Source organism: Lathyrus oleraceus, chromosome 4 (assembly GCF_024323335.1).
Source record: "Lathyrus oleraceus cultivar Zhongwan6 chromosome 4, CAAS_Psat_ZW6_1.0, whole genome shotgun sequence".
Taxonomy (NCBI): domain Eukaryota; kingdom Viridiplantae; phylum Streptophyta; class Magnoliopsida; order Fabales; family Fabaceae; genus Lathyrus; species Lathyrus oleraceus.
In genome coordinates this window covers 155,745,958-155,818,046 of record NC_066582.1, presented here as the reverse complement: position 1 = coordinate 155,818,046, position 72,089 = coordinate 155,745,958, and positions in this window count along the sequence as shown.

Below are 72,089 nucleotides of genomic sequence, written 5' to 3'. Positions count from 1 at the left end.
TTCTGGTATTCAGACCGAAGTGGCATTCAGGCCAATTTTCCGATGATCAGATCGAAGAAGTTTCTGACGTTCAAGTCGATGCAACTTGTGGCATTCAGGCCAGTTTCCGGTATCCAGACCGAAGTGGAATTCAGGCCAGTTTTCCGAAGTTCAGATCGAAGAAGTTTCTGACATTTAGGTCGACGCAACTTGCGGCATTCAGGCTAGTTTTTTCCGGTATTTAGACCGAAGTGGCATTCCGGGCAGTTTTCCGGTGTTCAGACCGAAGTGGCATTCAAGCCAGTTTTCCGATGTTCAGATCGAAGAAGTTTCTGAAGTTCAGGTCGATGCAACTTGTGGCATTCAGGCCAGTTATCTGGTTTTCAGACCGAAGTGGCGCTCATGCCAGTTTCCCGGTGTTCAGACCGATGTTTGATAATCTCGTATCTTCCGATGCTCAGATCGAAGTCATTTCAAGTATTCAGACTGATGAGCGGCATTCAAGCCATGGTTATTTTTGTGTTACCATTTATTTTGGTATTCAGGCTAACATTCTTTCGGTGTTCAGACGGATTCTCACCGTACCAGATGGATTCTTTTTTTTAAGACCACCTTTTTGCCGATTCTGACAGGCATTGTTACTTCATTTTTCACTTCAGTGTAAATTTTCGGGATTTTATTGTATTCAATCACTTGATACCTAGAAAGTGCGAAAGCCGTTGCTATCTTCCTTTCGGGTCTCAAGCTGATTGAATAGGGGCAGCTGTAATACCCCAAAACTTACCCTTCATTTTTCTTGGAAGCATGGGATTACGTTTCACACTTCATTAGCATCATACTAGGTCATACTCATTGCATATTGCATTAGGGATATGGAAATTAGGTTTTGATTGATCACTCCTTAATAGAAGGAGCCCACACAAAACAAGATTGAGAATTGGACTTCATTCTCCAAGTATACAAGCCTCAAGGGTCTCAAGGGGGTCCAGGTATCTTATTGTGGTCCTCAGTTCATCAGTGAAAGATTCAGAGCTATCAGAGTGTTCATCTGGATTTAATCAGGAAATTAGGGTTTCATGGCTACCTGCAACAGGAAATGTTTGGTTGGAAGTAGATGGGCTCATCCATGTCATGATTGGAGAGGCATCTTGGCCTAGGAAGATTCATATTTATCTCAGAAAAATCCATTGGCAATCAGTGCAATCAGTTCTTGATCATTTTGCCCTAAAACTAGGGTTTGGTATAGAATCAGTTCATTTCTGATTCCTTGGGTGAAACTCTTATCCATGGTCCTCCATATGTCCACAAGGATCCACATACAAAAAATCAGCTCTTTATTTGAGCTAGAAATGCTTCAATTGATCACTGGAATCGGGAATCAGACAGTTTGGGAAAAGTCAACTGTGGGGCCAGGAAAGTCAACTCCTGACTTTTTGAGAGTGGAATCTCAAAATCTATGCCTAGGGGAGCCTACATGTGAAATTTCATCAAGGTTGGATCATGGATTCATCATTTAATCAGGAATTGAAAAAGTTACCTAATTTGGAAATGGTTGACTTTCCATTTAGGGCAAGTTTTCATGATTGTTGCACCCACTTTAAGCCCATTTTCCATCAAGATGAAAGCTCCATTTGAAAATTTCTCCAACATGAAAGTTGTTTCTCTTGCTCCAAGCTTTCTAGAGATATAACGTTTTCCCCATTTGGATCAATATTGAGAAAGTTATGCTTGGTCAAAGTGAGACATTTTTTTAGGACACTTAGAAAATTTTCTAAGTCCCAAAATCTGCAAAATTTGTCAAGACTTCTTGGCCAGATTTCTTGCCTTTCAAGGCACCATTTGAAAATACTTTCTTCATAACAATTGTACCTTGCCATTTCCTCTTTCACATCATTTTGGAATCATCTCATTTGGATCCATGGTTTGAGAGATGCACTCATCTAAAGTTGGTATCATGAACTGAATTTCTAGGCAGCATGTTAGGCCAAACTGGCCCAACCATTTTGGCATGATGAAACTTGAACTTTAAGCCCATTTTTCACCTTCTTCCATTCATCATTTCCATTTGTGCCCAACATGAAAAATGTTAAGCTCCATGAACTCTTCCTACTGTTTGCATTGCCTTACCATTTGGTCATGTGCTCATCAAGATACAAACTCACAAAGTCACCATCTTGGACTTATTTCCAAGCCATGCCATGCTGCAGCCAGACCAAGTAAACCAACACATGTGTTGCTTTTCCTCTTTTGGCTATGTACCTTTGTTTTCACTCACTTAACCTTTGCCAAAATTAGAGATTTGCTCATACACCTCACTTTGCACCAAAATGCATTTTGCTCATGAATCAAAACCAAATATTTCAGCCTATTATGGACACTTTGATCCAACATATATAAGCTTTAAAACCCTAATCTGAAGGGATGGTGGCTGTTATTTTCGAGCTAAGCAAGGCAAGGAGCAAAAAGATCAGATTTCATTCCTTAGCATTTCTCAAGTTGAAGTATTGAAACAACACCTTATTTCCTTCCATTCCTCCATTACCAAGAAGTAGTGGACTGATTTCCACTAGGTAAGCATTCTATCACTCTCTTCCATGGCTATATTCCATGCGTGTTCATCATGTTTACCATGCTTACCATGCTTACCATGCTTGCTTCATGTTGTTTTTCCATTATGCCATGCTTGCATCATGTTGTGTTCCATGTTAATACTATGCAATGTTTGTTTATGAAGCCCTCAACATGAGGCATTGTCATTAAGTTTGAGTTTGTGTTGTTGAACTTCTGTTGTATCCGTGTTCATATGGTCACCTTGTGGTCAATATTTCACCATGTTTGAGCCACTATTTTTACTGAAATAAGACACCATGATGTTATACTCATTTCGCACTTAAACTTTGGTTTTTATGTCATGCCATTTGGTGCACTACGTTGGCTGCATTTCGTTGTGGAAGATGAGCAAAACACACTGGTTTTCACGAGTTCATTCGTGCATGGCGCTAGGGTTTTGAGTTTGGGGAGGGAGACGATGACGTGGCATCCTGAAAACCATTAGATTTGTCATGCACGTTTTAATCATAACCGCTTATGCTGTTTTTGTCTTTTTGTGACTTAATGTACCCTTGACCGGTTGATAAAAGTCACATGAATTTTTTTAAATAAAATGTTCACTTAAATCATTTGTCACGCTGGCTTAATTTGTTTGGACCGGGCCTTGACTTTATGCGCTATCCACACCCGACACGCCTGGCCCATCACCATGATCCATTCACATTTATTTTCTTTTTCTTTTTTTAATTCATTTTATTTTCTGTTTTGTTTTTTATTAATAAAAATATTTTATTTATTCATAAAAATACCAAAAAATATTTTCCACATTTCTTAATGTTTTATTTAATTTTATTTAATTTTTATTTTCATATTTATTTAATGTTAATATTTCATTTTAATTATTTATTTCAAGTGGTTCATATTAGCATACTTTTTTTTGTGATTTTTATTTTCATGACTTAGAATTATTTTTAGGTTCTGATTTTTGGGATGAGGGTTGACCAATGTCTCATGGTCGACCTGACCTTTTCTTGGAATTTTATTTCCCATTTTCAATTTATTATGGATTTATTTTTGACCTAGTTTGTTTGGTTGACTTTTGATTTGACTTCTATTTTATTTCAATTAATTTATAAACTAATTCTAATTATTTTTAAAATCTTTTTGGAGGATGATGATGTCCTGACCCCACCTTAGTTAGTTTAATTTTTCATAATTTTCTTGATTAATTTTCTATTTATTTTATATTTTTTAAGTTGACTCGATTTTTCAGTTGACTTCGTTATGATCGATGTTTGACTTAGGGATTGCTTATGGCAACTGAAGAGATCTTTTGATCCTCCCTTGTTCATCTCATATGCCATGTATTAGAGGCCTTTCATCTTGATTTTATTTGGTCTTTACCTCATTTCCCGATTAAATTATTCAGTGATCCTTTGTGTGCATAGTGTCACCTGTCTGATTCATCTGTCATCTTTTATACTTGTTTCTTTCATCCATATTCTATTGCTTGATTGTTTAACATGTTCATACCGCTCATGCATTGTCTAATGCTCCATTATTTCATTCTTTGATTCTTGGATTTGATTATATACTTGTTTGTTTATCTGATCTAATTAATGATTGTTTCCTACTTGTATGATGTATGAGGCATATATATTCTTATTGTTTGATTGCCATGAACAATTCCCATTCATAACAAGTGTACCCCTCTCCCATGAAGTGTATAATGTTTATTCTTTCATTCCTTATTCATCTGTTAATACAAGAGTTAAAACGAACGTCCGATAATCATTTCAAAACAAGATCAAAAGCTCGATCCAACGTCGAGTAATTATTTTTAAAACTTAATAGAACCAGCATGTATTCATCCATCCTTTTGTAAGTCGATTGCTTCATGCATCGCCATTTCTCTTGTAAGTCGATTGCTTCATGCATCGCCATCTACCAGTAAGTCGATTGCCTCAGGCATCGCCATCTACCCTTATCCCTGGTTCCTCTCCTTGCTCCATTTGTCGACTCTTGTTCCGTTTAGGTAGCACCCATTAGGTAGAACCCTTTGTATGATAACATAGGTAGAATTCCCTTATTTCTTTACATGCTAACATTAGGTAGATGTTCCCATTTTTAAATCCTAACACATAGGTCCATATTGCATGACAACTCTAGGACAGAGCTTCCCCACTTTTAGACCTTTCGTGCGTCTCCGATCTTGTGGCATGTCAATCCGTTCTATTGCAAAGAGGTAACTGCCTAAGACTCGATTCAGCGAGCTACGACACCTACTGCTAGGACGTTGAACACATTGCCTACTTTCCTTTGACACAACTAGTGTCCTCCTTTGTAAGTCCATGTTCAGATGGCAATCCTTAACCCCTAGTTAGGCGAACTACGACAACTCTGATTCTCATGTTCAGATGAGATACGTAGGCATGAGATGCGATATCTTGCCGAGTTTTGACTGACAACTAACAACTAATCCTTGTTTGCTCTTGCCCTCGTTGCGATCGAGACCTTCCCTTTCTCTTGCCCTAGTTGCAATCGAGACCCTTGTTCCCGTAGTTAGCTGAACTACGTTTTGCTCTGATTCTCATTCCAGATGAGATACGTAGGCATAAGACGCGATGTCTTACCGAGCACACTTCTCTTTAGCCCATAGGTAGCCGAGCTACGAAGACTCTAATTCTCATATTCATATGAGATACGTAGGCAGTGAATGCGACATCCTTGCGAGTCATTTTTCTTTCGACCTTCTTTTAGTAATTAGTACATTAGATACACCTACACCCTTTAGACAAGAACAACAAGAGTGGATCCCGTAGAGTACTACGGATACGTAGGGGTGCTAATACCTTCCCTCCGCATAATTGACTCCCGAACCCAAGATTTGGTTGCGAGACCTTGTCTTTTCCTTCTCTTCAGGTTTTCTTCGATCGTTTCCTTTCCCTCCTTTGGGATAAATAACGAACGGTGGCGACTCTTTTGTTTCTTTATTTTTTCGCCGGTTGTTTCGTTTCGCATTTTTTAGGTTGCGACACCAACCTAAAACACACATTTGCAAAAAGAGGTTCCCTTAGAGTACTAAGGATGTTTTGGGTGCGTAAAACCTTCCCATTTCATAACCAACCCCCTTAGAGTACTAAGGATGTTTTGCTTGCACTTGGACTCACTCTAATTGCTTGCAGGAGAGGAATAGAAAGGTTTAGAAGCAATGGATTCCTGGAGAATTGAATTCCAAAACAGTGGAGATTCAAGCTCAAATTCAAATGAATTTATCAGGTTTATCCTATGAGAGTGAAGGGTTTTCAATGGGGGATCAAAGCTGGCGCAATGTTGTTGTGATTTCTGAGCAAATGCAGCTGTATTTATAGGAGAATCAAGTGATATTTGCACACTCACTTCCACTTTCCAATTTTGGCAAAATGATGATGGAATGGTGAATGGGCGCGTATACGCCCATGGAATGATGGTTTGAAGGTCCAAATTTAAGATCAGATGCTTTGAAGATTGATTGGATTGCAAGCCACATGTGCATTGTTGCTTGAAGTTGGATCCATGCCAAATGATATCAGCCTATTTAAGCCATGTGTAGCCTAGGCATTTCATGTCAAAAATGAATGAATTTGAGCTCTTTGGAAAGGTGAGATCAAGAGGAACAAGTTTTATATTGAACACTTTTTGATTTGGAGCTTAGAACTTAGAGAATTTTGAGGTGGAAGTTTGGAAAAATTTGACATATCAAAACTTTTATAAGTGTCAAGCCATATGTCTCAATATTCCACCTTGCTTAACGTTTTATGGGAGCTTCAAATGAGAAAAGTGTCTTCATCAAAGTTGTAGCTCTCTCAACGACCTTCAAAATGGTAACCAATTTTATGTCATTTAGATTTGAAATGATAGAGTTATACATTTTTGTACTTTGGTAAAATCACTTGATCAATGGTATAGGTCAAAAGTGACCTATAATGTAGCCTCATATCACATGCTAAAAAAAGTTGAATTAGCTCCCACTCCAAACATAAAAGTTGAAGTAGAAACATTGAATTTGATTGTGCAACTTGGAAATCTTTTATCTCATAAAAACTGAGCAAGTTATGGCCTTAGGTTGACTTTCGAATTAGGGTTTAGATAAAATGACCTATAATGTTTCAACATAGAAAATGATTTTCCAAGCAAAACTAGATCTAGGTCTCAACATGAAAGTTGTTTGGAATGTCATTTAGAGTAAGTTTACTCTTGTAATAATTTTCATATGGTGAAAATGGTAGGAGATAGGGTTTAGGGAGGCCTAGTTTTGATCAGATGAATTCATCTGGCCAACCACTATCAACCAACTTGTTAATTTCCAATTCTATTGACTTTCTTGGCTCATGGTAGGTCATATATGCATAAGATGATGAAATTTGAAGTGTCCCTTGATAAATTTGATCAATTGGTGAGACAGCTTGTTGGAGAAGTTACTCAAAATACCCAGTCAAACTAGGGTTTCCAAGGCAAATCACCCTCAAACTCTTGAAGCAAACTTGATCAATATAACATGTAGGAATAAATAGGACTCATATATGATGTTCATAACCATTCTTGAATCAATTCTTGGTTGTGCTCTTTGTTCATGAGGGTCTCAAACCCTAGATGTGATCAATGAATCAATGGGATCATGCCCTTCCTACAAAAAGAGTTAGATAGATGCAAAGACATATTTTTGGTATTTTGGTTAGTAAAACATGATAATATACAAGTATGATATAATCAAAAAGTGCTTGGTGATCTCTCCCAAAACAAACCCAATGAAGGAGGGGTAAGGAGGATGCCAAGATATGATCCCAATGCTTGTGCTTATGATGGAATTGCATGAGGGATCTTAGGATCAAAATTGGGGTCTTACACATGTGCCCGGAGAACACCATCAAAGAGGTATACCATTTTGTAAAATTCTGCAAGAAGACAATGGCAGATCTCATCACCGATATTGAGGTTCTCCGCAAGTCTCAAGGGGTCACCTTTACGGTTGACATTTAGTTTACTTTATTTGTTTCAACAAGTTGTATCTTTGCAATTTCCTTTTGTACTTGTACTTGTACTTGTAATATTTCCCTCCAAAGGATGAATTAAGCTCCATTGATTTCATTATGTGTGTTTTCCTTATTCTTGATTGCAACCGTAAATCACTAAGTATTTATTGCAATGAAATAAATGTGAATAACTAAAGAGCTTGGCATTAATAAAAATAAAACCAAAAACAGTGATGCATCATTTGCATTTTCAAAAAAAAAAACTCATCATCCACCCCTTTCTTGATCAGAAATTGATGGTACAAGTTAACTTTCCAACACCATTATAACACTCGCCATAATCAACAAGCAGTAATGGACCATCTGGAAAAGAATCTAGCCACCCTCCACGAGGAAGTGTATCACGTAAGGTCCCAAATGGGAGAACTGATGGAAACAATCCAAGCAGTCACTCGAGGTCAGGGAAATGATGGCTAAATTAGAGGAAGAGATGAACCAGCGGGCTCATGCCGCTACTCCTAATGCCAACCCTCCTGTCATGGAAAAATCAATTCCTCCTCAGGGAAAAATTCTTATTCATATCCCAGTAGGTGCACCTGGCAGTGTCCCTCCAATCGTTCTCAATCTTCTTGTTATTGAAGTAGATGACCAGCAATACGCTTCTTTCAGTCCCAGAGTTGCCTTCGCATATGATGCCTTTAGTCCTCTAGACGAGGAGGTGGAGAAGAAGGTTAAAGCCATTGAACAAAAGTTGAGGGGCATGAAACGATCTGACGCCTTAGGTCTCGATGTTGCAGAGATGTGTTTGGTCCCTTGAGTGGTTATCCCTGCAAAATTGAAACTCCCTAAGTTTGAAAAATATAAAGGAGCCAGTGATCCGAGTACCCATATTTTGGCCTACTGTCGCAAAATGGTTGCTTATTCTGATGACGACCGAATCCTCATGCATTTATTCTAGGATTAACTGAGCGGAGAATCTTTGGATTGGTACATGCAACTGGAAGTTACCCACATTAGGACGTGAAAGGAGATGGTAGAAGCATTCCTTAAGCATTACCAGTATAATACATACATGGTGCCCAATCATACGCAACTACAGAACCTGACATAAAAGTTCGAGGAAACTTTCAAGGAATACACTCAAATATGGTTAGAGCTTGCAGTTAGGGTACAACCTCCTTTTCTAGAATGTGAATTGGTGGATATGTTCATGGGTAATCTACAAGGCCCATACCTGGATAGGATGGTCGGGAGTACATCATCGGGTTTCTCAGACTTGGTATTGGCTGGAGAAAGGATAGAAAATATGATAAAATTGGTGAAGATCCAGAATTCTGCTAGCACCTCCAGTGTTGTAAAGAAATGTTTTGTCACATATGGAAAGAAAAGGGAAGGAGAGACGAATGCAACCGTAGTAGTCAGAGCAAAAGCCCTAACATATCGTGTCCTGTATCAACAAGTGGTCGCCGTAGCTCCTGTCCGATAACAACAACAACCTTTCATAATTTGATTCAACAACCACAATAAAAATAACAACAACGTTATCATTAACAACCACATTATCAAGAAAAATAACAACGACGACGACGACAAAGATGCCCCAAGAGAATATTTGACCCGGTCCCAATGTCGTACAGTCATATTCTACCTTAATTGTTACGAGGAACTTTGGTGCAATTAAGGGAGCTAGGGCCACCCCTAATGGTCCTTCCTCCTGGTTATGATATTAACACCTTATGTGAGTTCCATTCAAGGGATCCCAATCACTTACAAGAGAACTACGAAGCCTTAAGATATAAAGTGCAGGAACTGATAGATTCTAAGGCTATTACGTTTACGCCTAATGGCCCAAATGTAAATAACAACCCAATGCCTCCTCATAATAAGCCAACGGTGAATATGGAAGAATTTGACAATGGAAGACGGATAGTGTCTCGTATGGACGAACTCAAGACTCCCCTTATCAAGATCAGCAATGTTCTGATGAAAAATGATGTTTTTCTTATTTGTAGTACAACTTGTGAACACTGTTTGAACAATCCACAATAATGTGAAACTTTGAAGTCTACCATGCAAAGGTTAAAGGACCAAGGGATCTTGGTGATAGATCATCCCTCCATAATTAAAGATATGACCACCCTGGAAATCCCATACAATCAAGTCCCACCTCTTCTCATTCCATATGCTTTATCACAAATGACTATCTCCAACAACCCGATTACTCATATGGTTATAATGGTACTAACATTGTTCCCCTTTGATGATACAAACGTAGTTCCATGGATTTACGACTGGACTATCTACATCCAGGGACAAAGATTACAAGAAGAACCAACAACGTCTACTGAGCCAATGGCAAATATGACTGGTACTGGCGGGGTAACGTGAAGCGGGAGAATCTTTGCACCCATACATTCAGTGACTGACAACAGCGACCCTTCAGCCTAAGAAAAAGGAAAGTAAACTGAAAACGCCCAACAAAGGCAAGACTCTCTACCGACCAATGAGGTGGATGAATTCTTGCGCACCATTAAGTGGAGTGACTATAAGGTGGTTGACCAACTCAACCAAACCTTGTTCAAAATCTCAATGTTGTCTTTGCTCATGTGCTCTGAGGCACGTCGTGACACCTTAGTCAAATTACTGAAGGTCTCTAATGTATTGGAAGAGATATCAGTTTGTCAATTTGAAGCTGTGGTTAACAATATTTCTGCTAGCATCAGTCTGGGTTTCAATGACGAAGAGTTTCCCTCTGAAGGGAGGAACCATAATAAGGCCTTGCACATCTCCATCGAATGTGTATACACCATTTTGTGAATGGTCTTAATGGACACAGGCTCCTCCCTCAATGTACTTCCAAAGAGTTCTCTATCTAAATTGACTATTGAGGGACTCATTATGAAGCCTAATGAGCTAGCAGTGAGATCGTTTGATGGTTCTAGACGAACGGTGATTGGTGAAGTGGACCTCCCTATAAAGATCGTCCCTCAAACTTTCTTCATCACCTTCTTTGTAATGGATATACATCCCGCTTATAGTTGTTTTCTTAGACGACCGTAGATACATTTGGCCGAAGCTGTCACATTGATACTACATCAGAGGTTGAAGTTTTTGGCCAGCAACAAGATTGTGGTGATCGAAGGAGAGGAAGACATCATGGTTATCCATCTAGCATCTTTTTGGTATGTCGAAGGCGGAGTAGAGGTACAGAAAATCCCATTTCCATCATTTGAAGTAGTCAATGTTGATATGGTTGGCCCTATAGGAGAAGATAAAATTGTTGAATTTTGGATGGCCTCTCTGAAAGACGATCATACTATTATCAAGAATGGACACCCTGAATGTTGGGGTAGGATCTTAGAGATACCTATCAACAAGGATCATACTGGATTGGGATACAACTCCCAAAACTTGAAGAAGCAAACACCCATTGGTGCAAAATGGAAAATACTTCACCTGTCAGAATTCTTCTCAAGTGTTGGACACCTTGTGAATGGTCAGATATTTGCTCTAGAAGAAGATGGATTAGTTAAGGAATGAGGATTGGTTTATCGGAAGGAAGAATTGACTAATTGGATTGTGTATGAGTTACCAGAGGTTACAATGTTAGAAAAGTAATTTCCTTGTTTAATGTTTTCCCTGTAAGAAACAAATGAACTTATGTTATGCCCAAGGCATGGAGGAACCATTTGTTGGGCCCCCGTCAAATTTTCTACTTTTATCAATCAATGGAAAAAAAACCACTCTTTGCATTCAAATTTTGGTCATTGTCTTATTTACTTCCTCACTTAAATAAAATGGAAATGTTTTCTTCTTTTATTTAAATTTTCATATCCCTTTGCAAAATAAAATCATCAATCATGAATCATGAAGATTCCCCCTGATTTCCACCAAAAACGACTCTGATATAGCCCCATATGACTTCGATAATCCAATCAATCACACCAATGAAGACGGTGAGGAAGATTGTGAGCTCCTAGAAGAGTTAACACAACTACTCAAGCAAGAGTCGATGGCCATTAAACCATACAAAGAGTCGGTAGAAGTGGTCAATCTCAGAAGAAGAAGCTAAAGAGGTCAGAGTAGGCTCAACTTTACAAGAAGAAATGAAGACAAAGTTGGCCAAGCTCTTATAAGACTACATGGATGTGTTTGCATGTTCTTACCAAGGCATGCCCGGTCTTGATAATGATATCATGGTCCATCACCTACCCCTCAAGGAAGATTGTCCTCCCGTGAAGCAAAAGCTAAGAAGAACTCGTCTTGACATGGCTATGAAGATAAAGGAGGAAGTACAAAAGCAATTCAATGCAGGTTTCCTAGCAGTTTCTAATTACCCTCAGTGGATCACCAACATCATGCTCGTGCCCCAAAAGGACGGAAAAGTATGTATGTGTGTAGATTACAGAGATTTGAATAAAGGAAGTCCCAAAGACGACTTCACACTACCTCACATTGATGTCCTAGTGGACAACACCGCTCAATTCTCTATCTTCTCCTTCATGATAACTTCTCCAGTTACAACCAAATCAGAATGGCTCAGAATGATATGGAGAAAACTACTTTCATCACCCCATGGGGAACTTTTTGCTACAACGTCATTCCATTTAGTTTAAAGAACACTGACGTAACATACCAATGTCCAATGGTGACACTTTTTCATGATATGATTCATAAAGAGGTTGAAATTTATGTTAATGACATGATCGTCAAGTCCCAAACTGAGGAGGATCATTTGGTTAACTTAGAGAAGCTATTCAAACGCTTTAGGAAGTTTAATTTGAGACTTAACCCTAGTAAATGCACATTCGGGGCAAGATCCAGCAAACTGCTAGGTTTTATTATCAACCAACGAGGCATCGAAGTCGATCTTGAAAAGATAAAGGCCATACATGTTATGCATGTACCTAAAACTGAGAAGGAGGTCCGAGTATTTCATGGGAGATTAAATTATATCGCCCGGTTCATATCTCATCTCATAGCCACTTGTAAGTCAATCATCAAATTACTTTTCAAGGATCAAGTCGTCATTTGGAACGACAATTTCCGAAACGCTTTTGAAAAGATCAAGAGTACTTACAAGAACCTCTGATTTTGATGCCTCATGTGCCTGGCAGACCTTTGATCATGTACTTAATAGTCCTCGAAGGATCTATGGGATGTGTCCTTGGCCAGCATGGCAAAACCAGAAAAAAGAGCATGTAATATGCTACTTAAGAAAGAAGTTTACTGATTGCGAGAGTAGGTATTCGATGCTTGAGAATACATGTTGTGCACTTGCTTGGGCTGCCAAACTCCTAACACAATACATGCTCACCCATATAACACTCTTAATCTCCAAGATGGACCCTGTCAAGTACATCTTTGAGAAGCCTTCTTTAACCGATAGGGTGGCTCATTGGAAAATGGCTTTAACTGAGTACGACATCCAATATTGTCACTTAAAAAGCTATCAAAGGAAGTGTATTGTTAGACTATCTTGAACATCAACCTTTGGAGGACTACCAGTCTATGCGCTTTGAGTTCCCTGATGAGGATATTATGTTGATAAGGGATTGCAATATCCCTGGACCCGAGGAAGGACCAGAACCCATATCTCGATGGATACTTGTGTTTAATGGAGCTTTTAACGCTCATGGAAATGGCATTGGGGAAATTATCACCTCCCTAACTGGATTTCACTTACTCTTCACCGCAAGGTCGTGCTTCGAATGTACCAACATAGCAGAGTATGAGGCTTATATCTTTGGTATTTAAGATGTAATTTATCTTGGGATAAAAATTCTTGAAGTCTACAGAGATTCAGCCTTGGTCATCAGCCAAATCAAAGGAGATAAGGAAGCTCGAGATCATAAAATTATCCCTTACAAGGAGCATGTTCTAAAGCTGATTTTGTACTTTGACGAGATAACATTCCATCACATCCCTAGAGAGTAAAATCAATTGGCCGACGCCCTGGAAACTTTGTCATCCATGTTTAAAGTCAAATGGAAGAATGAAGCACCATATTTCCATCTTAACTACTTGGACGAGCATGCTTACAGTTTGGCAGCAGAAGAGAAGCTGACGGCCACCCTTGGTTCTACGACATAATGAAATCCCAAGAGAGCCAATAGTATCTAGACAACGTATCCATCACCGACAAGAAGTATCTTCGAAAACTATCATCCAAGTTCTTCTTAAGCGGAAGGGTATTATACAAAAGGAATTATGATTTGGTTTTGCTTAGATGTCTGAACAAGCAAGAAGAAAACCAAATTATAATGGAAATACATGAAGGCTCCTTTAGGACACATGCCAGTGGATACACCATGGTGAAGAAAAGCTTGAGGGTTGGTTACTATTTGATGACCATGGAGGTTGATTGCTACCGCCACGTCCAAATGTGTCATAAATGTCAAATCTATGCTGACAAAAGCCATGTACCTCCAGCGCCACACAATATCCTAACATCACCTTGGTTTTTTACCATGTTGGGCATTGATGTAATCGGACTTATTTAGCCAACAGCCTCGAATGGACATCGCTTCATTTTGGTAGCCATAGACTATTTCACTAAATGGGTAGAAGCACTATCGTAGGCCAACGTCACAAGACAATTGTTCGCTAGATTCATAAGGAAAGAAATCATCTTCCGTTATGGGGTCCCCAACAAGATCATTATTGATAATAGATCTAACCTCAATAATAAGATGATGAAAGAACTTTTCCAAAGCTTCAAGATCGAGCATCACAACTCATTACCTTATTGGCCTAAGATGAATGGTGTTGTTGAGGCAGCCAACAAGAATATCAAGAAAATCATGCATAAAATGGTGAAAACCTATAAGGATTGGCACAAAATGCCCCCGTTCGCGTTACATGGATATCGTACCTCCATACGTACATCCATTGGGGCAACCCCCTTCTCTCTGCTATTTGGCATGGATGCAGTCCTACCTATTAAAGTAGAGATTCCTTCCTTAAGTATTTTGATTGACGTAAAGCTTGACGAAGCATAATGGGTGCAAGCCCTATTTGACTAGTTGAACCTCATTAATGAGAAGTGTTTGGAAGCCATCTATCATGGCCAGCTATACCAAAAGCGCATCAAGAAGATATTTCCTCGCAACCTCAAAGTTTGAGACTTAGTCTTGAAGAAGATTCTACCAATTCATACTGACCCTAGCGGAAAATGGACGTCGAACTATGAATGCCCCTATGTTGTAAGAAAGGTTTTCTATAGAGGAGCCTAAATCCTTGCAACTATGAATGGGGAAGATCTTTCATCCCTCGTGAACGCGGCTGCAGTCAAAAAATACTAAGCGTGAAAAAAGAAAAGAAAAGAGCCCGATAAGTTAAAAACCCGAAAGGGAGACTTATGCAAAAATTGGTATCCCGGTAGACTGAAAACCTGAAAGAGCGTCATATGCAAGAATTAGGGATTCATAAAATCGAGAGGCTGAATTCCATGAATAATCTTCAACTCTCCTTGGTGAGTCAATCTAGTCACTTTCCTTCTGAAGCAAGATATAAGGACCTTCAAGGGCATAAGGACTATATCAGAGTTGTAACCTGGTGGAAATCCGAGTTATTTCCATTGCCATTATTGTTTTTCAATTTCTTTTTTGCAATGACCTCTTTTAGGAATTGTTTCCCTGTACAAATCACCCATTCTTGGGAGCATTTTTATCAATAAAATTGATTCCATCATACATGCTCAATACTTTTACTTTTCATGTTTTATTTGTGAATAATGACTTTTCTTTAATTGACATTATAGTAGAACATTTCGGGTAAAAAAACAAACATTTTACAATAGAAATAACAGACGAAACAAACTTTGAAGGGAAAACATCGAAATCACTTCTCTTTCAAAGTATCCAAAAGTAACCAAAGTCCATCATGTTTGGTATACCTCAGAACCACAACATCACCAATCTCATTCTTCCTGACCACTAAAAAACTCCTCAGCAGGAGGATCCCCAGTAAAATACATTACATTAGAAGATCCAATCTGATGTCCGGAAGTCAGTCTCTTTTCCCCAAGCAATTTCCAAGCCCAATCATAATTGGCATTCCTAATAATTTATCCCCCGCAGAGCCTGATCGTATTTGGCACAACTTATAAACCTTGTATTTTCATCTCGCATACATAACATTTCATCATAAGTATCCTTTGTGATTTACAATCCAATACTGCTCGATTAATTCATCAAACTCCGACTCTCCCAGCCGTTGCTAGGTTTTTTTCCATTTCAGATTTCGGAACTTCCCAATCATTGGTAGGGATTTTCCCTAGTAAAGTCAAATTTCAATACTAAGATTTTTCTCCCCAATTAGAGTCAAGTATTCCAGCAGTCGCTAGGAATCATCACTGAACTGCTTTGTTTCATCTCTGTAGCGGTAAATTCATGATCATCAAGCTATGGATAAGCTAGACATCAAATAACAAGAGTCGCCACCGCGCTTTTATTATTTCCAAGGGAAAAGGGAAAAAGTACGAACAAAACCCAAGAATAAGAAGTTTTCAAATTAAAACTAATAAAATGCCAGAGATTACAAGTAAGGGGGTTGGTTACACAGAAGGAAGGTGTTAGCACCCAAAGTGTCCTAGGTACTCCTAGGAGCCCTTTTTTTTGTGCATATGTATTTTCGTACAAAATGATGTTTGCAAATAAATAGAATGGGGGGATGAGAAAAGAATTCATTAATTATATTTTTGTGTTTGACAAGACCTTCGGACTTGTGCCTACGTACCAACATAAAAATGAGGGATCAAAACCTCGTAGTTCGTGGTATAAATTTCAAAGTGGATGCATTGTGTAACACCCTTCTAAAATACCCCAAATATTTAATTAAAATAACAACATATAAATCAGAGTAATCATGCAGTTAAGGGTGTCACACATTCATTTCGCACCATTCGTCATACTATTTAGTCATGCTCATTATTTAACTCAAAACATAAAGTATTGCACAATACGCAGCGAATAGAGATCAAATCGATCATTCAAAACATGTAACATACTACATGTAAACTGGTTCAACAAACATCAACAACACACTTAAAATGTTCCCTCCCGATGTTACATCTATCAGAGCATGACCCACTAAGGAGACTACACTAGACTCCAAGCATTAGCTTCTACTCAATCACTGCTCGTTACCTGAAAAATAGTTGTAAGGGTGAGTTCCTCAATCGATATAATAAGCATTATAGAATATAATGTCATGTTAAGTAATTTAACACATTAATCACCCTAATCGTATCACACATTCAGTAACGGCACATCAACTCAAATATCATACTCAATATCAACACAAATCATACTCATGCTCAATGCCAACACAACACACGTATAACATTGGAATACATCCATTCATATTATACACTACACATATATTATGCAATGAGACTCCATGCATGCGGTACCGACTATTCGTGAACATATAGTTCAACTTCACCGACCAAATCCAGGTACGGCTACCAAGCTCACCAGTCCCACTCATTTGAGACCTAGTGACTCACATCACTAATTCCTCACCATGGGAATTAGCTACCACCCCAAGGGCCATGCTATGCACGCTAATTCACCTAGCATGCAACATCAAAAACAGTCCAAATGACTAACATCACTAATTCCTCACCATGGGAATTAGCTACCACCATAAAGGCCACATTATGCACGCTAATCACCTAGCAATGCAACATCACAACAATAATCCACAATGGACCGATGCTCACTCTCTAAGCCATAAAACAGTCCATTCACAACACATGCATAACATACACATTCACAACATTATGCATACCATCATACATTATCAACACATGTATTAACACATCATATCATGTCAAATAATTAAACACAGTATTAGCACACTCTACTAATACCTATACTGCTCAAAACAGCGGAAAATAATCCCTACTATATCACAAACCGATATAGGCAACCATCAATTAGGCACACAACATTTAAATTAACCATTTTTCCACTCTGCAACAGTGTTAATCGGTTAACGCCCTGGGTTAACCGGTTAACGCAGCACAAACACGCTTCCTGCCCAAAACTTAACAGTGTTAACCGGTTAACACCCTGGGTTAACCGGTTAACGCAACACAAACAGCAATATCTCAGCAATCACAACTGTGTTAACCGGTTAACACCCTGGGTTAACCGGTTAACGCAGACAAAACAGCAATTTTACACAATACAACACAGTGTTAACCGGTTAACACCCTGGGTTAACCGGTTAACGCAAAACAGAAAGCTGTTCCTGCGCTAACACAAGGCAGAATGCAGAATTCTCCGCATTTTCCGCCGTTGGAGGACTTCCGGACCTCCGATTCCAATTCCGTAAAAAGCTATACGTTCGGAAATTCACAACTAACCCAAACACAGATTCAATTACAGCCTAAACACAGTTTTATCCAACATAATTTTCAGCATTCACAATCCCAATTAGGGTCAATTCAACGGTTTATCACTACCCATTACATGCTAACCCATAATACCCATTAAACGACGATAAACCCCCCTTACCTGAGTTAATCCGGCAATCTCTAAGCTCCAAGCTTTTCTCTTCTCCAACCTTTGCCCTTGCTCTTCCTCTTTGCCCTTTCTCCACTTTCCACTTTTCAGCCGCTTCTCTGTTTCACGTAAAACTCTTTTTACCAAATGGGATTCTTTTTCCTTACTTCACACTTATATATTTTCCAATAACTATTATTCCAAAATAATAATAATAATAATCCCATAATTCCAATTATTTAACTAAATTAATAAATATAATATTAATTTAAATCAAATAATTATCTTATTTTTATTGGGGTGTTACAACTCTCCCCCACTAAAAGAGTTTTCGTCCTCGAAAACATACCTCAAGCGAATAACTCCGGATAAGACTCCTTCATCTGACTCTCCAGTTCCCAAGTCACATTGCCACCTGCTGGTCCTCCCCAAGCTACCTTCACCAAGGCAATCTCTTTACCCCGCATCTGCTTCAACTCTCGATCCTCAATCCTCATAGGTGAGGTTTCAACAGTCAGGTTATCTCTCACCTGTACATCATCTATTTGGACTACATGCGACGGATCATGAATGTACCTCCTCAACTGAGACACATGAAAAACCTCATGCAAATTCGCAAGCGACGGCGGTAAAGCGATACGATAGGCTACCTCCCCTATCCTCTCCAAAATCTGATAAGGACCAATAAATCGAGGTGTCAACTTCCTCGACTTCAAAGCTCGACCAACTCCAGTTATCGGAGTAACACGAAGAAACACATGATCTCCCTCTTGAAACTCAAGTGACTTCCTCCTCTTCTCGTGATAACTCTTCTGACGACTCTGAGCAATTCTCATCTTCTCCTGAATCATCTTAATCTTTTCCGTAGTCTGTTGAACAATCTCCGGTCCAACCACAGCACTCTCACCGGACTCATGCCAACATAAAGGTGTCCGACACCTCCTACCATACAAAGCTTCAAACGGTGCCATACCAATGCTCGAATGAAAACTATTGTTGTAGGTAAACTCAATCAAAGGCAAATAACAATCCCAAGCACCTCCCTTTTCCAAAACACAAGCTCTCAAAAGATCCTCTAATGACTGAATCGTCCTCTCAGTCTGACCATCAGTCTGCGGATGATATGCAGAACTCAATCTCAGCTTAGTTCCCAAAGCCTTCTGCAAACCTTCCCAGAACTTCGATGTAAATCTCGGGTCTCTGTCCGAAACAATACTCGACGGAATACCATGCAAACTTACAATCTTCTCAATATACAACTCGGCTAATCTCTCTAACGGATAATCCATTCTGATCGGAATGAAATGAGCCGATTTCGTCAATCTATCAACAATCACCCAAATGGCTTCAAAATTCTTAATTGTCCTCGGCAAACCAGACACAAAATCCATACTGATACTATCCCACTTCCACTCTGGAATAGTCAACGGTTGCATTAGCCCAGACGGCTTCTGATGCTCAATCTTTGACTTCTGGCAAGTCAAACAGGAATAAACAAAACTCGCAATTTCTCTTTTCATTCCCGGCCACCAAAATAACTTTTTCAAATCATGATACATCTTCGTAGCTCCAGGATGAATACTCAGGCCACTACGATGTCCTTCCTCAAGAATACTCTTCTTAAGTTCGGTAACATCCGGAATACACACCCGATTCCCAAATTTCAAAATACCATTCTCATCAACTCTGAATTCACCACCTTGACCTTGATTCACTAAAGTCAACTTATCAACCAAAAGCACATCGGATTTCTGACCCTCTTTAATCTCACCCAGAATACCACTCGTTAACTTCAACATTCCCAATTTAATACTATTGTGAGTACTCTCACACACCAAACTCAAGTCTCTAAACTGCTCAATTAAATCCAATTCTTTAACCATTAACATAGACATATGCAATGATTTCCGACTCAATGCATCAGCCACCACGTTTGCTTTACCCGGATGGTAATTCAAACCAAAGTCATAATCCTTCAGAAACTCTAACCATCTCCTCTGTCTCATATTCAGCTCTTTCTGATCAAACAAATACTTTAAACTCTTATGGTCACTGAAAACCTCAAATCTTGATCCATACAAGTAATGCCTCCATAACTTCAGAACAAATACCACAGCTGCCAACTCTAAATCGTGTTTCGGGTAGTTCCTTTCATGAATCCTTAGTTGTCTCGAAGCATAAGCTATAACCTGCTTATTCTGCATCAACACACCACCCAAACCCAACAATGAAGCATCACAGTAAACCTCAAATGATTCCGACGAACTCGGTAATATCAGAATAGGAGCAGTAGTTAACCTTCTCTTTAACTCTTGGAAACCTTCTTCACACTTTGAGTCCCAAACAAATGCTTGCCCCTTTCTAGTCAACATCGTCAACGGTAACGCCAACTTAGAAAATCCCTCAATGAATTTCCTATAGTAACCAGCCAATCCAAGGAAACTTCGAATCTCAGCAACAGACTTCGGAGCTTCCCACTTAGACACTGCTTCTATCTTAGAAGGATCAACAGCAACACCACCTCTTGAAATCACATGACCAAGAAAACTAACCTCCTCTAACCAAAATTCACACTTGGATAGTTTAGCAAATAACTTCTTTTCTCGTAGAACTTCTAAAACCACTCTCAAATGCTCAGCATGCTCTCCTTCAGATTTCGAATACACCAAAATGTCATCAATAAACACCACAACAAACTTGTCTAGGTACGGATGGAAAATCCTATTCATATACTCCATGAATACTCCAGGCGCATTAGTCACACCAAAAGGCATTACAGAATACTCATAATGTCCATACCTTGTTCTGAAAGCAGTCTTCTGAATATCCTCAGTTTTCACACGTATCTGATGATACCCAGATCTCAAATCTATCTTGCTGAACACACTCGCACCAACCAACTGATCCATCAAATCATCAATCCTCGGCAAAGGATATCGATTCTTGATTGTCACTTTATTCAGTTGCCTGTAGTCCACACACAACCTCATAGTACCTTCTTTCTTCTTAACCAATAACACTGGTGCACCCCACGGTGACACACTCGGACGAATAAATTTCTTATCCAACAGATCTTCCAGCTGACTCTTCAATTCAGCTAACTCAACAGCAGACATACGGTACGGAGCCATCGATATCGGTCTAGTACCAGGTACCAAATCAATCGAGAATTCAACTTCACGCTCTGGCGGCAATTCATTCACTTCTTCAGGAAACACATCAGGAAAATCACACACCACGGCTAGATCGCCAATCACCAGTTTATCTTTAGCCTCCAAAGTCGCTAACAGCATAAACAACTCTGCCCCACCTGCTACTTCCTCATTCACCTGCCTTGCTGATAGAAACAATTCCTTACCTTCCTCAATCTCAGGAAATATCACAGTCTTATCAAAACAGTTGATAGAAACTCGGTTAAACACCAACCAGTTCATACCCAAGATAACATCAATCTGCACTAATGGAAGACACACAAGGTCTATCCCAAAGTCTCTACCAAAAATACTCAAAGGACAATTCAAACAAATTGAAGTAGTAGTCACTGAACCCTTCGCAGGAGTATCAATCACCATACTTCCATGCATCTCAGATATCTCTAACTTAAGTTTCACAGCACAGTCCAAAGATATAAAGGAATGAGTAGCACCGGTGTCAATAATAGCTACAAGAGGAAAGCCATTAATATAACACGTACCTCGGATCAAACGATCGTCTGCAAAAGTCTCAGAACCCGATAAAGCAAAGACCTTGCCTCCCGACTGGTTCTCCTTCTTTGGCTTAGGACACTGTGGACTGATATGACCCACCTCTCCACAGTTGAAGCAAGTCAGAGTCTTCAACCGGCACTCTGCAGCCAAATGACCACCTTTACCACACTTGAAACACTTCTTCTCAGCACTGGTACACTCGTGGAAACGATGTCCCGCCTGACCACATCTGTAACACTTAGCAAGAGCACTAGAGTCTCCCCCACTAGGCCTCTTCATCCCACTCTGTCTCTGGAAACCTTTGCCAGCTGCATACGGTTTCCCACGATCATTCTGATTCTTGCCTTTCCTATCAACCCTCTGCTGATAGCTTTCCGCTCTGGCTTTGGAATCCTGTTCAAAAATCCTGCAACAGTCCACCAAATCAGAAAACACTCTAATCCGCTGATACCCAATAGCCTGCTTGATCTCAGGACGTAACCCGTTCTCAAACTTCACACATTTTGAAAATTCCCCAGTAGCCTCATCATAGGGAGTGTAATATTTCGACAGCTCTGTGAACTTAGCAGCATACTCAGTAACAGACCTGTTACCCTGCTTCAATTCTAAGAACTCTATCTCTTTCTTTCCTCTGACATCCTCTGGAAAGTACTTCCTCAGGAATCTCTCTCTGAACACAGCCCAAGTGATCTCAGCATTCCCAGCAGATTCCAACTCAGTGCGGGTAGCAACCCACCAATCATCTGCTTCTTCTGACAGCATATGCGTACCGAACCTGACCTTCTGGTTATCGGCACACTCAGTCACTCGGAAGATTCTCTCGATCTCCTTCAACCACTTCTGAGCACCATCTGGATCGTATACTCCCTTGAACATTGGATGATTGTTCTTCTGGAACTCACTCAGTTGACGAGCAGCTCCCATTCCCACAACATTCGGATTCCCTCCAAGTACTCCAGCTAGCATACCCAGAGCCTCAGCAATCGCAGCATCGTCTCTACCTCTTCCAGCCATCTCTATTCTGAAAACCCAACAAGCTAAAATAATAAGTACTGATAGGGTTACACAACACCTATCCCGTACAAGGGAAACAGAATAATTACGACTCGACTCGACCGACTATGCTCTGATACCACTAATGTAACACCCTTCTAAAATACCCCAAATATTTAATTAAAATAACAACATATAAATCAGAGTAATCATGCAGTTAAGGGTGTCACACATTCATTTCGCACCATTCGTCATACTATTTAGTCATGCTCATTATTTAACTCAAAACATAAAGTATTGCACAATACGCAGCGAATAGAGATCAAATCGATCATTCAAAACATGTAACATACTACATGTAAACTGGTTCAACAAACATCAACAACACACTTAAAATGTTCCCTCCCGATGTTACATCTATCAGAGCATGACCCACTAAGGAGACTACACTAGACTCCAAGCATTAGCTTCTACTCAATCACTGCTCGTTACCTGAAAAATAGTTGTAAGGGTGAGTTCCTCAATCGATATAATAAGCATTATAGAATATAATGTCATGTTAAGTAATTTAACACATTAATCACCCTAATCGTATCACACATTCAGTAACGGCACATCAACTCAAATATCATACTCAATATCAACACAAATCATACTCATGCTCAATGCCAACACAACACACGTATAACATTGGAATACATCCATTCATATTATACACTACATATATATTATGCAATGAGACTCCATGCATGCGGTACCGACTATTCGTGAACATATAGTTCAACTTCACCGACCAAATCCAGGTACGGCTACCAAGCTCACCAGTCCCACTCATTTGAGACCTAGTGACTCACATCACTAATTCCTCACCATGGGAATTAGCTACCACCCCAAGGGCCATGCTATGCACGCTAATTCACCTAGCATGCAACATCAAAAACAGTCCAAATGACTAACATCACTAATTCCTCACCATGGGAATTAGCTACCACCATAAAGGCCACATTATGCACATTAATCACCTAGCAATGCAACATCACAACAATAATCCACAATGGACCGATGCTCACTCTCTAAGCCATAAAACAGTCCATTCACAACACATGCATAACATACACATTCACAACATTATGCATACCATCATACATTATCAACACATGTATTAACACATCATATCATGTCAAATAATTAAACACAGTATTAGCACACTCTACTAATACCTATACTGCTCAAAACAGCGGAAAATAATCCCTACTATATCACACACCGATATAGGCAACCATCAATTAGGCACACAACATTTAAATTAACCATTTTTCCACTCTGCAACAGTGTTAATCGGTTAACGCCCTGGGTTAACCGGTTAACGCAGCACAAACACGCTTCCTGCCCAAAACTTAACAGTGTTAACCGGTTAACACCCTGGGTTAACCGGTTAACGCAGCACAAACAGCAATATCTCAACAATCACAACTGTGTTAACCGGTTAACACCCTGGGTTAACCGGTTAACGCAGACAAAACAACAATTTTACACAATACAACACAGTGTTAACCGGTTAACACCCTGGGTTAACCGGTTAACGCAAAACAGAAAGCTGTTCCTGCGCTAACACAAGGCAGAATGCAGAATTCTCCGCATTTTCCGCCGTTGGAGGACTTCCGGACCTCCGATTCCAATTCCGTAAAAAGCTATACGTTCGGAAATTCACAACTAACCCAAACACAGATTCAATTACAGCCTAAACACAGTTTTATCCAACATAATTTTCAGCATTCACAATCCCAATTAGGGTCAATTCAACGGTTTATCACTACCCATTACATGCTAACCCATAATACCCATTAAACGACGATAAACCCCCCTTACCTGAGTTAATCCGGCAATCTCTAAGCTCCAAGCTTTTCTCTTCTCCAACCTTTGCCCTTGCTCTTCCTCTTTGCCCTTTCTCCACTTTCCACTTTTCAGCCGCTTCTCTGTTTCACGTAAAACTCTTTTTACCAAATGGGATTCTTTTTCCTTACTTCACACTTATATATTTTCCAATAACTATTATTACAAAATAATAATAATAATAATCTCATAATTCCAATTATTTAACTAAATTAATAAATATAATATTAATTTAAATCAAATAATTATCTTATTTTTATTGGGGTGTTACACATTGCTTTTTAACAAAAATTAGGTTTGAAAGACACAAAGGCCTAAAAAAAGGTTTGAATGAGTTAATTCTTTTTGGCTTTCTGAAAATTTTAAGTCAAGTATAGTTAAGTATATTTACAAGTTTGATTAGAAAAAGAAGTTTGAAAGTGCAATGGCTTAAGGCCAAAGTTTCTAGTTTGTAAACGTGGTCAAAGTTTGAAAATCTACAAACACAAGCAAAGAATATTTTTGACAGGAGGGAGAGATTTTGAAATTAAAGTGGGGAGGAGAGATAGATCACACTCAAATTGGACAAAGGAGGACTTTTACCCAATTATGATCATTCATTCATTTTGGGAGATGGAATGTATATTCCATCAATCCCCTAAATCTAATGATCATAACCTAGCAAAGTCAAATCAACCTTGACCAAGGCCCAACAACACAAGTCAAACTTACAAAACCAATCAAAATGGCTCAACACAATTCTTTGGCATTTATTCAATTTAAAAATACTAAAAATAATGCATTAAATTAAATATGGTTGGTCAATTTCCTAAAACCTCGTTAAAATACCAAAGAAATGGCCATGAGATTTATCATTGGTCAAAAAAGGTCAAAGGACCTTGGAGAATTTTTTTTGGAATTTTTGGAAACTTAAAAGTATTTTTAAACAATTAAAAATAATCACAAAATCATTTAAATCATGAAAAATATTAATAATGATCCAAAAAATAATTTTAAATCAGAATATGAAAGAGGATTTTATTTAAAAAAATTTGGTGAAACTCTCATATTTTTTGGATCAATATTAAAATTAATATGAATTAATGAAAATCAAAGGAATAAAATGAAAAACAGAAATTACAAAAAAATGTGGACCACATGATCTCCCTCATTAATTGAGGTGGCAAATCAAGTGGACACAAACGCGCGTTCCATGATGGATCTTAGTCAGCACGCCCCATAAGTGGTAATCAAAACCAACGCCTGTGATTAAAACAATTTGAAAAGGATCAATGGTTCTGAACCGTGCCATCTCGCTGCCGGAGCCAAAGGCCGATCACCTTCTCAGGCGAACCTCGCCGGACTGGTTCAATCATCACCATGACTAAAATAAAAAAGGAGGACATGATCTGAATGAGAAAATGGCGTAGAGCATAAATCTGACCTCAATTTTAACTAGCTCCAAATATATAGAAATATATGAGGAGTTGAATTTTAAGGTGTGTCAACTGAGTTGCTTCGATTTGACCTCAAAGCAACTCAATCTTCTTGCCTACATTGGTAGGACTTCAGACAACCAAAGATCCAAGAGAATTGATAAGAATTGAGTGAGAATCGAAGAGAATAAAAAATCTAGAAAATACCTTCAATGATGTGCAGAACTTGGTCTCTCTTGCTTCAATTCACGTTTGATCTTGCTCCAATAGCTTGCAGAAGTGGTTTAGGATTGGTACAAAGCTTTGGATCCTGGAGTTTTTGAATCTTGAAACAGTGAGATTCAAACTCAATTTTCAAGTGAAACTTATCAAGTTTTCCTTTGAATTGCGAGGGTTTGAAAAGGGGAGGCAAAGCCTGCGTGCAAGGATCTTCTCAAATGATCTAAGAGGGCCTCTATTTATAGCAAATTGAAGTGTTATTTGTGAAGGAGAATAGCCATCAAGGCGCAGCGGAATTTAAAAATTTCTCCATTTAGTGATCCTTACGAATGGGCATGATCAGTGATAGAATCGTTACCTCTTGTGGCGATTCAAACCTTTGGTGCAGATTTCTGATAATGATCTAAACCTTTGATACAGATCGACAGGGAGATCACGAACGTTGAACGATGACAACGTCTCTACTCAGTCCACACGAACGGATTCCTTCAATCGCAGTGCTAGCTGTTATGAATGAAGGCTTTGAGTGAGAGAAAGAGGGAAACAAAATTCCAAGTCTCTACTTGAATTTCAGTCTGAGTGGAGTGGAGTCACAATGCTTCTACCCAAGGGGTTCTATTTATAGAACCACTTGTGTGGGCTTCAAGCTAAAAAGCCCACTTAAGTGTGTTTTAGCCCATATCTTATAATATGCCCAAAATCACTTATGTATTTGGTACCTTACCATATTTCGTCTCCCACTTAAGTGCACCGTACCTTACGGTGTTCCTTAGTTACTCTATCTCTCATCAATCCGTCCTTTGTGTGTGACCCTATAGGTTTTCACGGCGTTGGCAATTATATTAAATCACGCATTTAACATAATAAACAGTGAGCGGTATCTAGCAACACATCACTGCTACCCAAGTCACGAAAATGTCATGTGATCTGACAAAACCTCCTGTGATAATAATTATGTGTATAATTACCCCTTTGCCCTTATGTCTATATTGAACACAAGGTATAGACTGTGTCACCCTTGTCCAGTTCAATATTGGGCCCATAGATATTTATCCTGTTACGCAGGATTGGCAAATTCCATCTTGGACACTCATGTCCCTCAGCATGTTCGTGGAGTACCCATCAACTGTCTTTATGGTTATCCAGTTACGGACAACGTTGGATCAGCAATAAAGCACTCGACTCTACATCTAGGATCCATAGTGGTTTCAGGTCGAAGAGTGGTATACATTATTATCACCATGAGAATAACTTATGACACTTTGCATAACTTTCTATATAGTATTCTCATAGCGGGTCAATCCGGTATAAATATTACTCCTAATATTCATACCTATGTTTAAGACTTGATAACTCTTTATCCATGATCCATGAGATATGATCATCAGTCTACAAACATAATAGTCTTAATGCTTGAATATTATCCCACTTCACACTAAAGCTCGACTACGGATACTTTAAGAATAGTGTCCTTATGTTTAATGTGTTCTCATGATTAAGTCACACTTAATACATTAAACGGACTATCTAATCCAGGGACTTTATTAATCAACCATAATAAAGAAAAGGCCTTTAAATAATTCGATACAAGTACGAAAAGTATTGGCCTCTAGGGCTTACACCAACAATCTCCCACTAACACTAGAGCCAATCAGGTATACCCCGTATGCCCATTGATCTAGTATGGCCATCATGCTTCTACTGCACAATAGGCTTTGTCAGTGGGTTAGCAACATTGTCAAGTGTAGGTACTTTACATATTTTCACACAACGTCTAAGTATGTGTTTGGATCGTTGGTGAGATCTAGGCTCCTTAGCTTGTGCGATAACACCATTGTTATCATAATAGAGACCAATGGGATCCACAATGCTAGGGACTATGCCAAGTTTATTGATCCAAACAGCTTCCTTTGCTGCACTTAAGGCAGCAATATTCTCGGCCTCGATTGTAGAATCAGCAACTGCATCTTGCGTTGAACTTTTCAAGCTCACAGTGCCACCATTTAAGAAAAACACATAACCAGATTGGAATCATTCATATTAAAGTGTCTCAGCACTTTGTCTATGTATGTACTCTGACTTAGGCCAAGCAGTTTTGTGATCTATCTCTATAGATTCTGATTCCTAATATATAGGCTGCTTCACCTAGGTCCTTCATACAAAAGCATTTCCCCAACCAAGACTTTACTTGTTGCAGGGTAGGGATATCGATTCCAATGAGTAATATGTCATCTACATATAATACCAGGAATACGATCATGCTCCCACTAACCTTCTTGTAGACACAAGTCTCATCTTTGTTCTTGATGAATCCATACAGTTTTACTGTTTCATCAAAACGAAGATTCCATGAGTAGGTCACAGGATCATCTTGATCCATGAGTAATACATCACCTTGATCAGATATCCATATATCTCAGGTAGGTGGTCCTGCCTGACCTACGCTAGTCTTGTTCTATTTGAGCAGGTTGCTCTTACACAACTACTTGTGTTTCCTGCTCTAATTCCTCCATAGGTGTATCGATACTTTGTGATTCTTGAATTTCTTCAAGTTCTACTTTCCTCCCACTGATTCCTTTAGAAATAAAATCCCTTTCTAGGAAAACTCAAGTTCGAGCGACAAACACTTTGCCCTCAGTAGGATTATAGAAATAATATCCTCTTGTTTCTTTAGGATACCCCACAAATAAGCATTGGTCAGATTTGGGCTCAAGCTTAGTTGAAATTTGTCGTTTCACATAAACTTCGCAACCCCAAATCTTCATGTAAGACATACGTGGTCTCTTACCACTCCATATCTCATATGGTGTCTTTTCAACCTTTTGGATGGAACACGGTTAAGTGTGTAAGCTGATGTCAATGGTGTATGTCCTCAAAAGGAGTTTGGAAGATTGATGTGACTCATCATGGATCGGACCATGTCCAACAGGGTTCGATTTCTTCTCTCAGATACACCCTTCCATTGGGATGTTCCAGGAGGAGTAAGTTGGGATAGGATCCCACACTCTTTCAGATGGTCATCAAACTCTAGGATTAAATACTCATCACTTCGATCTGATCAAAGAGTTTTAATATTCTTACCTAGTTGGTTTTAACTCGTTAGGTTTCACCCTTTTGTATTAATGTTATTAATAGGCATTTCAAGATCAAGGACATATAGTCCATTGTTCATTTGTGCAGTAGCATAGAATATATCATTCAAATAAATTGAGCAACAATTGTTCTTTATTATAAATGAAAAACCAAACTTGTCCAAACAAGCAATGGAAATAATATTCCTGCTAATTGCAGGTACATAATAACAGTTCTCTAACTGAATTATTAAACCACTAGGTAAAGTCAATACAAAAATTCCTACGGCTAAAGCAGCAACCTTTGCTCCATAGCCAACTCGTAGGTCGACTTTACCTTTTGCCAAATATCTACTCCTTTTTAGTTCCTGCACATTTGTACAAATGTGAGAACTGCATCCAGTATCTAATACCCATGATGCAGAAGTAGATAAATTAATAACAAAAATACCTGAAGTTGAAGTCTCTAATCCATTCTTCTTATCTTCCAGGTACTTTGGGCAGTTCCTCTTCCAGTGTCCGGTCTTACCGCAATGTAAGCAGGTGCCTTCTTTTGCTATGCCTCCACTAGGCTTCAAAGCAGCAGTGGGTCTGGGATTGGCAACTTCCTTGCCCTTCCCCTTATCACTCTGCTTAGTGGGCCTTTTGTTCTGTCTCTTTCCATTTCCGATCATCAGAATGGACTTCCCTTTTGAGTTCAGATTCTGCTCGGCAGTTCTTAACATGACGAGCAGTTCAGGAAGAGATTTGTCCATATCAATCATATTGAAATTTAGGACAAATTGACTAAACTATCTGGCAACGATTGCAAGATCAAATCAGTTGCAAGTTCCTTTTCGAGGGGAAAACCCAATCTCTCAAGGTTTTCCACATACCCAATAATCTTGAGTACATGGGGACCTACAGGGGCTCCCTCAGCTAACTTGCTTTGAAAAAGGGCTTTTGAAACTTCAAACCTCTCATGCCTTGCTTGCTCTTGATAGAGCAACTTCAGGTGTTAGATCATATCGAATGCTGACATGTTCTCATGTTGCTTTTGCAATTCTGAGTTCATGGTAGCCAGCATGAGACAAGCAGTTTCATTGGCATCATCGACATGCTTCTTATAAGCATCTATTTCAGCCTTAGGTGCAGAACTAGGAGGTTCCTCTTCAGGAACAGGTGTCTCCAAGACATCCAACTTTTTATCATGTTTGAGGACAATCCTCAGGTTTCGGTGCCAATCCAGAAAATTTGTCTCAGACAATTTTTCCTTATCAAGGATTGATCGCAAGATGTTGTTAGAGGTGTTTGCTGTCATGGTAATCTACACAAGGATTAATGAAAAATACAAGTATCATTGACATATTTAATTAGGCCTTTAATTAAACATGCTCCCATTATTTTACTCAAAACAAATGACCCTCATCATCTGATTCGGAAAATCCCGTTGGAAGATTTTCTAGTGGGTCGAGATCCATATTTCACTTCGTTCTAAGTCCGCGTAGGCGGATTACACAAAACTAGGTTATTTAGGTAGGAACTCCTTCCAATTGTATCTCATACAACTCTCGAAATTTCAATTGGGTGAATAACTCCTTATTCCAATCCATCATATGGATTATTCCCAACTCTTGCTTCTAAACATATATAAGAAAATTATAATCAAGTTTGACTCATTTTTTTAGTAGTTGGATATTACAATTATCCCATCGCACCTTAACTAATACAAAACATGCACCTCGCGTAGGCGAAACCTACATTATTCGATACCAGTCTTGATGAGTGCTAAAACTTGGAAAGCAAACATATATAATATTCTCATAATTGTTTTAGTTAAGTTTGACTCATTGTTTTAACAGTTCGATATTACAATTATCCCATTTCACCTTACTAATATATAGATCATGCATCTCGCGTAGGCGAAACCTATATTATCCATTACTAGTCTTGATGAGTGTTAAAACTTGGAAAGCATAAACTTAATATTTAATTTGAGGGAATTGCAATTTTTCTGATCTCACCGGCTTGTTTATCATATAACCGTCTCTCACATGCATCAACATACATACATACTTAATGAAACAGTTATGGCCCCTAGCGCAATTGTTCTCCCAAGCCAATATGAGAACCTAAGTTAACCTACAACGATCTAAGCTTCTCCAAGCAAGATCTTCAAGGTTGTCCTCCTTTGGCACTGACTTCTTTCCTTTCTTTATATCATTACATTACATGAAAGAAACTCGTTTTACATACGAGGGAGTGAGATGAGAAAAGAAGTTACATTTGGGAGATTAAGAGAGAGGCACGACACGCAGGTCGTATTTTAAAAACCCAAAGCAAAACAAAGGAAAACTAAGGCCATAATCGATCACCACAAGACAATAATAAACACTTTATTATTATTATTATTAATTCCTTTAATTAATTAAAATCAAATTAAATTTCGACGACCGATCACACTACGCAGAGTTAGCCGGGGGTCCGCTGCCCGGACAGCGGGAACGGGTGCCTACGTACCAACATAAAAATGAGGGATCAAAACCTCGTAGTTCGTGGTATAAATTTCAAAGTGGGTGCATTGCTTTTTAACAAAAATTAGGTTTGAAAGACACAAAGGCCTAAAAAAAGGTTTGAATGAGTTAATTCTTTTTGGCTTTCAGAAAATTTTAAGTCAAGTATAGTTAAGTATATTTACAAGTTTGATTAGAAAAAGAAGTTTGAAAGTGCAATGGCTTAAGGCCAAAGTTTCTAGTTTGTAAAAGTGGTCAAAGTTTGAAAATCTACAAACACAAGCAAAGAATATTTTTGACAGGAGGGAGAGATTTTGAAATTAAAGAAGTGGGGAGGAGAGATAGATCACACTCAAATTGGACAAAGGAGGACTTTTACCCAATTATGATCATTCATTCATTTTGGGAGATGGAATGTATATTCCATCAATCCCCTAAATCTAATGATCATAACCTAGCAAAGTCAAATCAACCTTGACCAAGGCCCAACAACACAAGTCAAACTTACAAAACCAATCAAAATGGCTCAACACAATTCTTTGGCATTTATTCAATTTAAAAATACTAAAAATAATGCATTAAATTAAATATGGTTGGTCAATTTCCTAAAACCTCGTTAAAACACCAAAGAAATGGCCATGAGATTTATCATTGGTCAAAAAAGGTCAAAGGACCTTGGAGAATTTTTTTTGGAATTTTTGGAAACTTAAAAGTATTTTTAAACAATTAAAAATAATCACAAAATCAATTAAATCATGAAAAATATTAATAATGATCCAAAAAATAATTTTAAATCAGAATATGAAAGAGGATTTTATTTAAAAAAATTTGGTGAAACTCTCATATTTTTTGGATCAATATTAAAATTAATATGAATTAATGAAAATCAAAGGAATAAAATGAAAATCAGAAATTACAAAAAAATGTGGACCACATGATCTCCCTCATTAATTGAGGTGGCAGATCAAGTGGACACAAACGCGCGTTCCATGATGGAACTTAGTCAGCACGCCCCATAAGTGGTAATCAAAACCAACGCCTGTGATTAAAACAATTTGAAAAGGATCAATGGTTCTGAACCGTGCCACCTCGCTGCCGGAGCCAAAGGCCGATCACCTTCTCAGGCGAACCTCGCCGGACTGGTTCAATCATCACCATGACAAAAATAAAAAAGGAGGACATGATCTGAATGAGAAAATGGCGTAGAGCATAAATCTGACCTCAATTTTAACTAGCTCCAAATATATAGAAATATATGAGGAGTTGAGTTTTGAGGTGTGTCAACTGAGTTGCTTCGATTTGACCTCAAAGCAACTCAATCTTCTTGCCTACATTGGTAGGACTTCAGACAACCAAAGATCCAAGAAAATTGATAAGAATTGAGTGAGAATCGAAGAGAATAAAAATTCTAGAAAATACCTTCAATGATGTGCAGAACTTGGTCTCTCTTGCTTCAATTCACGTTTGATCTTGCTCCAATAGCTTGCAGAAGTGGTTTAGGATTGGTACAAAGCTTTGGATCCTGGAGTTTTTGAATCTCCAAACAGTGAGATTCAAACTCAATTTTCAAGTGAAACTTATCAGGTTTTCCTTTGAATTGCGAGGGTTTGAAAAGGGGAGGCAAAGCTTGCGTGCAAGGATCTTCTCAAATGATCTAAGGGGGCCTCTATTTATAGCAAATTGAAGTGTTATTTGTGAAGGAGAATAGCCATCCAGGCGCAGCGGAATTTAAAAATTTCTCCATTTAGTGATCCTTACGAATGGGCATGATCAGTGATAGAATCGTTACCTCTTGTGGCGATTCAATCCTTTGGTGCAGATTTCTTATAATGATCAAAACCTTTGATACAGAGAAAGAGGGAAACAAAATTCCAAGTCTCTACTTGAATTTCAGTCTGAGTGGAGTGGAGTCACAATGCTTCTACCCAGGGGGTTCTATTTATAGAACCACTTGTGTGGGCTTCAAGCTAAAAAGCCCACTTAAGTGTGTTTTGGCCCATATCTTATAATATGCCCAAAATCACTTAAGTATTTGGTACCTTACCATATTTCGTCTCCCACTTAAGTGCACCGTACCTTACGATGTTCCTTAGTTACTCTATCTCTCATCAATCCGTCCTTTGTGTGTGACCCTATAGGTTTTCGCGGCGTTGGCAATTATATTAAATCACGCATTTAACATAATAAACAGTGAGCGGTATCTAGCAACACATCACTGCTACCCAAGTCACGAAAATGTCATGTGATCTGACAAAACCTCCTGTGATAATAATTATGTGTATAATTACCCCTTTGCCCTTATGTCTATATTGAACACAAGGTATAGACTGTGTCACCCTTGTCCAGTTCAATATTGGGCCCATAGATATTTATCCTGTTACGCAGGATTGGAAAATTCCATCTAGGACACTCATGTCCCTCAGCATGCTTCGTGGAGTACCCATCAACTGTCTTTATGGTTATCCAGTTACGGACAACGTTGGATCAACAATAAAGCACTCGACTCTACATCTAGGATCCATAATGGTTTCAGGTCGAAGAGTGGTATATATTATTATCACCATGAGAATAACTTATGACACTTTGCATAACTTTCTATATAGTATTCTCATAGCGGGTCAATCCGGTATAAATATTACTCCTAATATTCATACCTATGTTTAAGACTTGATAACTCTTTATCCATGATCCATGAGATGTGATCATCAGTCTACAAACATAATAGTCTTAATGCTTTAATATTATCCCACTTCACACTAAAGGTCGACTACGGATACTTTAAGAATAGTGTCCTTATGTTTAATGTGTTCTCATGATTAAGTCACACTTAATACATTAAACAGACTATCTATTCCAGGGACTTTATTAATCAACCATAATAAAGAAAATGCCTTTAAATAATTCGATACAAGTACCAAAAGTATTGGCCTCTAGAGCTTACACCAACAATTTGCACACTTGAAATTTCTTCCAAAATTGGCAATGTCATGAAGCAATGCACTAAGGTCCAAATTCAACTGTGTTGAAGTCTAAATGAAGCTTGAATGGCAAGGCAAAGTGAAATGGTCATTTGGAGTTTTTATTTTGCCAATTGATGCAGGCCTGTTAACACCATGCGCAGCCCTAGCAAACCTTATCCAAAATGAATGAATTAGGACTCTTTAGAAAGCTTAGATCAAGATAAACAACTCTTATATTGAACACTTTCCATTTGGAACTTGGATCATGATGAATTTTGAGGTGGAAGTTTGGAAATTTCAACATGTTCAAAACGTTTCTATGTGTCAAGTCATATACTTCAATATTCCACCTTGCTTAATTTTTTATGTGAGCTCCAAATGAGAAAAGTGTATTCATCAAAGTTGTAGATATTTCAAATACCTTCAAAATAGTCACAAATTTGACATCATTTGGATTCGTAATGAGAGAGTTATGCATTTTTGAAGTTGAGGAAAATCACTTCTTCAATGGTATTGGTCCAAAATGACTTATAATGTATCCTCATATCACATGCTCATAAAAGTTGATTTAGCTTTCACTCCAAACATAAAAGTTGAATTAGACATCTTGAATTGGATTGTGAAACTTGGAAATATTTCATCTCATAAAAATTGAGCAAGTTATGGCCTTCGGAAGTTGACTTTCAAATTAGGGTTTAGAAAAAATGACCTATAATGCTTCAATATACAAAATGACTTTCCAAGCAAAACTAGCTCTAGACCTCAACATGAAAGTTGTTTCTAATGTCATTTAGAGTAACGTTGCTTTTGGAATCATTTTCATATGATGAAAATTGTAGGAGATAGGGTATAGGGAGACCAAGTTTTGATTAGATGAATTCATCTGGCCAACCACCATCAACCAACTTGCTAACTTGCAATTCTCTTGACTTTTTGGCTCATGACAGATCATATATGCATAAGACGATGAATTTTGAATTGTCCCTTGAGGAATTTGATCAATTGATGAGGAAGCTTGTTGAAGAAGTTACTCAAGATACCCAGACAAACTAGGGTTTCCAAGGCAAACCAACTCCAAACTCTTGAAGAAATCTTGAACAAAATAACATGAAAAGATCATTGGGACTCATATATGATGCTTAGAGGCATTGTGGATCATGCCTTGGTTGTGCTATTAGTCATGAGGGTCTTAAACCCTAGATGTTAACTTGATAGATCAATGGGGATCATGCCCTACCTACAAAAGAGTTAGACAAATGCAAAGACATATTTATGGTATTTTGGTTAGTAAAATGATAATATAAAAGTATGATACAATCACATGGTGCTTGGTGATCTCTCCTAAAATAAACCCAATGAAAGAGGGGAGACTTAAAATCTCACTAACTAGAATGCTAGGCCTTTTATGTCAAAATTTAGCGCTATGTTAAGCAATCGTAATTGGACTTATGTAGAAGTCATAGCTATTTAAGGTTGGGCAATAGAACTTTGGTGTTAATGCATGTTAGAGACATATTATAATGGACTATGCTCATTAAACATACTACACACAAAAAAGAATATGCAAAAATTGTGGCCAAATCTCATTCATACTTATGTTGATTTTGCAATCAACTAGCCTTAGGATGTAGAGATATCATAGGTCCATAATATGAATGCATAAAGAAGGGGAATGAGATAAAGAGGGGTAAGGAGGATGCCAATGTGTGATCCCAAATCTAGTGCATATGATGAAATTGCATGAGGGATCTTAGGGTCAAAATTGGGGTCTTACACTCTCAAGTTCGACCTAGAAGAGTCAGGTATTCCAGTCGTTGTTAGGAATTGTCAATGAACTTCTCTTCCCTGCAAAATTAGATATTCCAGCCGTTGTTGAGAATCATCACTACATTTTCATTTATCTCCAATCAGAGTCATCTTTGGACTTATACCCCCACCTGGGTCAGATATTCATAGTCGTTGCCAAGAATCATCATTGAACTTCTATCCCCAACATAAGTCAGGTATTCTAATCATCGCTAAGAGTCTTCACTAAACTTTTAATTATTCTTAGATAGAGTCAGGTATTCCAATCTTCGTAAGCAATCGTCACTGAACTGTTTGATCTCCCCAACATATATCAGGTATTCTAGTCATTGCTAGGAATCATCATTGAACTTATTGTTTCCTCAACAGAGTCAGGTATTCTAGCCTCTGCTAAGAATCGTCATTTTAACTTGTTAAATGATCTCGAAAAATAATCAAGTATTTCTAGTCGTTGCTAGGAATCATCACTTAGCAATTTTGTTTTTTATCCTCAGTCGAGTCAGGTATTCCAGCTGTTGCTAGGAGTCGTTGTTGAACATATTCTTTTTCCCTCATATCAGGTATTCTAGTCATTGCTAGGAATCATCATTGAATCTCTTTTCTCCTAACAGACTCGGGTTTTTCAGTCGTTGATAGAAATCATCATTGAATCTGGAATTCCCCATTAGAGTTAGGTGCTCCAACCATTGCTAGGAATCACTGTTATCTTTCTCCCCATCCGTTGCTAGGGGCAGTCACCTTTTCTTTACAAGAATTCTCATTACCCAACAAGGTTTCTTCCCCACCCATATTCTTGGAGTTACGTCACCGAATTTTTCTCTCTAAAGGATACTTCTGTTGCATACACTACATTGCATGCATAATCATAACCATATTCATTTCCCCGGCATTTGGTCTCATATAAAGATCATTTTACATCCCATAAACACTTCCCCACATATAATCCCTAACAAATCATGATACTATCATCCCCATCATGAAAAATTTCCAGTTACTTCTTTTAGTATTTAATCCTCTCTTACATTGAACGTATTGGAAGTCGTTTCTATCTATACATATAGGTCCAAGAAGATTAAATAGGGGAAGGTATCATACCCTCAAATTTACCCTAACTCCACATCACCCTATTTAACTCTAATCCATAGGAAATCATCCCACACTTGTCATATCATATATATTTGTACTTAATGATCCACAATGTCCTACAAACAAAAGGCATGGGGTTCATCTGTGAATCTCATGACCCTCTGATCATGTTGAAATGTCCCAAAGCCACCTTAACCCTAATCTTTATACTCAAGCATCCAACAAGCTTGGAGGATCATTTAATTCATCTCACTTACTCTTCAAAGCCAATTTGGATGGTGAGTCCCCTCTAAAGATACATCTGGATTCAACTGGTCACCCAAGGACCCTAACCCTAGCTTTTGACCCTCATTGGCTTATGCAAGTCACGGTTCACCTTTAATCTTGACCATGTCATTGAGAACTCCCAAAATCCAAAGTTTGTTCATACCCTAAACCTTTTAAACATCTCAATATATCCCTTGCATCACCAAATCCTAATTTTTATGACAATGGTTTTTGATGAAACCTATGATTCAAGAAACCCTAATTTGGGCATCCTTTGATCATTGGCCTTGATTAATTTGATCACCCTATCACACCACCACTCATACAACATCAATTTAAGTCATTTTCAACCATAATACACCATTCAAACGCTCATTTAATTCATGTTACAAGTACTTGATTTGGTCATGAACTTTGGATTTTGAATGCCTTAATTTTGCCCATGAACTTGACCTAAAATCATACCACAAATCTCCAAGCCTCATTTTACATCATTATATGACAATATTAGCTTCAATCATTGATCATTTTACCTTAAAAATCAAGAAATCACAAAGTCACAATTTTAGGTCAAGTTGTTTGGTCACATTTTGGCAAAAATGGCCTATGATTTGGTCCAAAGTCCATAAGTTTTTCATCTTGCAAGTTTTCCAAGATATTATTTGAGACACATGTCCTAATTGAGTTCCTCTTCAACTTTGTTTCAAGATTCAAAACCTAATTCATTGAGCGAGGACCTCAATTTTTGCATTGGCCAAGTTGGTTCAATGTGCCTAGCATGTCCTAAAACATGACCAAGACCACCACTTTACCACATTTCCATTTCTAAACCACAACTACTTTTGACTTGTTTATTTTTGCATTTGATCAAGGACATGGCAAGGAACATATGACACAAATTTCATTCAAAATGAATGAGCCAATTTCATTTGGCCTTGGTTCAAAAATTGGAAATCATCATGATGCACAAACTAGACCAAGTCAACCAGAATTTGGATTTTGATTCACCAATCTCCTAAATCACATTGTTCTAATTCCATTTGACCTCTAACACATTACATATCATAATGTTCCATGTTTAGAAGTCAACTTTGGGTAGGAAACCTCTCAAATTTCCAAACCGGATGCCATTTGAAAAGTGAAAGTTTTCCCAAAATGGGAAAATACAAAAGCCACCACAACTCTGATCCAATAATACTTGCCTCTGCTTTTTGGTGCTAAATTTAAAACAAATTGAGTTGAGGGGGGAACTAGGTCAGAAGCTCAGCCAGACTTCCTCCACAAGTCACACTTGAGCATGCTCCAATCCTTCACACTTTTCTGATCAAATCACTTCATTCTCCCTCTAAAACCATTCCATCACCTTCCCTATAAATAGGGGAAGGTGTTCCATCACTTCAACGAGATTCAAAAGTGAAATACACTCTACAACAAACCCAACTTGAACCTTCAAAAACAGAGAATCAATTTCTGAGTTCCAAAGCATTTCAACTCAAACCAACCACCCATAATCCATTCCTGAACATCATTGAAACTTTTCCAAACATTAACTCACCATCCCAACACCTCATCAGAGTTGCACCAACTCATCGGAGTTCATACCTGAAACTGATTTCGATTAGGTAGTTTCACTCCCCCTTCACTTAAACAAGTTACCATTCAACTCGAAATCACCCACCGATAATTAACCCCATGTTTTGAGTCCTAATTAATCATTATCCTTCATTTAATTTTTGTTCTAGGTCAAACTTGTTCTTTTGAGTTTCTGGAAAATACTCCATATTCGGAGCCAATCAATGGCTCATCAGTGTGAAGGTTGATTCGTGGTTGTGATAGCTATTGATTCCATGTTTAAATCCCATGAAAAACACGTATTTTAGAGTTTGGATTCTCAATGTCAAAGGTTGAAGTTGAACACTTTCCCGCATTTTTGAATTTGAAAATGAGTGGTGTCATGTCCTCATTGGTTCTCCTGCGCATGCATCCCATTTTTTATTTTGTTTTATTATTTTATCATATGAAGCATGTTTCTGATCACAAGTGGGCGCTTGACCCAGTGGGAGAGGGGGTTCAACCCCCAACACATGCATTCTTTCCCTTTTTTTACTCCTTTCACTTTTATTTTATTTATTTTTCACCTTATTTATTTCCCTTTTCAATTTATTTTTTATCCCACTTATATTAATTTTTCTGAAAATATTTCCAACATAGACTCATGTTAGTTTTGTCTCTTAAATTTTATTGTGTTTTATTTTTTTTCATTTGAGCAATGTGTCATTGACTTATGAATTCTTGAACATTACTGGCTAATGAAGTTTATGTTTTCATAATATTGGTTAGATTAGGGTTGATTGAACCTTCTATGCTTCAAACCTATTAATGGATGATCAATAGATCATTCATGATACTTTGGGGCATAGATAGGTTGCCTCTATATTAACCAACTTGGATCATTTGACATATAGATGAAGCTCTATTTGTGCATATACTAACTTGTGTTTCCTTTTGATCCATTTTGTCTCTATTGTTATACTAACCCACTAACCATTATTGTTAACTTGTTCATATTGTTATTGATCATTATAACTTGTCTAACCTAATCATTTAATCAAATCATTAACTTTTAACCCTTGAGTTGGTATAGTTTTCCTTTTGTCAAGATATTGATAGATGAACTTGTGGTTTGCATAACTTTCATTGTTACCAATTAATTGTAAGTTGATCATTTGATCATCTTCAATAATTTGCAACAGTGATAAGTTATCCCCATATGCGGCATATTTTGAATATTTTGACCTAAGGATAGATAATCTTCAAGAGTTTAACTTTAACATATTAATACTAACCACAGTTAAACTTTACTAACTTTGAATACCACTAACCATTGTTATTGTTGAATTTATCATTATTACTTTGTTATTTACTTTTATGTTGTAACTTTGTAATTTATATTCAAGTACTTATCATCATCATCATCATTGTATAAACTCACCATGCATGTTTATTATTGTCATCTATCTTTATTGTCATCATACATTTAAAAACAAAAAAAAATATGATAAAATGGTAATACCAAAAAGATTCTTTCCACTTAATCAACTTGGAGTTAGAGGATCTCATTTAGGACCTTTGCTTGGAGGACCTTTCCATATCTTTGTGATACTCTATTAACTTTTGATTTCATTTGTAACTTGCTTACCGGTTGTAAGAATGCCAATGATCCGCTGTCGCGCGTAGATCAAAAACGAGTATTTTTTACAAAACATAGTTAGCGACAACTTGACTCGGATTATCGTTCTCACAAGGATTCTTGAATGAATTAACCAATGATAGTAACGATTAATGGGGTTTTGGTTGGTTTAGGATTCAATTAAAAAAATAGATTAAAATAAGTGATTATTGAAATAAGCTGTAGCAACAATTTACTGATTCGGTCTTTGCCTATCATCGACTATCGTAATTCCAACCGCAGATTAACTATTCCTATTCAATTATGATATCAACTGACAAGCGCAATTGATAATATAAGTTGTATGTTCCTATTATCCGAATTAAGCAAACGGGATTAAGTTTCATGAATTAAGCAAACATGAATTAAACGGACTCGATAACGAATTAAGCAAACGAAATCGTGACTATAGTTAGGATCACACAATCAATCGGATTAATTCAATATAGCATATGTAAATCAAATTAAGCAAACAAAATATATATATATATATTAATATTGAAAGGAATAAAAAACCTGAATAAGAATTACTAAAATCTCAAGGTATCGGAACCCGAATACAGCAAATTGTTTGGATCGATTAGTTCTTCATGAGAATTCTTGCCAAAGCTTTCAAGTATTTCGTCAATAGTGCCCATCCTCATGTTATGCAGCTGCTAGGTATATGGAAAATAAGGAATTTGGTTTACAACCCAACTGGATCGAAAACATAACCCAAGCCCAAAACTAATGACCCAAAACTTAAATAAAACTAATGCTGCAACTTCAACTACTTTTCTGGCCCTACTACAATCTGATTCAGCTCTCGACTTTTGAACAGAAGTTGTAGATCTTTTTCTTAGCTTTCCATCGACTAGTAGCACGTCTCAATCCGATACACCTAGCTCAAGATATGATTTTTCTCGCGAAAGCTGCTAATGCTGAAAATTAAATACGAAGATTAAATAAGTGCAAAAATAAGATAAATTATGAAAACACATTAAAATATAAAAATAATCAAAGCAAACCAAAGAAATGCTTAATTACAAACATGGAAGAATGAACATCAAAATGCACTGATCAAATTCCCCCAGACTTGAACTTTTGCACTCCGAGCAAAATGAAAAACAAAACAAAACACAAACACATCAACGGTTACTCATTTTAGGCTACATGTCATATTCGGTTAAGTTTGCTTCGATATGTACTAATCTTGCACACTAAGGACATTGTAAGAACACTAATCTACAGTTATGCAGACATAAATATCATGAATACACAAATCAACTCGAATCATGTTATTATATTAAAGCCTAACTTACTCATCCTTCTTTGGCTCTTTTTCATTCAGGCGCAATCACATTAAGCCCGTTATCTCCACACACTCATAGCAAGGCGACCGGTTAGTGACACTGATCCTTTTCTACACGGGGTTCTGGTACTTAAGTGACATAACCCTTTGCTTACTCAATTGTAGTTGCGGGGGATCGGACCGTAATCCGCCCTCCCAAGTTCAGCACCAGAAACCGCTGAACCAACTACAAAAGAGTCTTATTTCCAACTTTTTTTGAAGGTTCCACAACCGTTGGGTTAAGTGACCGGGTGAGGGTCACCAAACTTAGAAGGTGCATTCCTTTATTTTTTTTTCTCTTTTTTTTTCTTCGGAACACTCACTTATATTCATCGGCTTCCTTGCGTAGAGTGTGTGTGAGATGGTGCTGACTGCTGAAATAAACTACTCAAGAGCTGTCAGAGGATGAGAATGTAAGGCTAAGAAATAATAAAAATTCAACTCAATTTCCATATGCAGGAGACATACGGTGTTAAAACAATACCGATCTTGTGAATTTTTCCCAAGTCTTCGCAAACTCGACTCAAACTAACCTATAGCCTAAAACTTTCAACAAAAATGCAAATTTTTTTTAGAAAGAAAACAAAAATAAAACAAAACAAATAACAAAAACAAAGAAAATAAAGTATTCCCTCCCCCACACTTAAAATATGCATTGTCCTCAATGAAAGAAACAATTATAAAATAAGAGAGAGAAGAGAGAGGAAATAACACACCCGAGTAGTCAATGAGGATAGGTGATCACATAATCAGCCTTTCCCAAAGAGATATATTCTATATTTTTTTCTTCCAAAGTGGGGCTGTCATGGAATAGCTTTGGGTAATGTCCATTGAACTTGAAATTTTTATTAGTATCTTCGCCTCTTATTCCAGGATCAAAGAATCTTCTAAAAGTAAAAGTGTCAAATGGACACGTGAAGGTGATCTGATCTGGAATGTCAGCCAATGTCCAACCAAATGCCTTTTTATGCTTCCTTAAAACCTGCAAAAGCTTATTTTCTTGATCGAAATCAAGGTTAGAAGAAATTATAGCCAGTAGTTTTTCATTCATCTCTAAATAAGCATATTTCATATTTTCAGGAAGTTGCTTCAGCTCGAGGGAAGGTGGCTGCTCAATAGAAGGAGTGTTTGGGGCAGCCGGGATGTCAAGAGCTTTATCTACATGGACAACTTTATTTGCAACCTCATCTGTAGTAAGAATATCAACTTGCAAGGCAGCCTCAATTTCAGTACAAACAGAGCAAATTTTAGTTTCAGTACAAATATCACAAGAATAAACATCATCAAAACCAGACAATGATGGAAAATCAGATGCAAACAAATCACTACAAGTATCATCAATAATTTCAGAAATCAAATCTATTTGAAAAACATAATGTTCTTCCAAGGGTTGTTGGTTTGATCCTTGAGCTTGCTGCATGGCATTCACCAAAGTGGCAAGCTGCCCAATCTGTGTTTGCAAAGTCTTTAAAGTAGAATCTACTTATTGTTGAAACTGGAGATTATTTACAGCCATTTGTTTGACAATATCTTCTAGTGAAGGTCCAGAAGGTGCAGAGCACACAACCTCAAATTCCTTCAGATGCTCATGCGGATCCTCACCTGCAAGACCACTAAACCTTGGAAACAAGTGTATTAAACCAGATTTCAATTCAAAAGGAACCGAAACATCAGAATATTCAATACAAAAGTCATTATAATTAACATCAGGAGCAGCAAACTGCCTTAATGTTCTTTGATCATCCATGTAATAAAAAAAACACAGAAATACCAACTATGTCCGAAATAGACAAAAACAAATAGAAAGAAGAAAAACGATTAAAATAAATTCAGAAAAATACAAAAGCACCAAACTTAATCTAATGACGTGAAATAAAAAATTTGAGATTTTTTTTTTATTTTTTCGACACTATGAAAACAGTAAAAAATTAATTAAAAATAGAAAAACAAGGAATTTGGCAAAATTGACGTCAGAATCCCTTACTCTTCACGATTTTTCTGCTTCTAGTAGGCAAAAAACTTATACAATCAAACACAAATTTTCCAAAAACCGGTTTTTTTCTGACTCTAGACGCAACTCTGAACGCGAAACTGTAGAAAAATTCGGAAAAATAACAGGAAATTGCAGAACAACAACATACACAATACTTAAAACTAAACTATTGGCTAATTCGACAAGAATCCCCGGCAACGGCGCCAATTTGATCCGCTGTCGCGCGCGGATCAGAAACGAGTATTTTTGTCAAAACGTAGTTAGCGACAACTTGACTCGGATTATCGTTCTCACAAGGATTCTTGAATGAATTAACCAATGATAGTAACGATTAATGGGGTTTTGGTTGATTTAGGATTCAATTAAAAAAAATAGATTAAAATAAGTGATTATTAAAATAAGTTGTAGCAACAATTTACTGATTCGGTCTTTGCATATATTCGATTATAATATCAACTGACAAGCATAATTGATAGTATAAGTTGTATGTTCCTATTGTCCGAATTAAGCAAACGGGATTAAGTTTCATGAATTAAGCAAACATGAATTAAACGGACTCGACAACGAATTAAGCAAACGAAATCGTGACTATAGTTAGGATCACACAATCAATCGGATTAAATCAATATAGCATATGTAAATCGGATTAAGCAAACAAAATACATATATTAATATTGAAAGGAATAAAAAACCTGAATAAGAATTACTAAAATCTCAAGGTATCGGAACCCGAATACAGCAAATTGTGTGGATCGATTAGTTCTTCATGAGAATTCTTGCCAAAGTTTTCAAGTATTTCGTCAATAGTGCCCATCCTCATGTTATGCGACTGCTAGGTATATGGAAAACAAGGAATTTGGTTTACAATCCAACTGGATCGAAAACATAAACCAAGCCCAAAACTAATGACCCAAAACTTAAATAAAACTAATGTTGCAACCTCAACGACTTTTCTGGCCATTCTACAATCTGATTCAGCTCTCTACTTATGAACAAAAGTTGTAGATCTTTTTCTTAGCTTTCCATCAACTGGTAGCACGTCTCAATCCGATACTCCTAGCTCAAGATATGATTTTTCTCACGAAAGCTGCTAATGCTGAAAATTAAATACGAAGATTAAATCAGTGCAAAAATAACATAAATTATGAAAACACATTAAAATATAAAAATAATCAAAGCAAACCGAAGAAATGCTTAAGTACAAACATGGAAGAACGTGCATCAAAATGCACTGATGGCATCATGGTACCATCTTTCGGGGACATGTTTGTAAGATCATTATCCTTTATTTAGCTTAGTTCACTTTTGCACACACAAGGCTTTCTCTTGGGCTACCTTACAATGAGACATTTTACTTTTCTGTTGGTTACTTTGTATACCTGTTACATTACCCAATTTCATAATTAAATAAACAAACCCTTAATCCAACGTCAAGCGGCGTTTTCTTAAGTCAAATTTAAATACATTAAAACTACATTAGTATTGTGCCCCACGAGCCTTAAGTGGTGGATAATGAGTAAGAATGGAGATTTCTTACCCTTACTCTGATTATTTTGGACACAAGACGCTTCGCTTGGTGTCTAGAATTTTCATCTCCGCCCATAGACTTTAGTACAATTTAATCACAAACAATCTTTTCATAAACCATTCTTCAAGATAAAATCAACACAACCCATCAAACTCATATTTTGTGCCTTAGGGCATCACATCAAAAATCCTTTTCTCAAAGGTAAAATCAACCGACATACAAACATTTTCTACTCTGAACTACGAAGCTCTGATTCCTCATCACCCGATGAGTGATATGTAGGCACAAGGGCCATAATCCTTGGCGAGCACAATAACAAAAAATGCAAAACCCTCTCTTTCACACCCATTTTTGCAAATAATAATAAATAGAAATAAGAAAATAAATATCCACATACATAGACAACCCAAATTATTCCCATGGAGTACCATGGACGTGAGGGATGATAATACCATCCCTTTACGTAACCGACTTTTGAACCCAAGTCTCGGTTGCGAGACCAATTCTTTATACGTATCTTTGCACTTCCGATGCGCGCCTTTTTATTTTTGAGAGTTTTATCGACTATTTCCCCTCTCTTCTCCCATAGAGGAATACAAAATAAAATTCGGTGGCGAGTCTTATGATATGTCTCTCTTTTTCTCTTCGAGGGTGTGACGAATTCTTTTGTTCAAGTCATAGTTCCTCGTAACCATCCGGTTGTGACACATACTGTAAGACCCCAATTTTGTCCCTAAGATCCCTCATGGCATCATATCATATCATATCATTTCATTGCCTCAAGGATCATTGTGCACCTTGCCTCCTTCCCTGTGGGTTGGTTATCTTTTTTAGAGTGATTCTTGATCACCAAGCATGTTTTGCATTTGTATATCATTGCTTTCTTTTTATCACTAACCAAAAGTACAAAAATATGTCATCTAACCTTTGTCTTGCAGATGAAGCAATCACAGGTCAAAGCAGTCAAAGGCAGTCATTGAGCAATAGATGGTGGCCATTCTTGAGAATTTGGACCCCATAATCATTATCAAGAGTTCATATGAACTATGATGTCATTTTGAATCAAAATCCCAAGTGGTAGAGGCTTGAATTTCATCAGAACATTTCCCAGTCAACTAGAGGCCTAGAAAGTCAACTGCCAAGTCAACTGTGGATTTGGAGGTGGGAAGTGATTAGAAATACTTCATTCATGTTCAAACAAGTCTCATTTGACATTTCAAACATCAACCTTGAAGAAAATAAAGTCAGGTCAAAACTTTCCAAAAATAGAAAGTGACCTATAATTCAAATTTGCCAAAAATGGAAAGGTTTTAACCTAATTTAAACTTCGAATTACATCATCAAGAAAGCTTCAAATGAAATTTTGTTGAACATGAAAGCTGTAGATCTTTCTCTCCCATTTCCAAAAAGTCCAAGATCATCAATTTCTCATGTGTGGTTAAGGAGATATGATCAAAACATGGCAAAGTGTACTTGAAGATTCAAATGGGCAACACTTCTCAACCAAAACTCCAATTGGATGGCTCTTTTTGCATTGTTCTTATTTTGACCTATAGTTTCCAAATCATGCATTGCATTACACCAATTATCATCACATGAACATTTGCCAATTCACTTGATTTTTAGAGGGAAATTATGAAGTTTAAATTTGGTGCATTTGTTTAAGCGTTCTACCACCACCATTGGCTCCACAATGAAATTTGAAGTGAATTTGAAAGCAAATTCGTGCACTGTTCACCATGCATTTCATGCATAGGGTGAAAATCCCAATTTGCACTTACACCTCTTTTTTGTTAATTCCACTTTGCATTGGCCTAAGCATGATTGGAAAGGTGTTAACATTATCTATATAAGCCTAAACCATAACTGTTTTTCAATTAACAACAGAAATTTCAGATCTAGATCTCAAACTCCAAATTTTTCTCTCACCTTTTTCTTGCAATTTCTTCACATTCAAGCCATTGCCATTGCTTGATTCTTGTTCCTGAAGAGTTCATGAGAAGATTTGCACGTGGAACCAGTGGAAACAAAGCTGCATTGAAGCATTATTGAAGATGGAAGCATCAATGGTGAATCCAAAATTTGTTGAGATCATGCATAATTAAGCTCTCTTTTCTCTTCCAATCACTTGTACAAGCATTCTGGAGGAGTATTGAAGCATTGCCAAGGCCTATAGCTCGAGGATTCCAGATCTGCTCTTCAAGAGGTTATGAATCAACCTTCTTAATTCTTAAAATTGTTGTGATGTTGTTATAGATCTCTTGATGCTGAGTAATTTGAGCTTCGAATCATGAAAATCCATGCTGTTTTGAGTGAGATCTGCTTGTTTAAAGTTTTGATGTTGAATCTTCTTCTCTTCGATTCATGCATGTGTGATGGTTTCTTGATGAAATGTTTGTTGATTATTGATGTATGATGAAAGATCTACACGATGCCATGCTCATTTTTAATTTCTGGACACTTTGAGATTTTCTGGAAAATCCAGATGAAGATCTTCATGATCTTCATCGTGTTCTTCATGTGTTCTTCAGTTTTTTCCAGATTGCTACGGATTTTGTTGCAATGTTCATAGTGTTTGCTGCAAATTTGCTTTGGCCACGCTTTTGGATCCTTTTGCCCACGCTTTTCTGTTGCCATGCATGTGATAGCCTAGGGTTGTTTGCTGATTGGTCCATGTTGCATTCTGGCGCCACTTGCATTTCAAAATGTAACCTACTTCGATTCCTGGCAAGCGAGATATTTCAAATGCTTCATTCTTTTTCATTTCCCTCCATGTATTCATGTGCTTGCTTCATGTATTTTTTTTTAATTTTTCTTCATCTTACAAAATTCATATCTAATTGAAAATTGATCCAAAAATTATGAGGTTTTTTGCATTGCATTCCTTATCTTGCCTATTATTTTTTGATCATTTTTTCCAAAATTGTGCTTGGCTGGATTTTGTTTTGTGCTAGGGAATGTGAACATGTACCCATTTTGTACCTTGCCTTGCTATATCATTTGTGAAATGCTGGTCTTTGATCCAATGAATCTGAAAATTTGCATGATGAATCTAGACATGTTGCTTGACATTTTGGTGTTGATTTGGCATTTTTACCATTTGTCATTTCTGTTTTATGATCATGTTAAGTTGGTGTGGCAATTTGTGTCACACCTTTTCTTGTTCAACTTATGTGATGTGTTTGCTATGCCAAATGATATCCAATTGTCCCGATTTTTTGTGTGATGCATATTCTGGATGTTGTGAATCAGCATGAATTTTATTGGAATTATTTGAATCATTTCTCATTTAATTGAGATTTTTCATTCTGGTTGGTCACATTTGAGCTTTAAAATTGCTTTGAACTTCAATTGATCATGAAATGGATTTGGTAATTGATATTGATGTGAGACCTTTTGGATTGTTTCAAGATGTGTTTGAAGTTGATTCATGTTAATTTTCAGCTTCTGTTTTGAATTTTTTTTCTCCACCTTTGACCCTAGGCTTTGACCTAGTGGTTTGCCTCTCACATTTGAGCTTTGATTTCAGGTTGAACATCCAAGTTTCATAGTTGTTGATGCTCCATCATTTGAGCATTGATGTTTGCCTTTGATTACTAATCTTTGTGTGTTTTATAGGTTGATGTTGACTCATTTGAGTTTGACCTTTGGCTTACACATTTGTGTACATTGGGATTATTTGTTGCTTATTGATTGTTGTTTGATTGTCTGAACTTTGTACTGATTTATTTGATGTTTCCACAGGTACATTAGTTGCTTTAAGTTCATTTGAACTTTTCTTTTTCTTGGTTGCTTAACCACTTAGGTATAACCTCTCTTCTTCATGTAGTCTGGAAGACCTGTCCTGTTATGTGGGCAGGCACCTGTCTGAAGTCCTCCTTAAGAGGCAATGCTTGTGATTGTTTACTTTTTGTGCCAAGCAGGAAAAGTCCTCTTATGAGGCAATTGGCAGATAAAAGAGATGTGTAATCCATCTCCTGCTATTCAGTGTGTCATTCCTTTTCTCACACAAGGTGTTGATGCATTGTGAATATTAACCCAAGATCTTATAGAGTCAAATCAACTTTCTGAACTCCCACACTCTCTATTATTCAAAGCTCTCCCAGGCCAGGGATAAGAGCTATGAGGCACACCCCTCATCTCCTTTTCATCTGCTTCACCCTAACTCTCAATGTTAGGGTTAAGAGCTCATATTACCCCATTCCAGTTGACTGTAAAGTCTAACCTTGCTTGAGCCTTATTGCTTGTATATAGTGAGTGCTAATTGACTTGTTTGTCTGCTTACTTGATTCATCTGTGCATATTTGCTTATGTGTGCCTCTGTGCATTTATCATCATTAATTGTACATCATTGCAAGATCATTGCTCATATCTTTGTGACACCTTTTGTTTGTCCATTGAGGAGTCAATTGTAAGTCCATTTATTGGCCATTGTTTCCTATGATTTGGAAGGAGTTGGGACTAAGACCATTTATTGGCATCCTATTTCCTTGGAGTCGAGTGTAAGACCATTTATTGGCAACTTGTTTCCTCTTGCTTATTGCATTTGTTTTGTTTGTTGTATGTGAGGAGTCAATTGTAAGTCCATTTATTGGCATTTGTTTCCTATGATCCTTCCTTGGAGATTGGTGTAAGTCCATTGATTGGCATCTGATATCCATGTTTTGTTTAGGAGATTGGTGTAAATCCATTGATTGGTATCCGGTATCCACCTTTGTTTGTGAGATTGGTGTAAGTCCATTGATTGACATCCGGTATCCATTTGTTTTGCTTATTTGTTATTGCTCATTGCCTTTTCCAAAGGAATCACTTGGATCATCTACATATGATCTCAAGAGGTGAACATCTAAGAAGTTTTACATCCCTCACCTCCCACCTTTTGTTTCTTTAAACCTCCATTTGCATGTTGATCCAAACTTGAAAAATATTGTGCAAACATTTTCATCTCTTTTCAAATTAGAAACCTAGGCCTTAAGCCTTTGATTTTCAAACTTCATTTTCATAAACACTTCTTTTTGAATTGAATTCTAATCATACTTTGACCATCTTTTTGTGAATAATCCTAATTGGTTAATTTCACTCATTCAATTGTTTTATGGCTTTGTCCATTCTTGATAAGTTTTCATACATTAGCCATAGATCTCAATTATCTTAGTGGTTGATGTTAATCTCACCTTTTGTCCTTAGTGATTGAATTGTAAGACTTCCTTGCTTATTATAGGGTTAACCCCTCACTAGCAAGTTGAAGCTTTTCTCACATGGTGGACTTGTTGTTTGTATAAGGTTGAGTTTTCTCCCATGGATAACGAAAGACCTTAGGGCTTTTGTTTTAAAATGAACTCACTCATATTTTGGAAATCTTTTAGCCGAACTACGAGGTTTTGATCCTTACCTTCCATGGAAAGGTACGTAGGCAATGGTTATCCATCCAAACACAAAAATAATAACTTGTATATTCTATTCCCATCCCTTCAATCCATGTTTGCACAATAAATATTTCATAAACAAATAACCTTTCGTACAACAAGTGTGAAAAGGGCTCCCTAGGAGTACCTAGGACGTTTTGGGTGCCTAACACCTTCCCATTGCGTAATTTACCCCTTACCCAGATCTCTGATCTTTTCATTAGTTTTCTATGTGTAAAACTTCTTAGGCTTTTGTTCGCTTTTTAGCCATTCCTTTGGATAAATAAAAGTGCGGTGGCGACTCGATTTCTTTGTATACTTTGCTTTTGGTTTAATCAATAAATCATAAAGTGACGAATACACCGCTACACATACCATTCATCTTCCCACACATATCCTCACCCTAAAACTACCCATTCTTCATCTCCCTCAAAATAATTTTAACAACCTTAAAACTACTAAATTCATTTGTCAATGGCTTCAAAGTGTTAAAAAAAAGGAAAAACAACATCCTTGTCACAAGAAAGTCCAATCTTTGGAGTTAGGATAGAAAGAGGAAGTGGGACGAGTTCAAACCCGTATTAGATAGAGTTTTCGACACCGCAACATCATGAAATATTGAATGTACTCACAAAAGGGAGAATCACTCCACCAAAACACCCTTTTAACTCTTGGAATTATTGACCAAAACACCCTAAATTTTCATAGAAAAGTGAAGCCCAAGGCAAGAAAATTTGGGAAATTTTATATTTGTTCTGATTTTAATGTGTAGTACCTCATAATTAGATCCTTGATGCGTGCTTTTCGCAAGTATACGAATGCGTCAGAGTAATATAAAAGATTGTCAAATCCACGGAGACCAAGTGTCAATCTATCGTTATCTATTGTTACGGTGTTTATCTAAGGTAATAGGAATAGGGGGTTTTAAGAGTGTCCAAAAAAATAAAGTATTAAATAAAATTCAATTAATAAAGACAGGTTCGAATGTAATTCACATAATTAATTAATAATCCAAGTACTTGCTAATAGAACTACTTATGGGCAGTGTTTCCTACTTGGAAAAGAACGAATTTAACGGGAACTGTCGCTTTTGCGTATTCAGAACCGAGTTGTACTCTCTAATCAAACCCTCTTATTGTCACTTATAAAAAGGCACGCATTGCGTTAGAGTAGTAAACCTAATTTTAAGAAATATAGTATCTTGACTAAGTTTAAAAGTATTTTGACCTGGATTTCTTAACCAAAAAAGGTTCTCACGAACAAGACTATAAACTTATAAACGCGTCCGAAAATAGTTTTAAAAACACTTTTCTTCTTAAGTTAAAAACTCCTAATGAAATAAACAAAGCTCTTTCGCTGTATTTGAAATAGTTAAAAACAACTAAGTTTAAAAAGACGTTGGACGGATTTCGATCCTACCCAACAGAAATTAAGTGCGGGAAAACATAAGTTGAAAGACAAAATAACCCTTAAGGTTTCTACGAACAATTGTACGGATTATCGGTTCAATTACGATCCTTTTAATTTAAATAAAAATTGTGCGAGTGTGAGAAATAAATGAAAGTAGTGCGAGTGCGAGAAATAAATGAAAGTAGTGCGAGTGCGAGAAATAAATAAAGTAATGCGAGTGCGAGAAATAAACGAAAGTAGTGCGAGTGCGAGAAATAAATGAAAGTAGTGCGAGTGCGAGAAATAAATGAAAGTAGTGTGAGTACGAGAAATAAATGAAAGTAGTGCGAGTGCGGAAAATAAATGAAAGTAGTGCGAGTGCGAGAAATAAACAAAGTAGTGTGAGTGCGAGAAATAAATGAAAGTAAAGACAATGCGGGAAAGTAAAGTAGACAAAGGTAAAGTAATAAAAACCTGCTCCAATCGGAGGGTTGAATAAATTGCGAAACGGAAATGAAAATGGCGGCAGAATTAACTTCCTTCCAAAGTGCTCTAAACTCGATTACAGACTCGATTACACAGTTGTGGCAACACTGCGATGTGAAACGATTACCACTTTTACAATACTGAATGTATGCCTAATTATAACTAAGTTTGTTCTAAGTTTGGATGATGAAACAAATGATATCGAGTCTCTATTTATAGGCAAGGAAAATAATGGAAATGACAAGGATGCCCTTCAGTTTGAAATTGGGAGGGAAAAGCTTTCTTCTTGTGGCGCCCAACACAACACCATGGCGCCCGCCATAAGGGTAAATTGTGGCACCCAAGTGGAGATAGTGGGAGATGTGGCAGTTGAGGGAAGTTGAACTATGACACGTCATGGCTGGACCGATGGTGCCAGCCACAGTGGGAGCCACAAGTGCAAAATGCTGATTTTTAGTTTTTTTAGCTCATTTTCACTCCTTTTCTCGATTGGGGTTCTGATTAGACTGAAAACCTGAAAACATAGAAAAACATTATAATAACATAACAAAATAATAATAAAACAACTAAAATGCATGCGAAATCGGAGTCAAAAATATGGTGAATTTCAGTGTCATCAAATTCTCCTACACTTAAACCTTTGTCTGTCCTCAAGCAAAACACTTAAAAGCTGAAAGAAGAAAAACCGGTGTCAACGAGTGATTCAGGCTAGAAAGGCTTCTAAGTTCAAGTCGGGATGTAGTCATAGGTACTAACTGAGTGAACTAAGGGTATCGTGATGACACTTATCCGCAGACACGGACACAAACTCCATTCCTATATTAACCAACCCATATTATCCCACAATACGTAGGCCTACCTCTTCATCTTCTTTTTGGGTCCTTTACATTCAGGCGCAATCACATTAAGCCCGTTATCCGTACATGCTTCATAGCAGAGTGACCTGTTAGTGATTATGATCCCAACATGGGGTTCCTGGCACATAAATTTGTGTAAACCCTTTTATTTGACCCAACTGCAGTTGTGGGGGATCGGATCGTAATCCTCCCTACCGAGTTCAGTGCCAGATACCTCTGAACCAACTAACAGCGGGTGAGTTTTTCTTTTTCGTTTTCTTTTGTAGCAAATTTTTACAACTTTTTGGTTTAAATGACTTTGTGAGGGTCACCTATACTGGAGTTGCCTTTTCTTTTCTTTTATTTATTTCACTGGATCATTCACTTATTTTCATCGGTCCTCTACGTAGAGGATGCGTAGGCCGGAGCTGACTGCTGGAATAAACTACTGAGGACTTATACTGAAATGATGATTAAGGCCATGGTATATGGGGTTTCGAGAGTGATTCCTATATTCATGAAGTCTATGGTGCTAAAACAATATTGATGTTTCAAAAAGTTCTCCCAAGTCACCACATCCTTACTCAAACCCGTCTTAAAACCCAAAAACTTTCAGAATAACACCGTTTCCTTTTGCATAAAATTTTTGGTAGGGCTAAAGGAATGGGGAGAGTAGATTGTACTAAAGATACACTATACTGATGACTCGTCAGACTCATGCATTGTCTAAAACACTCAACTAAAAGAAAAATGGAGCAAAGTGAACAACTAAAAAGCAATAAAAATAAACAATCTAACTAAAAACAACAAAGAAAAATAGAAAGCGATAAAATCTCCTCCCACACTTAAATTGAACATTGTCCCTAATGTTTTGAAATAAGATAAGGGGAGAGTAACCTGACATCCTACTGATGTCCACTGGTAGCTTCGCCATCCTGAGGTGCACGACAGGTTCGGCTGCGACGACGGTCTCTCTGATCCATCCTGGTCTGTAAGGCATCTTGAGCAGTCCTCACCTCTCGAAGGTTGCTTAAAATGGAACCCCGAGTGGCCTCTATCAGTGCAGAATGTTGACGGTGGTAGTGCTGCTGACGGGCTTGCTCGTTTGTGATCGTAAGCAGGGACTGTACAACAGTCTCATAGGATCGATTTGTCCTCTGCTACGATTCTTGCATGAAGCACATGTTGTCCGCCAGTTATTGCTGAATGGTAGAGAGTCGGTCATCACGCCTCTTCTCTCTAGCCATGTGGTCGCGCCATATCTCCTCTGTAATATAGAAGCCAGGAGCAGAACCTGCAAAAGAAGAAGATGGTGTGGTGTATGATGGTGAAGGGTAATGGGGGGACACATGAGGTACGGGAGATTGCTCTCTCCGATCAAACTCTTCATCAGTGTCGTGTCCCTCCTCATCAGGAACATTAGGGGGAAGTGGACCCAAAATAGGTGGAGCATCTAAAACATAGGTCCAATTCCTTTCATTACGTACATCAGTACGTCTAGTGCACGGTAAGACAACAGATCGGATAACTACACCATGAATCATAAGAACATAACCTCCTTCTCTCCTCAATCGGCACAAGTTCATATCTCTCAGAAATTTTAGGTTGATTGTGCGAGGAGCTAAGGAATCTAAAGTAGTTATCTCATTGTTCAGGTTAAGAGCCCGAGCGATAGACGTAATGAGTCCTCCGAAAACAATAGGTCCTGCTTTATTAAGAGTTAAAGCCATATGAGCAATCATAAATGGGACCAAATTAATTCTCCTATTTGTGAGGCTTCCTTGCAAAAATAGAAGCTCTCGAGCATTGACCTTGTTTGGATTCTCCCGGCCAAAAATAGTACATGCCAACAGATATCTAAAAACACTGATGGTCGGGTTATGGATGGTCGAGGCAAGAATTCCTTCAAAAGAATTTATTGAAGTGTTAGACAATCTCTTCCAGAAGGAAAACACCTTGACCGACCAATCTGAATCCAAAGGGGCCTCACAAATAGCACCTTCCCCATGAGGAATTCCTAACAGGCCTGCTAGTTCGTCGGTACTAAATTCATACTCAACAGCAAACATTCTAAATCGGACAGTACCAATTGTACTAGCAGTGTTAGGGTTGACAATATAAATTAAAGAACTTAAAAACTCGATTGTCAATCGCTCAAAGGTAGGTTCTCTATTCGAAAAGATAGTGTGCAAGCCTAAATTATCTAATAAATGAAAAATGCTATGGTAGATACCCAAAGTGTAAAGACAATTATCATCCACGTACCTTGTCGGAAGAATTTCCCGATTTTGTAATCTTTCGATAATCTTCCTCTGCCTATCTCCCGGTTTCCCTTCACGAAGGATAAATTCGTTGAACTCCATTTTTTAGCTCTTGGAATATGATGAAGAAGATGAAGATGGGTTTGTATAAAGGTGAGATTTTTATGAATATTGACGGATGAAAATGAAAATGGAAGTTGGGACAATGACTTGTATGGTGGGAAGATGAGAAATGTGGGAGATTTTATGGGGTTCAAGGGCGTTTTTGGAAGGTGACAAAATGGGTTTTTGAGGTTTGAAGGTTTGAAAATGGTGAAAAATGTGAGTCTGCCCCGAGCTTTTACAGACACTGTGACGGGCGCCACAACATCTATGGCGGGCGCCACAAGGCTAAATTCGGCTTGGCCGGATTTTTACTCATTTGGCATGGGCTTCTCCATTCTCTTTTTGGTTGGGGGGTCCGGATAGCATGTTCATTGTTTTTCCTAATGAAATAAGGCTTGCATAATTTTATAAAAATAAAATTTAAATATTAGACTAATAAATAAACAAATAATTAATATAATTAGACTATAATATAAATATAAATATAATAAACACACATAAAATATATATATATATATATATATATATATATATATATATATATAATATATATATATATATATATATATATATATATATATATATATATATATATATATATATATATATATATATATATATATATATATATATATATATATATATATATATATATATATATATATATATATATATATATATATATATATATATATATATATGGAAATATCAATGTGCTATCATAGTTAAGAGAATATACCAAATGCAATAATAAAAAATGAGTTTGGAAAATGCGAAAAATATAAGCATAAATGAGATAAAATAAAACGAGATGGTAAAGTCAAATAGCAGGGGGTTCGTCTGCCTGACTGGATCCACGAAGCATGGCTGTCTCCTGACGAAGCTCTGCGATCTCCTGGTACAAACAATCAGCCTCGTTAGCATGCGTAAGGTCGGATACCGCCATCTGTAAGGTAAGGTCGGCCACTATCGCAACCTACCTGTGAAAAAAACAACCGGCGAAAAAGAAAAGACAAAAGAGTCGCCACCGTGCGTTATTTATCCCAAAGGATGGAAAGGAAACGCTCGAAGTAAACCTGGAAAAAGGAAAGGAAAAGACAAGGTCTCACAACCAAATCTTGGGTTCGGGAGTCGATTATGTGAAGGGAAGGTATTAGCACCCCTACGCATCCGTAGTACTCTACGGGATCCACTTTTGTTATTCTTGTCTGAAGGGTGTGGGTTATCCAATGTACTATTTACTAAAAAAAAAGGGTCAAAAGAAAATGACTCGCACGGATGTCGCATCCACTGCATACGTATCTCATCTGAATATGAGAATCAGAGTCTTCGTAACTCGGCTACCTAAGGGTTAGGGGGGAGTGTGTGCTCGCTAAGACGTCGCGCCTTATGCCTACGTATCTCATATGGAATGAGAATCGGAGCAAGCGGTAGTTCGGCTAACTACGGGGTAAGGGTTATGTTTTGGGGTGAACGATATTACTACGCAATCTACCGGATGCTCGACCTTTGGAGACTTACTCGCCTATAGTAGAAGGAGATAACGTGTTCTTAGGAGAAGAAAAATCAATGAGTTCGGGGGTTTTAGGGATGCTCATGCAAAAAGGCAATCCTAGACGAAGGAACCGCGCTACCTTAATTGACATGCAAACGGGAGACTATAGAAGCCTAGCAACCCTATGGGGAGACAATCACATCACACAAAAACAAACATGCATAAAGTAAACAAACAAAAGAAAACATTGCCTCCTATTGAGGTCTTCCAGCTAAGAAAACGGTGAAAAGCGGGAAAAATAAAGGATCAAAAGGTCTACCGTACGAATAAAGATCCGAAGTAATAGCCACTAACGAAATAAGAAACCCAGAGATCTCCCCAAGCTAGCACCATCAAAGAAAGTGAGTCAGTACAGGCAATCGGAATAAACCTCCAGATGGTATCCCAAAAATAAAGTGGAATACCAAGCAAGCTATCCCTGCAAGAGTATGTGAGCCCTCACAAAAACTCAACAAATAGGTTAGAGTAACAGGATGGAATCAGGAGAAAACAATGCCATAACAAACACAAACGGGTTAGAGCGAACAAAAAAAGGGAAACTGCTGTCGTGATCGCTGCTGCGTCGCTCAGCGAAGCCTCGCTACAGGTTCGCCTAGCGAAGCGGCTAGCGAGCGCCTGCGGGTTTTGGGTTCTTCATTGATAACAGTATGATCTCAGAAACCCCAAACCCTATGGCACGCATTTCAGAAATTAAACGATTAAACATTCAAGGCATTGTTTGCATATCTACCCGTGGGCAAAACCTCACGATAATACCTCATACATTCAGAGTATTCAAATTAAAAACATAAGGTAATGGGAATAGGGCAAACCTGATTGGAGAGATCGAATGACAATGAATTGCACCCTTGGGTTTGTAGAACAATGTTAGGGTTTGCGTGAGATGGAGGTGAAAAAGTGTGTGATACAGAGTGAACTTTTCAGAGCTTCCTGGAGGTTGCTGCAGATTAGTTCGTAGGTTTCTGTCTCTGCCTCTTTTCCTGTCTTTGATAATAGGAATCCCCTTCCTGTTTGACTCAATGGATTTCTGTTTTTATAGCCTGGTTTTTGTGACTTTGTGGGCTCAAATGTGGGAAACTCAAGCCCATGACTTTCTGTTTTATTTTCAGAAATGCGCATGCTTCGCCTAGCGAAGGATCTGCTCGCTTAGCGAGCATGACAGCTCTCTTCGCTAAGCGAACCATTCTGCTCGCCTAGCGAGCATGACAGCTCAGGCTCTGCTTTTCGCTCCTTCAAGATTAGTGTTATGGATGATGAATAGGCCTCATTTGAACCTGTTGGGAGTAACTCAAGTCTTTCCCTTGTGCTGACTGATCACTTGGATAGAAACCACAAAATGTCTTGGATGATGTTCAAGCTTTTAGGATTTGATTCTGGTTGACATGATGAAATGCAATATGAAATGTTAACTGACCTAAAAATGCAATATGAAATGTTAAATGACCTAAAAATGAATGCATGACTGAGGAGGGAAAATTTTGGGGTGTTACAGCTGCCCCTATTCAGTCATCGGCTAACCCAAGCAGGATGAAAGTGAATAGCTTATCAGACAAATAGGGTGAGCTGTGATTGAATACCAAAGACAGCCCAAAAATTTGCACTCTGAGAACACCACAAAAAAGGCCGAAATACACCGCCCTGTTTATTCCGATCCTCTGGCTGAATATGAATCAGTCTTCTGACTTAATATGGAGTTTCGATCCTCTGGCTGAATCTATACTCAATTTAGTCCTCTGGTTAGATATTAATTTTGATCCTCTGGCTGGATACGATTTTGATCCTCGGGCTGGATACGATTTTGATCTTCTGGCTAGATCTACTTCGATCTTCTGGCTAGATCTGATTTTGATCCTCGGGCTGGATACGATTCGATCTTCTAGCTAGATCTGATTTCTTCGATTCTCTGGCTGAATCTATTCTCTTTGATTCTTTGGCTGAATCTATTTCGATCTTCTGGCTAGATCTACTTCGATCTTCTGGCTAGATCTTCTTTGTTTCGATTCTTTGGCTGAATCTATCTTCTTTGATTCTCTGGCTGAATCTATTTTTGGCCTTTGGGCTAGACCTTCTTCGATCTTCTGGCTAGATCTACTTTGGTTCGATTCTCTGGCTGAATCTATTCTCTTTGATTCTCTGGTTGAATCTATTTCCGATCTTCGGGCTAGACCTGACTTCGATCTTCTGGCTAGATCTACTTCGTTTTGATGATAAATTCCCATCATCACGATCTCGCATCTGAGGCATGCGCTGGTTGACCCTCTTTCGAAATCTACACCCAACCTTCATGTTAGATATGCAGCTCCGAGAATACTCCCCTTTTGGGCTTCGTACATATTCTTCCGGCTAGAACATGCTGTAACGACTCTTCAATTAGACTTTTGTTATTAAATTGCGATCCGCGGGCTGGACCCTCTTATAGATTGATTTTCTGTTGAACTGTCAATCTACTCCTCTAGCTGGTTTGCTGGGGAAATAACGCTTGTAGGCGATTCTCTGGCTGAATCTTCAAATTGAACCTCAGTCTGGCTCATTGGAAAACGATTCTCAGGCTGAATCTTCGAAATGACCCTCATGCTGGATCACACACACTTGATCCTCTGGCTGAATCTCATGACTTTGGTTGTAAAGCAATTCTTCGGTCTGCTTTGAAGAACCTGTTTATCAGCTTATGTGTACGCTTGATATGCATGCAAATGAAAATGTTATGCATGGTATAAAAAGAAATCTGCTTGGGGAAGCAAGCTCCGGTAGGGAACGGATCGCTGTATCAATCCTTGAATGCGCTGTGGGGAACGATCCGTCTGTCGGGACCGGGGAGCCACCGAAAATAAATCGGCTCTCCCTTTTTTTGAAAAGTTGACCTTGCTGGGGGAGTATCAACTATGGAAACTTTGTTTGGCGAGGCTCTGTAAGGAGAGTCTGTGGGGAAAGCACTTCCTAGGGAAATGTCGTAGGAATCGACCTTTGCGGGGGATATGAACTTGCTAATCGTCCTCAGGGTGAGGATCAAAACAAATCTGTTAAAAATAATCTGTAGGGGAATGAGATGAATGCTGGGAACACTACCCTCTTTTCTGTTGGGTATGCAACTACTCCGCTGTTGCTGGGGATACAAGGTGCAACTCTACTGGGGGACATGCTCTGCTGAGGAGAGACTTTGTCAACCGCTTGGAGATGAAGATTTATGACTTGGCATCCGGTTCCTGTGACCTGCAATCACACACGTATGTCCCGGGGGAATTACTCGGTTTGAATTCACCGTCCGGGATTAAGCACATTCAAAGCAATTTTAAGTGTTTTCCTATGCAAATCATCTGCAAAAGCCGCCATTATGTTCAGATGCAATATGTTTCATCAAGAATTCAGACATCTTTTGCAAACAAACTGATAAATGAAAAATAAAGAGGCTCTTTAGCTGAATTATTCGACTTTTATTGGTTGAAAAATTTGTGCCAGGAATAGGCGAGTACATCAGGAAGCTGATCCCTGAAAAAAGGCGATCGCTATAAATTGAACAAAAGAAAAGTATCCTAATGGCAATGTGGATACGGGGTCCCACTGAGTTTCGACTCTGCTATGGCTCGTATGACCTCAAGACGCTCTGCTCATCTTGCCTTCTGAAGTGGACGATTAGTCGATCTTTTAACCTTCGAAGATTGTCGGGATGAACGAAACGGTGATATAACATAGATGAACTCAGATTGCAGTCATTCGCTTATTCCCTAACTTTTGCCTGGATCGCCCTTTTGGGTTTTCAATCCACCGGGATACCCATTTTTGCCTGAGCCACCCTTTCGGGTTTTCGACTCACCGGGTGTACATTTCTTTTTATTTTTTTATATCCCTAATTTTTGCCCGAACCTATTTATTCTTTTTTTTTTTGGTTCGTCGGGATGCTCTTTTTTGCCTGGACTCTCTTTCTTTTGTCCAGCGGGTCAATTATGCGAAGTATTTTTTTAACTGCGTCTGAGTTGACAGGGGATGGGAAGTCTTCGCCATCCATGGTTGTTAGCATCAAAGCTCTGCCAGAGAAAACCCTTTTAACCACGTATGGACCCTCATAGTTCGGTGTCCATTTTCCCCTGTGATCTGTGTTGGAAGGAAGAATTCTTTTGAGTACCAATTCACCAACTTGATACTCCTGACATAGGCGGGTATATCAAGTTGGGATACATCAATTCTAGGTACGTAGTTCCCACATAGCACCTTAATCATCGAAGACAAGGTAGCCAAAGCATCAGCAAATTGGTTTTCTTCACGAGGAATGTAATGCAGCTTCACCGTCGTAAATAAAGTCAATAATCTTCTCATGTAGTCTCTGTAAGGAACCAAATGAGGTTGATGGGTATACCATTTCCCGTTGGTTTGATTGATGACCAAAGCCGAATCCCCGTATACATCCAGGGTTTTAATCCGTAGGTTGATGGCTTCCTCAAGTCCTAGGATACAAGCTTCGTATTCGGCTTCATTGTTGGTGCAGGGAAAGGTTATTCTGGCACAAAATGGCATATGAACCCCCTCCGGCATGATCAATACTGCACCAACTCCGTGACCATTGACGTTGACCGCCCCATCAAACATCATAATCCATTTGGATCCAGGGTCAGGCCCCTCCTCCGGGAGTGGTTCCTCGCAATCTTTCGATTTGAGAAACATGATGTCCTCATCAGGAAAGTCGAACCTCATAGTAATCATCGATCGATTGCTCTGTAAGATAGTCTGACAAGACACTTCCTTTGATGGCTTTTTGTGAAGTGTATTGGATGTCATACTCTGTCAGTATCATTTTCCACCTAGCAACCTTTCCGGTAAGCGTCGGCTTTTCAAAAATATACTTGACTGGACCCATCTTTGATATCAATAGAGTCGTGTGAGTCAACATATACTGTCTTAGTTGGCGAGCAGCCCATGCCAAAGCGCAACAAGTTTTCTCGAGCAGTGAGTATCTTTGTTCACAGTCGGTAAACTTTTTGCTAAGGTAGTATATTGCATGCTCTTTTCGACCTGACTCGTCATGCTGACCGAGCACACAACCCATTGACCTTTCTAACACAGTCAAGTACATGATCCTTTATCTTTCCCGCATTTTACCGCTTTCTTTGATTTTCATCGCCATGTCAGGATGAGTTCGGCGTAACTTCTGCTTCACCAGCAGCATATCTTCATTCAACGGTAACCTGTGCACAACGATGTCTGTATCCAAACCTGGCATATCTTGATAGGACCAAGCAAAGATGTCGACGTGCTCACGAAGCATACTGATCAACTGTTCTTTCACCTCGGCCTGTAGACTGGCCCCGATCTTGATATCTTTCTTGTCGTCTTCGGTACTGTCGCAACCTGAAAAATACAGTATGCGAAAAAGAGACAACCGGCGAAAAAGAAAAAGACAGAAGAGTCGCCACCGTGCGTTATTTATCCCAAAGGGGGGGAAAGGAAACGCTCGAAGTAAACCTGGAAAAAGGAAAGGAAAAGACAAGGTCTCGCAACCAAATCTTGGGTTCGGGAGTCGGTTATGCGAAGGGAAGGTATTAGCACCCCTACGCATCCGTAGTACTCTACGGGATCCACTTTTGTAGTTCTTGTCTAAAGGGTGTGGGTTTATCTAATGTACTATTTACTAAAAAAGGGGTCAAAAGGAAATGACTCGCATGGATGTCGCATCCACTGCATACGTATCCCATCTGAATATGAGAATCAGAGTCTTCGTAGCTCGGCTACCTATGGGTTAGGGGGGAGTGTACTCGGTAAGACGTCGCGTCTTATGCCTACGTATCTCATCTGGAATGAGAATCAGAGCAAGCCGTAGTTCAACTAACTACGGGTTAAGGGTTGGGTTTTGGGTGAACGACGTTACTACGTAATCTACCAGATGCTCGACCTTTGAAGACTTACTCGCCTGTAGTAGAAGGAGTAAACGTGTTCTTAGGAGAAGGAAAATCAATGAAGGGTTTATTTGCGTTTTAGGAACGCACATGCAAAAGGAGTTCAGGACGAAGGAACCTGTATAAAATAAACACACAAAAACATTGCCTCCTATCGAGGTCTTCCATCTAGGAAAGCAGTAAAATGCGGGAAAAATGTAAATATACCACGCGGGTAAAGATCCGAAGTAACAACAATTAGAGGAATGGGAAACCCAGGGATCCTTCCAAGCTAACACCATCATAGAAAGTCAGTCAGTACATGTAATCGGAATAAACCTCCAGGGGGTATCCCACGAATAAAGTGGAATCCCGAGCGAATGTCTCTGCAAGAGTCATGTGAGCCCTCACAAAAACTCAACAAAAGGTTAGAGTAACAGGATGAAATCAAGAGAAAACAATGCCATGGAAACACAAGACAAGTTAGAACAAAAAAGCAAATACTGTCACGTTTGCGACTGCTTCGCCTAGCGAAAGCTTAGCGAAGCTTCGCTGCAGGCCTCGCCTAGCGAAGCGGCTAGCGAAGGCCTGCGGGTTTTGGATTCTTCCTTGATAACAGTTCGATCTCCATAATCTGAAACCCTGTGGTATCCATCTCAGAAACGAAACGATTAAACATTCAAGGTATTGTTTTATACATTCATGCATATTCAAACCCGTGGGCAAAAACAAACGATACCTCATACATTTATAGAATTTAAATTGAAAGCATGGGAATAAGGGGGATAAGGGCAAACCTGATCGGAGAGATCGATTGGAATCGAAGGGCACGGCTGGGTTTGCTAAACAATGTTAGGGTTTGCGGGAGACGGAGGCGAAAAAGTGTGTGAGTCGGAGAGAATTTCTCAGAGCTGTCTGAAGGTTGCTGCAGAGTAGTTCCTAGGTCTCCTTCTCTCAAGCTCTTTCTCCAGTGAAACTCCAGGGTTTTTTCTCTACTGAAACTTTAGTATTTATAGACTGATTTTCGTGGCTGGTGGGCTCAAAATGAGGTCAGCTGAAGCCCAAAACTTTCTGTTATATTCTGAAAACGCGTACCCTTCGCCTAGCGAAGGATTTGCTCGCCTAGCGAGCATAACAGGTCACTTTGCTAGGCGAAGCATTCTGCTCGCCTAGCGAGTATGACAGCTCAGGAATGGAGTTTTGCTCCTTCAAGCTTGGCGCTTCGAATGATGAATGGACACCCTTTAAGCATGTTGGTAGTAACTCGAGTCCTTTCCTTACGTTGACCGATCACCCGGATAGGATCCACATAGTGTCTTGGATGATGTTCAAGCTTCTCAGACCTGATTCTGATTGACATGATGAAATGCGATATGAAATGCTAAATGACCTAAAAAATGAATGCATGAACGAGGAGGGCAAATTTTGGGGTGTTACAGCTGCCCCTATTCAATCATCAGCTAACCCGAGCAGGATGAAAGTGAACAGCTTATCAGACAAACAGGGTGAGCTGTGATTGAATACCAAAGACAGACGGAAAATTTGCGCTCTGAGGACAACACAAAAATGCTGAAATACACCGCGTTGTTTATTTCTCTTCCGATCCTCTGGCTGAATCTGAATAGTCTTCTGACTTAATTTGGAGTTTCAATCCTCTGGCTGAATCTATACTCAATTTAGTCCTCTGGTTGGATGTTAATTTTGATCCTCGGGTTGGATACGATTTTGATCCTCGGGCTGGGTACGATTTTGATCTTCTGGCTAGATCTTCTTCGATCTTCTGGCTAGATCTTCATCGATCTGCGGGCTAGATCTTCATTGATCTTCGGGCTAGATCTGAATTGTTTCGATTCTCTGGCTGAATCTACTCTCGATCTTCGGGCTAGACCTGACTTTGATCTTCTGGCTAGATCTATTCTCGGTCTTCGGGCTAGACCTGACTTTGATCTTCTGGCTAGATCTATTCTCGGTCTTCGGGCTAGACCTGACTTCGATCTTTTGGCTAGATCTGGATTGTCTTTATGATAAATTCCCATCATCAGGATCTCGCATCTGAGGCATGCGCTGGTTGACCCTCTTGAATATTCCACTTTTTTTGGCTTCATACATATTCTTCAGGCTAGAACATGTTGTACGACTCTTCAATTGGACTTTATTTTTAAATTGCGATCCGCGGGCTGGATCCGGTTGATTTTATGTTGAGCTGTCAATCTACTCATCTAGCTGGCTTGCTGGGGAAATGACGCTTGTAGGCGACTTCACTGGCTGAATCTTCGAAATGACCCTCAGGCTGGATCTCTGGAAAACGATTCTCAGGTTGAATCTTCGAAATGACCCTCAGGCTGGATCTCTGGAAAACGATTCTCAGGTTGAATCTTCGAAATGACCCTCATGCTGGGTCACACACATACTTGATCCTCTGGCCGAATCTCATGACTTTGGTTGTAAAGTAATTTTTCATTCTGCTTTGAAGAACCTGTTTATCAGCTTATGTGTATGTTTGATATGCATGTAAATGCAAATGCAAATGTTATGCATGGTGCAAAAGAAAAGAAATCTGCTTGGGGAAGCAAACTCTGGTAGGGAATGGATCGCTGTATCAATCCTTGAATGCTCTGTGGGGAATGATCCGTCTGCCGGGGCCAATGAGCCAAAAATAAATTGGCTTTCTTCTGGAAAGTTGACCTTGCTGGGGGAGTATCCACCAGGAGAACTTTGTTTGACGAGGCTCTGTGAGGAGAGTCTATGGGGAAAGCACTCCCTGGGGAAATGTCGTAGGAATCGACCTTTGCTGGGGATATGAACTTGCTAATCGTCCTCAAGCTGGGGATCAAAACAAATCTGTTAAAAATAATCTGCTGGGGAATGGGATGAACACTAGGGACACCACCCTCTTGTCTGTTGGGTATGCAACTACTCCGCCATTGTCGGGGATACAGTCTAGCACTGTCAACTCCGCTGGGGATATATAGTTTGGCACTGTCAACTCTACTGGGGAAATGCTTTGCTGAGGAGAGACCTTGTCAACCGCTTGGGGATGAGGATTCATGACTTGGCATCCGGCTCCTGTGACCTGCAACCAAAAAAGACACGTATGCTCCGGGGAATTACTCGGTTCGAATTCACCGTCCGAGATTAAGCACATTCAAAGCAATTTTAAATGTTTTCCTGTGCAAGTCATCTGCAAAAGCCAACATTATGTTCAGATGCAATATGTTTTATCAAAAATTCGGACATTTTTTGCAAACAAACTGATAAATGAAACATAAAGAGGCTCTTTAACTTAATTATTCGACTCTTACTGGGGAGAAAATTTGTGCCAGGAATAGGCGAGTACATCAGGAAGTTGATCCCTGAAAAGAGGCGATCGCTATAAATTGAACAAAAAGGAAACTATCCTAATGGCAATGTGGATACGGGGTCCCACTGAGTTTTGGCTCTGCTATGGCTCGTATGACCTCAAGACGCTATGTTCATCTTGCTTTCTGAAGTGGATGATTAGTCGATCTTTAACCTTCGAAGATTGCCGGATTGAATGACACGGTGATATAACACGGATGAACTCAGATCGCAGTCATTCGCTTATTCCCACTTTTTCGTGGACCGCCCTTTTGGGTTTTCAATCCACCGGGATACCCTTTTTTGCCTGAGCCGCCCTTTCGTGTTTTCGACTCACCGGGTGTACATTTTTTTTTTTATATATCCCTAATTTTTGCCCGAACCTCTTCATTCTTTTTTTTTTTGGTTCGTCGGGATGCCCCTTTTTTTCCTGGACTATTCTTTTTACTATCCAGCGGGTCTATTTTATGCGAAGTATTTTTTTAACTGCGTCTGAGTTGATAGGGGACGGGAAGTCTTCGCCATCCATGGTTGTTAGCATCAGAGCTCCGCCATAGAAAACTCTTTTAACCACGTATGGACCCTCGTTGTTCGGTGTCCATTTGCCCATGTGATCTGTGTTGGGAGGAAGAATTCTTTTGAGTACCAATTCACCGACTCGATACTCCCGAGGGCGCACTTTCTGATCGAACGCTCTCTTCGTCCGTCTCTGATATAGCTGGCCATGGCATATAGCTGCTAGTCTCTTTTCCTCAACTAGGCTTAGCCGATTGTATCGAGAACGGACCCATTCTGCTTCGTCCGGCTTCATTGTTGGTGCAGGGAAGAGTTATTCTGGCACAAAATGGCATATGAACCCCCTCCGATGTGATCAACACTGCACCAACTTCGCGACCATTGACGTTGACCGCCCCATCAAACATCATAATCCATTTTGGATTCAGGGTCAGGCCCCTCCTCCGGGAGTGGTTCCTCGCAATCTTTCGATTTGAGAAACATGATGTCTTTATCAGGAAAGTCGAACCTCATAGGTTGGTAATCATCAATCGGTTGCGCGGCAAGACACTTCCTTTGATGGCTTTTTGTGAAGTGTATTGGATGTCATACTCTGTCAGCATCATTTGCCACCTAGCAACCCTGCTGGCTTTTCAAAAATATACTAGACTTGATCCATCTTTGATATCAATAGAGTCGTGTGAGTCAACATATACTGTCTTTGTCGACGAGCAGCCCATGCCAAAGCGCAACAAGTTTTCTCGAGTAGTGAGTATCTTCATTCACAGTCGGTAAACTTTTTGCTAAGGTAGTATATTGCATGCTCTTTTCGACCTGACTCGTCATGCTGACCGAGCACGCAACCCATTGACCTTTCTAACACAGTCAAGTACATGATCAACAGTCTTTTCCTCTCGGCCTGTAGACTGGCCCCGATCTTGATTTCTTTCTTGTCGTCTTCGGTACCAATGTTGATGGTCTCAACCACCTCCTGATAAGGTGTGATAGCTCGGTCCTCTTGTTTCAACAACCTGGCTAACTCCTCGGGCAATTCACAATCTTCCTGAACCCCTTCTTCGGATTGATAGATAGGATTGTCGAAGTCATACTTGGCCATAGCAGTGTCGTTAGCAGTGAGATCCGGGTGATCAGTTTTACGAGGTGTTTTTTGGAAAGAAAAATGAAAAAGAAACATGAAAAAGAAACATTTCCTTTTTTGTAAAAGTAAAATAATTGAAAGAAAGAGAACACAAAATTGTTTGCAAAAGCTGTCCTTTATTGATGATGAAAATAATTGCGAAATGTAACTAAATGGATGGCCCTACAGATGAGTCATTACACCTTGGTCAAAGTGTAAGACTTTGTTATGCATGTGATAAAAGGAAAACAATAAAAATTACTCCTTCAGTAGAGTAAACCGGACGACTTTTTCAGACGACCAATTGTCGAGCTTTTCTCCCGGGACACATAGGCGAATCCAGCTATCTAAGTCACAGTCGATGTCAGCCTTGTCTTCATCTGCAGCATTGACGGTGTGGGGAGAAACCAAACCCCCGCTGGAGAAAGTACCGGCTTCATTCTTCTGAGACCCCGGAGTATACCCCAATCCAAACTTGTCTTCTTTTATGATTGGCTCCACAAATTTGCCCCAGCCTTGGGCATTACCAACCTTAACCACTTTAACAGGTTGCTTGTATGAAGAGATAGAAGTCCCGACCTTCTTAGACTCAGGTGGAAAGATAGTTTTGGGCGCGACCTCACTGATGTTTATGGCTTCGAAGCCCTGACACAACATCTCATGCATCTCACCATCCATCTCCACATACTTAAATGTAGACAGGTGGCTAATAAAAATATTCTCTTCACCACAGACGGTGACGATCTGACCTTCTAGTCCATATTTGAGCTTCTGGTGGAGAGTAGAAGTAACAGCACCGGCAGCATGAATCCAGGGTCGACCTAGCAGACAGCTATAGGCAGGCTGGATATCCATCACATAAAAGGTACTCTTGAATACCTGCGGTCCAATCTTAACTGGCAACTCAACTTCGCCACAAACAGCTCGCTTAGAGCCATCAAAAGCCTTTACAACTAAATTACTCGACCTCAGGATGGCATCATCACAATCCAACTTCGTTAAGGCTTTTTTTGGGAGAACATTTAGAGAAGAACCTGTATCAACCAAAACATGGGAAAGCACCGTCCCTTTGCATTCCATTGTGATATGCAAGGCTTTGTTGTGATTCCTGCCCTCAGATGTTAGGTCATAATCGGTGAAACCTAGCGCATGGCTAGTGTGTACATTCGAAACTACCGACTCCAACTGGTCAACAGTTATCTCTGGGGGAACATAAGCCATATTCAGTACTTTCAACAAGGCTGCTCTGTGTGCCTCAGAGCACATCAATAGTGAGAGAATGGAGATCTTTGAGGGTGTCTGATTTAGCTGGTCGACTACCTTGTAGTCACTTTTCTTGATAATCCTCATAAACTCATCCACTTCCTTCTCGAATGCGGTCTTAGGAGGAGCTTCCTCGGTAGTAACCTCTTCGGTGGATACCTGTTTTCCTTTAGCCTTGGCAGCTGCCTCAGCTTCAGCATTCGTGCACAATGTTGATGGTGCAAATAGGCGTCCACTGTGAGTGAAGCCACCAATTCCTCCAACATTGTCTACAGCGGAGCTACCAATGTCAATGTCTTCTTCGTTAACTTTCTGCCCCTGGCAGTAGATATCAGCCCCATAGTGCCACGGGATAGCACTGTCTTTCTCATACAGAACAGGTCCTGGTACCGTGATGGTGACCGGACCAATCAAAGTCGGTTGAGGGTTGTCAGAGTAAATTGGTGCTGGACTTTCTAGGAAATATATTGTTGTCGGAGCGGGTCTCTCGGGAACATATATTTCTTCAGGAGTGAAATAAAACGTTACTGTCGACACATCATTCTTCACTGGACGAGTCTGATTGAACTGAAGACAACCTTCATCTATCAGTTGCTGAATACCCCTTCTCAAACTATCACATCCGTTCTCGGCGTCTTGACAATTTCTGCACTCTTCCCCACAGCCCGGGAAAATCCGTCCTTTCAAGAGTCGGTCTTTGACCACCGATAGCGAAGTCTTCACTTTAGTCACATCAGAAACCAAATTCAAAGTTTCCCCACTATCAACAGCGTTAATCCTCTGCCCGCCGTGAGCTGGCATCGGGTTTTGGATAACATTAGTCACCGGAGAAAAATTGATAGCCTGGGCATCTCTCAAATCTTGTACCTTTAGCTGGAGAGCCTTGCAATTATCTGTAGTATGGCCAGGTGCGTTGGAGTGAAAAGCACATCTGGCGTTGACATCATAACCTCTAGGAAAATTATTGGGATCGATTGGTGGGGCCAAAGTTCTTAACGTAACCAGATTCATGTCAATCAGCTTGGGAAGTAATACAGAGTAAGGCATTGGGATTGGCTCGATGACCCGGTCCGTCTGCCTTGGACGTTGTTGATAGTGTCTCTGTTGACCCGGATTACCTCTTTGTTGTTGATTGTTGTACCTGGGTTGCTGTTGCGGATGATACTGCGGTTGTTGTTGTTGTTGAGGAGCAGGTGTTGGAATAGTGACTGCGGGCACTTGATCTTGATAATAATTAGGGTGTCCTCTGCCCATGCCTCTGCCGGCATACACAGCGCTTGCCTCGCCTTCTCTTCTTCGCTGACCGTTACCAGCAAACGGTTTCTTGGGAGCACTGTTGTCTTGAGTTCAGCCCATCTTCAACAAACTCTCGATCCTTTCTCCAGCAATTACTATCTCTGCAAAGCTGATTGACGGGAAAGCAGCCAATCTCTCAATATAATTGCCTTGAAGAGTGTTCATGAACATGTCCGCCATCTCCCTTTCAGACATAGGGGGTTGGACGGATGCAGCAATTTGTCTCCAACGCTAAGCATATTCTCTAAAGGTCTCCTTGGCAGTCTGAGACATTCCTTGCAACAAGGTCCGATTCGGAGCCAAGTCCAAGTTGTATTGATATTGCTTGACAAAAGCCTCTGCCAAGTCTTCCCAGCTCTTGATGGTAGTACGAGACAAATGAGAATACCATTCACGAGAAGCTCCAGTTAGACTGTCTTCAAAGTAGTACATCCACAGCTTTTCATCTTCAGTGTGAGCTCCCAACCTTCCCAGATAAGATTGGAGATGAGTGCGTGGCCAAGAAGCCCCGTTGTATTTCTCAAAAGTAGGGGGTTTGAACTTGTGAGGGATCCTTACTCCCTGAACCAGACCAAGATTTATGACATCAAAACCTAAGGAATTTTGAGACTCC